Genomic DNA, 72,089 nt, shown 5'->3' with positions numbered 1-72,089 from the left:
CCACTCAAGCCAGCTGTCTCATCCTACTCACCTGCGTGCATACTAAAAGTCAGCTACGCTGAGTGAGTTCTAGTTAATCATACATTATACAATACACAATAACTTATATTCTTTCGTTCATACTTTCATACTTTCTTACTTTCACATCTTACGTTATAAAGAGCATTACGCCCTACATTCCTCGAGTATTATTAGGGCTCGGTACCCTCCTTCCTCGAGTATTATTAGGGCTCGGTACCCTCCTTCCTCGAGTATTATTAGGGCTCGGTACCCTCTTTCCTCGAGTATTATTAGGGCTCGGTACCCTCTTTCCTCGAATATTAGTAGGGTTCGGTTCCCAAGTTCTCGAATATTAGTAGGGTTCGATTCCCTCTTCGTTACCATACAACCATACATCATACCTCGAGTATTATTAGGGCTCGGTACCCTTTTCGTAACCATACAACCATCATTTCCTTCTTTTATTAACTTTATCACGTTCATACATATAAGCATACATATCATACTTACCTTATACATAGCGTTACAACCTGACAGTACGTGCAATATCCGAAGATCGTTCACGTAGTAACAAGCAATCATTCATACAAGGCATACACTTATCACTTAGGATAAGTGTATTAACAAACATATAGAGTATGCACACAGCCCCGAAAACATAACACAGAAGTGGGGCTAGAAACTCACCTGAACACGGTTACGTTCACCGTTAATCGTAATCCCTTTCTTCAGTTGTGCACGGCTGACTGTATAATAAGTATACGTATCAATTAACTATCACTACTCATATCATCTTTCTAGTCTTAACTACTACCCACAACGAACGGGGGTCCGGGGGCAGCGCCCCTGGCAGCGGGGTCTAGGGGCGGCAGCCCCTAGCAGGGTCCAAGAGGCAGAGCCCCTGGCTGGGGTCGAGCTGCCAGGTCAGCTTGGAAAATTTTTATTTACATTAACTGTCTTAACACATTTTCCATTAGGTTTTTAATTTATTTTCTAAGCGAACTTAACTTTAGGCGAAGTTAAACCTTAAGCGAACTTAGCTTTAGGCGAAGTTATCAGTTAGGCGAACTTGGCCTTAGGCGAAGTTATCAGTTAGGCGAACTTGGCCGTAGGCGAAGTTACCAGTTAGGCGAACTTGGCCTTAGGCGAAGTTATCAATTAGGCGAACTTGGGCTTAGGCGAAGTTACCAGTTAGGCGAACTTGGCCGTAGGCGAAGGTAAGCTTTGAAGGCGAAGTTATGCTTTGAAGGCGAAGTTAAGCTTTTGTAGGCGAAGTTGTTCAGGCCAGCTACGGGTTTGGTTTTTATCAAGCATTTTGGCGATTTTAATACCCTTGTTATGGTTCGACATCACCCCCTACGTTCCCTAACCGTTTTCGTTCGTATATATATCCCGTATATACTATAAAGCTTGGACCTTTAAGGTAAAAACGTTCAATACTACGTAAACTTTAAAGGTCAAGAACATACATTTTATACGTTCGGTGTGGTCGCGGTTTGCTTGGTTATCTCGTATATTGAAGATCTAATAATGGTCGGCTTGATTCTTGGTCTCGGATGTCTCTCTCTCCCTCGGCCGAATATGGTGTAGTGTATGTGTGTGTTTTTGAGTGTGTAGAGATTATGATGGAAATGAAATGAGGGTTTAGGGTTTTAGGTTGGTTTAGGGGATATTTATATCCCTTAAAGCCTATGGACCTAAGGCCCATTCTCATTTAACCCATCTTAATTAATCTAAGTCCATGATCCGTTCTTTACTCGACATTAATTAATTAATAACGCGAAATCACTAAACGTAACTTTCTTTATTTAACATTATAAATTTTAGGATGTTACAGTTGGTGATAATAAGTAATGTCAACAGTACCAAAAGTCCTAACATGTATCCACACATCACGTATAATATCCGAACATCAAGTATAATATCCGTAGGAACTTGTCTTTTAATCAAAGATAGTAAATATTTTAAAACTTATTCATAATTCATTATCAATATTAGAAACTTGCACTTTGATGTGTTTTGGTGTCCAAATACGAGCACTTGATCTTCGGCTTTTCGCTTCTATTTGTGGGCTTCGCCTAAAACAATCCAATACCAAATATTAGTTATTGCCAATATTTAAATATTATATATAAATAAGATATTAAACCCGGAGGAACATTAGTCAAAATATTAAGCCAAACCAGGTTCAACGTAGTCTATGCCGGCTACCGTTATGCAACTCCAAAGATCCAATTTATTATGTATCTTAACTCGCCCGATTGATCATAAGCTTCGCGTACCTGTTTCTAATCAGCATGATTAGAACCCATCAACATAATTACAACCCATTTAAATTAATCTTAATGCTGTTTCACGTCTCAACTAAAATTTAACTTTAGAAACGGTTACAACTTTTCAACATATTATTTACAACCCGTCTAAACAACTTAACGAATCATTTCTCTAATTAAATCATGCTACTAATTTAATAACCAACGAGTCAAATCTTCATCTAGTTACTATATTATTATTATAATCGACAAGCTGGTCCGAAACCCAAATCAAACCGTACTACACAATGCTAGTACTATTTATATTCTAGACACGAGTAATTCCCACTTAGACATTTGGTAGGGTAACCTTCAAACTGTAACGATTTAAAACAACCAGTACGCACTAGGTATAGTCAAAAGAATCAACTTTCAATTAATGGGTCAAGGCGGCCCGTATCCATTTGATATTCATAATAAATCAAAACATACTAATAAGACTTGTAACTTCTTAAAATAGATGTAAGATAAACTTACCTTTGTTCGTAGGAGCTTGATTACACTTCGTCCATTTGACTCGTTGGCTTCCAAGCTTCAATATACCTAGCTTGTTAAAGTCAACTTTCAACAAGTTAGAATACATAATGTGGACACTCGACATTAGTATTCTTTATATTTTCATACAACTCTCATTCATACTGAATAATTAACAAGCCAAGAATCATCAATGTGTTCATCAAGTTATCAGCTAAACATTTTCAAGTCATTTATCCACTTCCCCCGTTTTAACGGTTAACTCAGTACATATACGACTAGGCTCTACTTAGCAACTTCATACATTATGGAATTAATTTACATTAAAGCAGTTATGTCATAATTTCTTCTAAACAAGTGCGCATACCAATTATTATTATGAAAAAAACTATTTTCAGTACTGCACCATTTGTGCAGCACCTATTCACCTCAACTTTTGACCAGTTAAAAGTCAGAACTAACTTAACATGCTCAAAAGTAAAATGTAGTAAACTCACAGAGGTTTCCAAGCATATAAATTTCACCTTTATCAGAGCTACGGTTTATTATATGTGATTTTTTGCAAAACAGGTCAGCAACCTATTTTCTGTCAAAACAGTATGCTGAATCTGCTGTATTGCTCTAGAAACTAACTGTTTGAACAATATTTCATCCGAAACAGCTTTTCATGTTCACATATAAAACGTAGTAGACTCAAGGAGCTTGTCAAGAATATAAAATACATCTTTCTCGGATTTTTATACTATTTTATATGATTATTCAAAGAACCAGACAGCAACATAATTTAACTTCAAACAGCATGCTGTCATCATTTTAATCTACTGTTTTGATCCGTTTTAAGTCTAAATTAGCTTATTGTGTTCAAAGATGAAACCTAGTACATCAAAGAGGTTTTCAAGCATGTATAATACACATTCACCCGATTTTTCTATGATTTTATACGAATTTTATTGACAGCAGTAATATGAATTTCACATCTTAACAACTCTTTTAATTCCTTGTTGGTTGAGACATTTTCACAAACACCTTGTGTGCATTCATTTGAAATCATTACTTTAAATCTCTACGCACGATCTGAAATGCCTATTTGCTCACACATTTTAACAATGACCTCTTATGTTTGATGCATTGCAACATCAACTTATGTGTACAGCTTATAATCATATAACCACATCCATAAAAGATCTCTAATTTATCAACTGTGTTCATCAAATATGGTATACTCCTGAACACAGTTTGACACTACTATGATAGAATCAACAATTATAACTAGTAATAGATCACATAATCAATATTATCACTATCAGTTCATCAATAATCACATAAAACACGTACTAGATCATCATGCATGAAGTGTAGATAACAAAGCCCCAATTTTAGGGTTAGAAACACTTACCCAATAATCGATATACAAGACGATGATTATGTATTTTCTAATGCTCGATTTGATAATCGATTTGAGAAGTGAAATCATCTGTTCTCCTTCTTGCTCATTCTCTTCTTCTTGCTTGTTTTCTTCTTCTGTCCACACACACATCCAGAACATCCAAAAATATACATCACCCACCCTTTTGTTTTATTTCCTCTTTGACCCCTCTTTGGTTTAAAATCCATATTTATAAATATCTTGAAATTTGGGATGTTACATAATTGTTGTTTAACATCGAGTTACATACCAATCAATAAACGAGAACGAATCTGTCAACCAACTGATCTCAACAAAACTCAAACCCTAACATTTTTTGACATCTCTAGGGTTCTAATTAATCATGTTGAAAACCCCCGTTAGATTTGATCGCAGGATGGTTGATGAAGTTTGGAGCAAGAATCAAAGTGATGAAGAAGAGTATGAGCTTCAATCGATGTTTATGGATTAGGTTTGTAATTGGGAGGAGGTGAAGGTGATGATACTTAGGAAAAATAAAGCGTTTTAGCCATATAAAACTAAACTACTCTTTGGTCACACAACCTCGTATAAGTGGCCATATATTTTAAGCGTTTTAGCCACATTACTAATAAATACAATGGTTGTTCGTCATATTTCGCCACATTATTAAAAATGTGGCTAACAAATGTGACATTAGGCTACACAACGTAATATAAGTGGCTATATCTTTTACCTTTTAGACACACCTCTTATCAATACAGTAGCCGTTCGTCACATTTGGCCACACTATTAAAACATGTGGCTAGTTAAATGTCACAGTTTGCGGCTAATGCATGTGTTTTTGGTCACATGTATCAAAGATCAAACAAACTATGACTGTAGGTCACATTTCGCCACACGTTTTTATAATGTGGCTAGATTTTGTCACAGTTTTTTTCAAAGTGTGGCGAAAAGTACCTGAGTAGGTATAGAATGTTCACATGAAGAATAAGATGTGTGGCCAAAACATTCTGGAAGGTTTTCAAACATGGTCAAAGACCTTTTAGCCACACATTTAAGCCGAAATGTGGCAAATCGTCCAGACCACATGTGTGGCTAAAAGTCAATATTCACGTAGTGTTATTCTAAGATAGTACTCGTGTTTATTTGCACATCAATTTATAAAACATTTATTACAAACCATGTTTGAATTAAATATTACCATCTTGAAAAATTTATAGTTATACCTACCATCTTGAAAAAAAATTAACAAACCATGTTTGAATTAAAAGGTCTAACTTTTAATTGTAAAATATCATATTTTGACTTCAAAATGTCAACTAATATATATGCATTTTTTTAAAAATTCAAAATGTGTCCACTGTCTTTTATTTTCCTTGAAGCAAAGTTAATACAAATTAATTATTTGATTTCGGTCAAAACATAATTAAATTTCAATTTATTATTATTGATAAATACACAATTATATGTATAAACATGCATAAGTTATGCTTCACTTAAAGACCATTAAAAATTTACGGTTACTATTTTCAACATTATTAGTAACTCTTAATAACATAATAATGGATTGTAAGAGAATATTAACTTGTACTATACAAGATAACTTATTTACTTGATGGTAAAAAATATTCAAATTAACTTTAATATTAACTTAAATATTTTCGAATACCAAATTAACTTATTCACTTTTACTATCAAGTAATTATTTTCAAATAATTCAACTTAATTTTAAAATCGGTTTGTTTATAATATAAATAGAAATGATTTGCAATTAATGTAAATTATAATATGGAAAATGGTTGAAGGTGTAAATTTATAATTATTACCTATTTATAAAATTTTATGGTTGTTTATAACGATTATCTATTTATGTAAATTATGAAAGTGTAGAAATAAGATGGATACTTATTAATAGAAATGATAAATAAATAGAAATGATAAATAAATTTGGAATTGCAAATCATGGTTATATGCAAAAAAAAATACATGGATACTTATTACAAATTTGTAATTTGTATAACGAATTATAGTTATATACAAAAAATATATGGATACTTATTTTTCCAATTAACTTTAATATTCAAACGAATTACCTAAATTCGTCTAATGATTTACATATTTCCTTATTTACTTATTTATTTTAATATTAGCGTTTAAACTTTAATATTTGAACTAACAATATAACATTTTAAACTTTGACAATTAATTTATTGTTAATATAAAAAAATAACTTATATAATTTAGTATTAACTTAATATTTTCGAAAATCAAATTAACTTATTAACTTTGACTATAAAGTAAATATTTTCAAATAATTTAAATTTGCTTTCAAATAGGTTTGTTTATAAATTAAGGAAAGTCTAAGTATATCAAATATGTTAGAACTATTAGTTAAGGAAAGTCAAAGTATATCAGATAATTCAAATTTATGTAGTATAAATTAATAACTTATTTATGTAAACTATATTATAAATAGAAATGATAAATAAATCTGTAAATTATAATATATTGTAAAATTGTAATATAAATACAAATCATATAGTTTCCTTTTATGTAAAATATGGATACTTATTTTCAAATTAACTTGTACCAAAAATATACAAAATTAACTTATTTAATTCATGGTCAAAAAACATTCAAATTAAGTTTAATTTGAAAATAGGAAAATTTTAAAATACCAAATTAACACTTATCAATCTCGTTTAATTTTAAATTTTCGAATACCAAATTAAGATATTCACGTTGACTATAAAGTAATTAATTTCAAATAATTCAAATTAACTTTAAAATCGGTTTGTTTATAAATTAAGGAAAATCAAAGTATATAAAATGTGTTAATGGGATAACTAAATTACAATATTTATGTTAATTCAGTTATTTAAAACAATAAGGAAAATCAAACTAAATAAATGGTATTAATGGGATAATTCATATCGAATAGATTAAAACACGCTGGAAAAAAAATATAGATCAAACTTATCTCGGATCTCCGATATACAATCATATTTTATTTTTTTATAAACACAAGAAGATGAATATACATGAATATTAACAAAATAAAATATACATCAACATTAAGATTAAAATAAATACATATTATAAACTCATAATCATTCCGTGAAATTAAATTAAATGAGTCGGCAATTACCTGAAATAATAAAAACGAATATTAATATTGATATTATGGATTATTTTAATTATAACTAATAACCGGAAAATTTTAAAGGTGTTAATGGAAAAACGAAATTTAAAGATGTTACTGGAAAAAAGATTGTATAAGCCGTGACACTCACCTGAAATTATAAACTAAAATATTAATGTTGATATTGTGCAACGATTTTTATCGGAAAAACACATATACAGAAAATGTTACCGAAAAAACTTGCCAGAAAAACGTAACAATGGAATATAAGATTTTTATTAACAAACTAAAATGAAATCTTCAGCAAGTTAATCGGGTAAATAACCTGAAATAATGTAAAGCAACCATTGTTATAGGTATAAAACATAGCCAGGAAAAACTTAACGGAAAATCTTACTGGAAATACTTACCGGAAAAACTTAAAACGTACACAAATCACCTTCATGCCCGTTTATGATTTACAACCTAAACTGATTTTAATAAAATCAGTTAACAGTGAGAATAAACATAAAAAGGTTAGAAGAAACAATAACCGGAAAAAATAATAAGGTTGCCGGAAATAAATAGATAAGCAATCAAAAGTTTATTATAAAATACAAACTTACCGGAAAATTGATACAAATCTTGAATGATATTTGCCGGAATATTTATTAATAGATGAAAAAGAGAAAAAGTTGAATAGGGTAAAAAATTAAGAAATGTTATGGTTTAAATATAGGTTAGTGGATGAGTTGGCATGATTAAAAAAGGTAATGGGTGACATGGCAATGAGGTGGCATTGATGTGGAGGCCCTAGAATGTTGACAAGTGGAAAATGCATTTTGCTTTAATAGTAAGTATAGATGTTTTTACATGTGCATGTAATGATGTAAACCATCTAAAGCTTCACGGCGAGTTTAATGAGAATTACAAAATATTTAATAAGCATTAATTAATTCTCGTTTAAGACATTTATTCATATTTAGTTAATACAGTTTTTTACATAAAAACTAGCTGTTATCGTATATATAATTATCGGTGAATACTTGTATATATATATATATATAGGGGAGGGTTATCCTAAAAATCAGTAATTTCCTAGGAAGACTAGGAATAAATCAAAGCCATTGGATCATGTTAATCAATGGTTGAGATTTAAAATTACCAATAGCCGACATAGTTTCCTAGAATTACTCTTTCATCATTATAACCGACATAATTTCCTAGAATTGTTCTTTCACCATCATTTGAAATACCAAATGTAAAAAATTTGTTGGTTCTTACCATTCTTAGGAAACTCTTTATTCTTATTTTAACCCTTTTTCTATATATATATATATATATATATATATAGGGTTTGGATCAAATACAAATGAAATTAACATGCTAAACGTGAGAATCAAGTAGAGTAATTATATATATAAGTAGAGTAATTATGTAATTACTCTATGATAATTACTCTGTGATATAATTACATAATTACTCTACTTTTATATATAATTACTCTACTTGATTCTCACGTTTAACACGTTAATTTCATTTGTACGTTAACCTTCCCCTATATATATATAAAACTTATATTATGGTTATTGTTTCACCATGCTTCTTCTCCATAACTGAGCGGGTCACGAAAATCACAATGAGCATTACTCCCATTACTCCAACCGAGATAAGGGCGAGTGCATCAGCCAATACTGCCACCACAACTGTTTATGGACGGAGTAGTGCTCCCAAATTTTGACAATACCGCCACTAATTAGTAAAACCATTGCAACTACAAAGATACATGTTTTTAAAACCCCGAACCCTCCTACAGCTCCCAACACCAACATAGGCATATACATTTTGGACACAATTGTCATAAACCAACGTTATTGTTCTTGGTGGTTATCTTTTTTTATAAAGGTGAGATGTTATTACCTTTAAAGTATTGGCTATGCTTTTAAGCGCAGGGTCCTCACGAACCAGAATTCTTACATCGAGGGGCACTGAGAAGGAGCGCTTAAATGTACGAGGTGGGCTAGTATCCATTGAGAAGTTTGATTTTGTAAATTGGGTAATTATTGACACATTGTCACAGATAATCTCATCCTTATATAAGCAATACTTCGTGAAATTACGTGTTGTCTCTTACAATGTTGAAAGATAAAGTTGTAAACGATACCTACTGGTAATATATATATATATATATATACATATATATATAGGATCAGGATCATGATAGAACCTTTTTTAAATTGAGAACTATGAGAACCATTTTGGACCACAAAAAACCCAAAAATAAAAAAAAATATAAAATAAAAAAACACAAAAATCAAAAAAGTAAAAAAACCAAAATTCTTATTTTATCATCCCGGTTTCATAAAAAAAACTCGGTTTAGCTAAATTATATACACATATTTATAATATATACATATATGTACATTTACATGTTTTTTTATACACATGTGTATAATTTAAGATAAATGATGTTGTACATATGTGTGTATTACGTAAGAAAATATTTTATAAAATTATACATATGTGTATAATACGACTTTTTTTATTTTATTTATTTATTTTTTATTTTTTTTAATGACACCGGAATGAAATATAAGAATTTTGGTTTTTTTACTTTTTAAAATTTTTATTATTTTTTGTTTTATGATTTTTTTTAAATATTTTTTAAAGGTGTTTTTAGTGGTCCAAAATGGTTCTCAAAGTTCTCAATTTGCAAAGGGTTCTCTTAGAATCCTTACCATATATATATATATATATATATATATATATATAATAAACAAAGCTTTCTAAGTGCCACATGTCATCATTATGGTGACTCTTACAAAATTTTTCCTCCTCTCACACATATTAAATACAACTTTTCTTACTTATTAATAATTTTTTATTTTTTTTTCTTTTCAATCTTTCATTCTCCCTTTTTAATAATTCTTTCCAAACTTAAAATTTTAATAATTCTTTCCTAATTGGTTATTAATATTAGGTTTTTATAAATAACTAATTTTCATGTTAATTTTGAATAATGATTTCAAAAAGTAAGGTTTTAAATATATTATATTAGTTAATTAATATTGAGGTTTTATAAGAAATGGTATTATTGGATGAAGAGACCAAATTAATTTACCATTTAAATTTTAATAAACGTTAACTTATTAAATATATATAATATTTACTAAATTAAAAGTTTCTTATCTTTCAAACCCTTAAAAGATAAATTCATTGTTGATGTATTCTCAGTGTTGATGTTAATTTAAATGAGCCATTTTTATAACTGGTTAAAGTATCAAGTATGATTTAGGTTAAAACAATTTATATTTAGAATGAGTTTCGGCCCACGGGTTGGTTTAAAAAAAAGTCACTTGCAACTTCTTTTTTGAATTTACTTTTTAATCAACCCATCGTTTATGTTAAGTTTATCATCTTAAAATCCACAAAGATATATAAACACTAGACTACATGTTTTTTTGTTTTTTTAGATGGATAAATCAACTTCTTACCTTAGAAATACAAATGTTAGACATTAACACATTGTTAATCAGATGATAAATTGACTTTGTTTATCCTTCTATTATTAAACATTTCAATATATAGATTTCTTTAGTAAACGAGTTATACTTGCACCAAAAAATGAGGTCATTTAAGAAATTAGCAAATGTTTGTTATCCATGTTTCCGGGATATGAAAAATATTACCATTACTCAGATGGTATCTATCATACATATAATGATATATTACACGAAACTATTTATTTTCTGATGTTTTAAATGACCTCAAAATCTAAGGTTGTCAAGTTATAAATTAGTCTTGAAAGATGATGTTGAAGTAATGATGGTTAAATGGTCTATGCAATGAAACTAAAATAACTGTGAAAATACAATATGATAATCGTGTTATAGAAGCGAAAATCATATCCAGAAGTAATACTGGAACTCACACTTTTATTCTTAAAAAGAAAATTTCTACACCTTTAAATGAAATGCTTAATTTCAAACAACGAAATTTTCACTTTACTTTGTGTTTTGCAATTAAAATTAATAAAAACCAAGGTCATCACTATAGATGGTTCGTTTATTTTTTAAAGAAATTATTTCAACTCGTGCCCAGTTATGAGTTGCATTATATAGAGTTAAAATCACAACAATGTGAAACTACTAAGTCTTGGTTTCACACTAAGATGTCTTGGTTTCACACTAAAATGTTGTTTGAAGGTATTTTTATAATGACTAAAAATTGGGCTAAGAGTTTTAAGTTGAATAATGATACATTTTATTATTTTGAAAGTCAATTTTTGAGTGATTTGCAAAATATGCAGTAATTTTTGTGTGTGTGTTTTAGTTTAGTTTTGGTAGCGTAACGAACATGACAAATATAGACTGAATTCGTGTAGACTCATCACGGTTTATATTAGGTCCAGATTCATAACAAGCATAACGAAAACCGACCGAATGCCAGTTTTTTTTGTTTTAGTTCATGTACCATAAAAACCTGATGGAAACCGATCGAATTTGAGTACAAAACAATAAATAAAAGCAACAACTTGGATAAATTGACAATCGCTAATAGAATTACGTTAGCGTCACCTAGCTATAAGGTGATGCCAAATAGTCTAGGATTTTATAGTTTATCGTTAATTGCATTACGTTAACGACACCTTGCCATTACCAAATGGTCTAGGATTTATAGATTTCCCCATGACTGAAAGCGATAAACACATAGGCACATAGCATGTAAGCATAGAACACCAAATCAAGCAATTATTCAAGTAAAGTATACAATCATGTTTGTGGGTTTAAAGATTCAAGTAATTAAAGCATGTAGTTTGATAAGTATGAAATGTCACCCCAAAACGAAAGATGGAAAAAGGGGTATGAAAGTACTCACCTCGATTGATGAATTGAGAAACTAATAAGTGATTGACATAAAAGGAAGCTTGTAAACGAAACGAACGAATCCGACTTGAAAGCTAATTGAAAACGGATAAATAAAACATATTAATGAACTTGAACTTTAGTTGAAACTACATTTGAAACATTGGACGAGACGGTTCGGTTGTTAATCGGGTTACCGGTTAGTTTGTTAATGATTAGGGACTCGTACATAATTAATAATAAAATATTATTTTATTGGGCTTTTAAATAGCTAAACCAATATTAAAAGAAACAAGACGGGTTTAAATCAAGAGTTCGGTTTTATGGAAATGAATTTATAATGAAGCTTATAATAATATTATTTATGATGATGATAATAATGATAATGATAATTTTAAAAAGAAATGTTTCATATATATATATAGATATGTAAGATAATGACGGTAAAAATAATAACCGTAATTATTATTAATAATCCTACTAATAATAGTTAAAGAATAAAGATCTTAGTATTAATTAAAATGTTGTTGACAAAAATAATAATAAAAATAAATATTATTGATAGTAACTAATGATACTATACTCGATGTTGGTTTGATTTCAAAACGAGTTCACAAATAAATATAATTATATCATTGTAAATAAATAAATGATAGAAACATGATCTTTAATAAAAATACTAACAACTTTAATATTTATAATAATAATGATAATAACAATAACATTAACCATAATACTAATACTAGTAATAGTAATAATAATATAGTATTAATAACTTTAAAAATAAGTCTTTTATATTATATATATATATATATATATATATATATATATATATATATATATATATATATATATATATCTAATGATAATAATAATAATAGTAGTGATAGTAATATATAATAGTATTAATATGAATTAAATCTAAAATAATAATATAACATTTATATATATTTATTTTTATGTATAAATACAAGACCGATTTTAAGTGGTTAGTAACCTAGGTGTATTCCGTCTAAATAACCAAACCCCAAATCAAAACAACACCATAACCCTTACCCGATCAAAGTATATAACCAAATATGTAAAACCGATTAATAACCATTTGAATCCGATAATCGATATACGAAAAACTAATAACACCAAAACCCCAAATTAATTTACCTATTAACCGTCCCCGAGTCGTGGCTCTACACCGAGAAGGAACCGAGCCGAACCCGTTGGAGACGAAGAAACAACAGGTCACCGGAGTCGTTTCCGGCCGAAGAAAACAGAAATAGAGAAGAGATAGATGAGAGAGAGAGAGAGATGAGAGACGAGCAGGTGAGGCCACGGCAGGGAGAGTGAGGCGGAGCTGCGGTGCCGGGTAGGCGGCGACCGGTTTTCCGGTCGCCGGAAAACAAAATCGAAGGAGAATGGCGGAGCGAGTGGCCGCGGGGGAGGGTTTGTGGACCGGAGGGAAAGAAAGCTTGTGGTGGTGCGGTGGGAGGTGGTGGCCGAAGGTGGCTTTTCGCCGGAATGGAGGTTTGCCGGAAAAACGCTCCGGCCGCCAGAAAATCAAGAGAGAAAGAGGGTGGCGGCTGGAGTTATTGTGTGTGTGATGTTATGTTAGGTTTAGGGTTTTATGTGTTTATATGTGTGTGCATATTTTAACAAAAGGCCCCTCAAGTTTATGTCATGGTTTAAAACGAGTTTAAAGATTTTCGAAGCTTATAATAACTTTACAAAACTCAGTTTGTACCCTCTAAGTTTTCTTAACCACACTATATTATAACAAACATCGATTTATTTAAGGTCGAGGTCCATCTTAATATTATAAAATAATACTTAAAAGAAGAAACAAAAGTGTCGAGTCGGTTTTACAAAATAAAAGTTTACAAAACTAATACAACTCGAGACTCAAATTTGACGAATGTCACAGTATCCCTAACTTTTTGAAAATTTCGTCCCGAAATTAAAATAAACTTAAAGAAAAGTAATTATTAACGAATATTGTCTTTAATAAGATAATTGCATGAATAAATTTTTAAGTAAAGAATAACATCAAATCTTAGCATGACTCAAAAAACGCTACAAATGAGAAACATGATAACAACACTTATATATAGGATGTACCAGCGGCGTATCCACCATGCCCTTATCATGATTTCGTATTTTTATCGTTTTTCTGCCATCATCCTTGGGTCTGAGTTATAGCACACAAGTGTACTTACTATGGCTTCCATACGGGGATCTCGATAATTAATTGTGCACCCATAATTATTTAGATCGTCGTATGGTCCAGATGGTTTGTTCCATTGTGTGGTTTAAGAGACATATTTATTTTGAAATTTTTAAATAATAGGTGTGTAAATAAATTTGTTGGATTTTACCAATATTGACAAAACTGTACTATCGGTTGAGAATTTCGGGATTTGACTTTTTAATAAGTAGGAAGACGGGATACATAAATGAAACAATTAAAATCTTAAAGTATAACCGAGGTGAAAATAACTATTTTTGTTTAGATAAGTAAAGACGATCGAATAAATACAAACCAATGTAGGTAATTACGAAACGAGAATTGAAGTTAAGTGTCATCAATGTGAAAAGAACAAACAAATCCTTAAGCGCCATGGTTGTACGTCGGGACACTAAAATTTAGCATAAAATTCGATGAGTGAAAAATGAGAAAAAATCCAATAAGTGAGTACATGAGGTCGGGATAAACAATGATACAATTAATAATAGCATACGATGAGTTTCATACGTGAACAAAACATGAGATTATAAGTATTTGGGGATATGATCACATGAAATGTGGTAACATGAGAATGAGGTGAGTTTCTTTGGGGTGACGCATACGCGCATCAATATAAGTAAAATAGCATTTAGTTAACAACCAAAACAATCGATGAAACGTGATAAAACGTGAATATGACCACTATTGTGAAACCATTTATATAATCGTCATTATAATAACGGTTTCTAATAGCGCCAAAACTTGTAGACAGCCACATATAGGCCGTTAATAGATTAGATGAAATAATATAGAGTAATGTATAGAATCGTGCTTACATAAATGCTCGAATATAAATAACATAGTTATGAAAATATCGTTTAAAAGATAAACAAGATTTTGGCGAAGTTAAGGTTTTGAAAGTATTACACAAATTGTTATTAACTAGTTTGCATTCGGTCACAAAAATCAAACACAACAATGAAATCTCATGTGCAAAACATTGTCATCGAAACATCTCATCAAATGAAAATAAAATCGCAAAATTGTGAGACTCGAATTTAATGACTAAATATGTAAATCGCCTAACGTATAATAGGCTAAAACTGAAAATGAGGTCTTAAGTAAGGTCGTTTTATTGTTTCTAAGAAATGTACATAATAACAAAGCATCGCGGTAACGCATTGCTAGGGAAAATATTGAAATCATTATTGAATGTAAATCTTGTAACCCAAATTGTTAAAGGAGTTTGTATATATAAAGTTATTGTGATGAAAATAAATTTTATAAGGTGATGATGCTTGCGATAATAAGAGGTAATAGTTGCGTAAATCGTTATTGAACAAAATTCAGGTCATAATATGCAGCATAAAGTATTTATAAATGCGTGTCAAAAGATTTGCAAAACAATGGTCATTAAGTATATGCAATATGGTGAAAGTTGAAATTTGTTACTAAATAAATCTCGCATTCAACATTCAAAATAAAACCTCGTAGTTATAAAGTTCTTAAGAGACTTATCACTTTAGGTGATAATATTTAAAACTTGAAAACACGCATATAATCGTTTAATAATCTCTTTGAAAAACAATTTCTTCATAATAGAATTTTGTTGTCATGACAGTGCCATATATATATATATATATATATATATATATATATATATATATATATATATATATATATATATATATATATATATATAGAGTTTATAATTAAAAAAATGATTATTTGAACACATGAGGTTGTTATAAGTACACTAGTTGTATATATATATATTTAAAAATTTTAGGGAAAAACGAAGCTTGCATGCGTAGGAAGGGGTCTTAGGCTTCGTACGGTGAATGGGTTGGAAATTTAGTTGTAAGTGAGAGCGTTTAGGTCGGCTTGGGTAGTTGAGTTTTCTTAAGTTAAATCGATGGGGTTTGTTGAGTTTAGGTCTTTTCAGTGGGTTAAGCTTGGATGATTTGTGTGAGTAGTGGTTGGGCTTATTTGAGCTCGGGTTAAGTTGATGGGCTGGATAATTTGATCTTGGTTAGTTTGAGTGGAGATTTGGTTTATACATATAATTTGTAAAGAGTGTTTGGGTTTCTATTTTGATATCAAATTTTATGTTGGATGGGAACGGTGTGGCTATATGATTTGTGACTCGACATAATATGGGTCGAAGGATTTTAAGTCATATTTGGGTAAGCTTTGGTTTGTATATGTTCAAGGCATTTGTGAGTGTGTTTGTCGGTGTCTTTGAAGTATTAGGATAGTGAGTTAGATAGGTTTTTATGGCGCAAAAAAGTATCGGTATTTATGGCTTTTTGTTGGGTTGATTTTGTACATCTTGGATTTACGTAGGGTTGGGGTTGGTGAAGGTATAACTTTTGAAGTGGAAGGGTGGTTCGATTTAAGGCGGTAGTTTGAGATGGGATATGGGTGTTTAGGAACTTGTGGTTGCGTTTAGGGAGATTTTGACTAATAGTAGCTATTAAATTGAAAATATCATAATTTATAAATAATGTTTGAAACATCCATGAAAATTTTGATAATAATAAAAATTACAAGTTAATATATATATATATACATATATATGAATATACATATTATATAAATAGAATTTTTGAGATCCGAGCGTGTGAATCACACAAAAAAAAATTTTATTAAGGTTAAAATAAATTTATTTATTTATTGCTTATGAGGAAATTTAAAATACGTAAATGGAATGTTAAAATTTGTTATGAGGTTTCAATATTAATGATGAATATCATCTTGGAAATATAAAGTTGCGAAATGAAATCTTTTTTTTAACAGGTTCGTTATTTAATATCGTGTAATGAAGAATATTATGGTAAGTTAAAATGACCGGCATTGTAAATCGAGAAATCACAAGTAAACGATTTTTTTTTGTCTTTAAAATAAAATTTCTATGATGTTTTGCGTGAAGATTTCAAGAAAGTTACAAACTATAAGTTTGTGAATTTTCTTGAAAAACCAAAACGAAACTACCATAAGAAATTTAAAACGAGTTGTATCATAAGATGCAAGTTTTATTGGTGAAAATTTATAATGAAGCAAAAATGCATAATGAAAGTTGTTGTAAAATAGATTTTAGGTAATGAGAATTCTACCATGGGTATTATGTAATATAACTAAAACGTCGTGAAAAGTTAAAAAAAATTAATATTGTGAAAGAATCGTTCAAAATAAACGGAATAGTTATAAAAATGAAATATTTATACAAATTTTTTTGTGCAAGGACTTTAAATAAATTTAAAGTTTATATAATAGAAGATTTACTTGAAAAGTTGAGGTGAAATTTATCATAAAACTTTCTTAATATAATGAAATTTATACAACAATATTTTTTTGTTTGTAAATCGTTTTAATGAAAATATATGACATATTAAAAATCATTATGAATAGATCAAACTATATATATATACATATATTTATTTATTTATTTCTTTTTTACTTATATCGAAGAGGTTTTATTTTAATGAACGAAATTCGCAATAAAAATTCTTGTGAAATCAAAATGAGAAAATTGTGTAAAACTTTACCATATAAAATTGGGATATAAAATAATTATTAACACTAAGAAAAAAATAACATTTATAAATGAAGACTTGTGATAGGAATTTATAACAAAATAAAGGAAAAAAGGTATAAATTCTTGAAATTTGTAAACAATGTCTTAAGAATTTAAAGATGGAAAAATCGTGCATGAACCACCATGACTTGATATTCCACTCTAAAGAAAATACATTTACAAAACACCACGTTGGAGTCCAAACATGTGCACGAACCACCGCGACTTTTCATGTTTTTTACTCAAATAACAATAATAACACAATAAATCGAGATACAACGTCATGTCAAAACACTAGTCCACGAACCACCGCGGTTCTATTGTTTCAACACCAAAAATTAGGATGGCGAGCGGAACGCTCGCATTCGACTACTTAAAGTGGTCATCTCATATGTGACAATCTTTAAGGAGATTTGAAACAACGGGATTCAAGTTAAGCTCGTGATCCATAATACACAATAAAAATCTAATGTTTTTGCGTTTTAAGGTAAGGATGCCTTAGAGTACTATGAAAGTGTGTGTATGTGTATATTTATGATTTGATAAAATAAATAAGTATATAATAATAAACAAGTGCATTGAACAATCAAGTAGGGTAAACACGTATAGGCAACACATATAAGGATCCTAAAGTAAAGGATATACTAGGTCGTTACGTCTAACCACCTATCTTATAGTCTTGTGGCTCTGATACCAATCTGTCACACCCCGACCAAAGGCGGCGGAACATGCCGGGGTGCAACGTGATTGGACAAATACACAAGATACTATTTAAAGTGACGATATTTATTCAACTCATTTTATTTTAACAAATCAATAACAACACATCTCGTTCATATAAACAAATAGCATTCATATTGTTCGTTTTACTAATACCCTAATAGTCTTGGTAACGTTTTCCGTCAAGCACTCGAGTCAACAAAAGTCAAACCTGTAACATTTCATAAAATAAAGTTTGTCAACACAAAGGTTGGTGAGCAATTCATAACTTTGAGCATATAAGTATATAGTAATAAAAGCCACAAAACTTGTATACAAAAAAATAAATAAAAGCAACAACTTGGATACATTGACAATCGCTAATAGAATTACGTTAGCGCCACCTAGCTATAAGGGAATGCCAAATAGTCTAGGATTTTATAGTTTATCGATAATTGCATTACGTTAACGACACCTTGCCATTACCAAATGGTCTAGGATTTATAGATTTCCCCATGACTGAAAGCGATAAACACATAGGCACATAGCATGTAAGCATAGAACACCAAATCAAGCAATTATTCAAGTAAAGTATACAATCACGTTTGTGGGTTTATAGATTCAAGTAATTAAAGCATGTAGTTTGATAAGTATGAAATGTCACCCCAAAACGAAAGATGGAAAAAGGGGTATGAAAGTACTCACCTCGATTGATGAATTGAGAAACTAATAAGTGATTGACATAAAAGGAAGCTTGTAAACGAAACGAACGAATCCGACTTGAAAGCTAATTGAAAACGGATAAATAAAACATATTAATGAACTTGAACTTTAGTTGAAACTACATTTGAAACATTGGACGAGACTGTTCGGTTGTTAATCAGGTTACCGGTTAGTTTGTTAATGATTAGGGACTCGTACATAATTAATAATAAAATATTATTTTATTGGGCTTTTAAATAGCTAAACCAATATTAAAAGAAACAAGACGGGTTTAAATCAAGAGTTCGGTTTTATGGAAATGAATTTATAAAATGATATTATTTTATAATAATAATATTATTTATGATGATGATAATAATGATAATGATAATTTTAAAAAGAGAGAGATGAGAGAGCCGAGAGAGATGAGAGAGAGAGATGAGATGAGAGACGAGAAAGTGAGGCCACGGTAGGGAGAGTGAGGCGGAGCTGCGGTGTCGGGTAGGCGGCGGCCGGTTTTCCGGTCTCCGGAAAACGAAATCGAAGGAGAATGGGGGAGCGGGTGGCTGCGGGGGAGGGTTTTTGCGGACCGGAGGGAAAGAAAGCTTGTGGTGGTGCGGTGGGAGGTGGTGGCCTAAGGTGGCTTTTCGCCGGAATGGAGGTTCGCCGGAAAAACGCTCCGGCCGCCGGAAAATCAAGAGAGAAAGAGGGTGGCGGCTGGAGTTATTGTGTGTGTGATGTTATGTTAGGTTTAGGGTTTTATGTGTTTATATGTGTGTGCATATTTTAACAAAAGGCCCCTCAAGTTTCTGTCATGGTTTAAAACGAGTTTAAAGATTTCCGTAGCTTATAATAACTTTACAAAACTCAGTTTGAACCCTCTAAGTTTTCTTAACCACACTATATTATGACAAACATCGATTTATTTAAGGTCGAGGTCCATCTTAATATTATAAAATAATACTTAAAGGAAGAAACAAAAGTGTCGAGTCGGTTTTACAAAATAAAAGTTTACAAAACTAATACAACTCGAGACTCAAATTTGACGAATGTCACAATAATTTTGTGACAAGTGGCATAATTATTGTTCTACATTGAAGTCAAAACTTTCTAATTAAAACAATTAATAAATATTTTAAACATTTCATATTAATGATTTATCTATGATTTAATAGTAGTAAACAAAGTAAAAAACAAATAAACAAAAAGAATATATGTAGAACTTTTGAAACTCATTTTAGTGTGTGTAAATTCGTGTTGTATGTTTTTAGTTTATTAATGACCAATTCAGAAGGTGTCACTACTTGTTTTTACTCTGATCAATACGAGAAAATGGTTCATCTCATTTGATTGGTTTTTTACTTTTAATTCCGTATAATAAAATTTTTTTATATGTATTGATAACTTTTGCTATAGTGACATAATTCAACACTCAAGGAGAATAATTTATTGAATGGAACATATTAGTGCTCTGTAAGGCCCCGTCACCGGTGGCCCTACTTTAGCGTTGGATTTACTTATAAACGCAGTTCTAAATATCAGAGTTAATTAAAACATTCGCGGAATTTAAAAACTTTCATAACAAAACACGTCTTGTCTTAAAACATCATTTTGTCTTTCAAAATAAACGAAACATTAAACTTAAACGTCTTGAGTCTTTCGATGCCAGCCTCTTATTCAGTGCCACGTGTCTCCTCAAGCGAGCTGCCTCATCCTACTCACCTGCGTGCATACTAAAAGTCAGCTACGCTGAGTGAGTTCTAGTTAATCAAGCAACTTATCATACAACCACTTCATACAATATATATACGTATCCGAAGACACATAGTCCACTGTCTAACATGCCACTGTTTAACCACTTAATTACCCCTATATCTTAGCCTCTTAATTACCCCTACAGCTTAGCCACTTATGCCACTTTATGCCACTTGATGCCACCTTAATAACGAAGTCACGTATAGGCTTACCCTACCACGTACTATCGTCATGCCACTAACACTCTTACTAGACTCTGCCACTTCTATCACACTCTACCTCTACTTGTCTACAGCACTCTTTATACCAATACAATATTTACATAATAAGCAAGTCGCATCATAGAATACATACACACTAACAACCACTTGACAATCACTCTCCTTGACGATACGTGCAATATCCGAAGATCGTTCACGTACCGACAAGCATTACATAATAGCTACTTGTATAACATCTATACACTTAACACTTAAGGTAAGTGTATTCACACTTTTGCATCTAACCTGCTTAACTTACCACTTAGCCTCTTATTTACACCTACCACCTTGCCACTTTGCCACTTTAATAACGTATAACGTTATGCCACTTTGCCACTTAATAACGTAAAACGTTATGCCACTTTGCCACTTTAATAACGTAAAACGTTATGCCACTTTTCCACTTTAATAACGTATAACGTTATGCCACTTTGCCACTTTAATAACGTAAAACGTTATGCCACTTTGCCACTTTAATAACGTATAACGTTATGCCACTTTGCCACTTTAATAACGTAAAACGTTATGCCACTTAATAACGAAGGCACGTATAGGCTTACCCTACCACGTACTATCGTTATGCCACTAACACTCTTACTAGACTCTTGCCACTTCTAACACGTTCTACCTCTACTTCTCTACAACACGCTTCATATCATTTATATAATAAGCATGTCACATCCACAATCATACACACATAATAACGATGGCACGTACAGGCTTTCCCTATCACGCGCTCACGTTATGCCACTAACACCCTTGCTAGACTCTTGCCACTTTTAACACACTCTACCTCTACCTGCCTATATCACACTTCATATCAGTTCGGTATTTACGTAATAAACCAGTCACATCATAACATTCGTACACACTATCAACCACTTGGAATTTACTATCCTTGGCGATACGTGCAATATCCGAAGATCGTTCACGTACCGACAAGCATTATAAAATATATACCTCGCATAACATCTATAGCATACACTAACCACTAAAGGTAAGTGTATTCACACTTCACATCGAGTATGCACACAGCCCCGAAAACATAACAAAGAATGGGGCTAGAAACTCACCTGAACTCTGCTTCTTCCTCTGATAGTTGTAAATCCTTTCTTTAACTGAGCTCGGCTGACTGTATAAGTTACACGTATCAATACTCGCCTGATCTAATCTGGTGGCCTAGTATTAGCTTACTTTTACTTATCGTTTTAATCTATTCTCTAATCGAACTTGACTTTAGGCGAACTTAGCTTGCAGGCGAAGTTGTCATCAGGCGAACTTGGCTTTAGGCGAAGTTGTCATCAGGCGAACTTGGCTTTAGGCGAAGTTGTCATCAGGCGAACTTGGCTTTAGGCGAAGTTGTCATCAGGCGAACTTAGCTTGCGGGCGAAGTTGTCATCAGGCGAACTTAGCTTGCAGGCGAAGTTCATCAGGCGAACTTAGCTTGCACGCGAAGTTGTCGTCTGCAGCTACTGTTCGTTCTTAAATCCCTTAATCACCTTCGTTTCTTAACCAAATAACTCGATTTAGGTACCCACGGGATCGTCTGACCAGCGCCTACAAACCCCAACCATCAAATCGACCTAACATCGACGTTTAAAGGGTGTGATTTAGGCATATAGGTTACGGGTTCTTTTTATCAATCGATTAACCCATCAAATCATAACCATTTTCAGTAAGATTAGCTTTGTTGGATTCGTTTTTACCATACAAACTCAGATCTATCATTTCTCAAATCAAACCTAACCTATACGAACGATTTCTAACTATAAACGTACCTTGAACGAGTCGAACTACGAACACGGTTAAGCCTTGATGTTGTTTTGGTCCGTCACGACGTTCCAGCACCAACAAGCTCGGGTTTTCGCCTTCGGATCTTGGTTCGGGTCGTGTGTGTTTTGGGTGTGTGTGAATGAGGATTAAATGGTGGTTAATGGTATTTATATTTAGGGATCATGGGCTTAAGCCCATGGCCTCTCCTTCCTTCTTTCATAACCCAAGTCCATAACCCATATCCATTACCCAACACTAGCCAGACCCATACTAACTCCTACTCTATTATTTATTTCCCGATAACCCGAGTAAACTTTCCCTCTATTATTAAGTAATATAATTAATATCATTTTGGAAATTTCGGGATGTTACATGCTCTTTCTTTTATATCTAATTATTATGTGAATTTTTTATGTCACATGTTAACTGATAGATAAATTCATTGTGCTTATTATACTTCATTTGCAGGTAAGGTATTATACAAACTTGCATCAACTAGAGTTTTGGGCCAAACTGATATAAAAATAGAGTTGTTTTGATCCCCGTAATACAGTGGTACCATAGTGAGTTTTTGTTTATATTCCTGAAGCAAAATTCATATCTTCTTGTATGACTATCATTGTGTTGTCTATTACCGGAACAACACTCTTTTTTTTTGTTTTTATTTTAATTTCAAATCTTGCAAGTTGAGACCATAAAGTAAAATTGACTACTATAAATGATAAGGAAATTGTTGTAATTATTGGTGTCGCATACTGATTCTATACAAAATCATTGTAATATCATGAGTAGGGCGTTTGAAATAATAATTTGTTTCTTTTAAGTTGGTTGTTTAATATTATGATTTATTTGTGTTGTATTTTTTATACAAGAATCTCGAAATTGTTTGATATAAGGGATGAATAATGGTTTGGATTTTAGTGAAATACTTATTTGTTGTGAATAAAACATTTGCAACAATTTCTTTACTCTAATTTACGTATCGGGTTACAACAAGTTCCACTTGAAACAGACCCACTATTAGTATGACTTGGAACATGTTGGGCAAGTTCAACTTGTATTTGACCATTTAAGTAAACGAGTCAAATTTGCTACTTGTGTTCTGTTATAGCTGGCAAATGGACGGGTCGTGTCAGTCGGCGCAACGCATAAGAACCGATTTGTTTAGTACGCAATTATTTTTTTTACTTTTACACACAAATATAAAACTCAATATAACCGTTAAGTTTCTTGTATATTGTTGGAGTTGAGTAAAATGTGTTAGGATAATTTGAAGTTATAAATTTAGTAAAACGACATGTTTGAAATTGAAAAAAAATGTTATAAAATGCCTATCACTTTATTGGTATTACACTTTCTTTGTCGATATTACCAAATATGTAGTTGCCATACTTATAAGTTTATAACATAAGGCATGAGTTATAAAAAAAGACATGAAGTAAGCTGCACAAGTTTATTTTTTATTAGTTATGGATGGTTAATAGTTAATATCATTAAACCCCAAATTTGAATATTTTGGAAAAAATTTTTACCAATAGAAACAATTGTAGTTGTTATATGAGCGTGAAGAGGGTTCAAGAATTGATTTTCTTTTTATATAGAAATAAAACAATTATAGAAAAAACGTATTTTTAAATAATAAAAATTGTTTATTATAAATAAGAAAAAGTGATATTTTGTTATTTAAAATATCATTTTAAAAATTAAAAAAATGATAATAAAAAATAACAAAATGACAAAAAAAAAAAAGTTTGAATTGTATTAATGAAATAATTGAGAGTTATATTTAGTACAAATGAGGGGGGTATGATACGTTTAGTAGCATCATTTGCAATATAAAGAACATAAAATATATAATAAGATAATGAATGAGATTTATTTTTTCAAACCCGTGTAATACACGAGTTCCTAACTTAGTATTATAATAAAACAAACTTTCTCTTACACGTGTCATCCACACAACCGTATTTTCACTGCATATTCATCAGAATGCATGATTAGGATTTCTTACCCTGTACTGAATGAGATTAGAAGCTAGGGTTAGTGTTTCCTTCGAATCACGCACAAGATTAGAGATTTGGGAAGAAATCTTCAATCGAATCACACCTTCTCTTCTCAACAATTTGATATATATAATTAATCGTTACTTTGTTTGATTAATGTTGGTTTTTTCTTTATTTTACAGTGGTTGCCTAGGGTTTTGTTCTTGATTCGGGTGGTCAAATGGTCAGTTCAATTTTGTGCATTTGATCTCAAATGGAAGCTTAAATATAAAGTCTATTGAACATGTACATAAAAAAAATGGCCAGTTTATTCATTGAATCTATGATAGATACATGAAGTACATGTTGTAACATATATCACGTATGAATTTACAATTGAATACTGGAGGAGTGAATAATGATAATATACATTAAGGGCGCATAATCAAATATAGTTAATGGCTCATATCTGTAAATGATACAAATTATGCTTGTAAAATGATTTTAGGTTTTGGGTATATATCAACTTGAAAAACTGAATTCTTTTCTATCTGCAGCTACTTGATTTGGCATGCGTGTATTAATTTATTCGTCAGGTTTATCATCCATCATCTTCGTTAATGTCTATTGGTTTCATGTGATATTAATGTCATTTTTTAAATAACTAGGTTATTAACCGGTGTATGACACGGGTGGAAATATTAAAATTTTTGAACAAACACATGTCATTTGAAAAGACAACATAAGTTGTTATATGTTACTCGAGACGACAACATACTTTAAGCTGTAAATAATATTGGTACGAAAACCCATGATTGTGAAATATAAAGATAAACCCAAACAACATTCAAATTACAATATTTGAAAACATAATCAAAAGTTAAAAATGTAAAATTCATAAGCTACTATAGCTCAATGGAACCAAGGTGTTAATTATAAAGGTGGCTCTCCCCTAGAGGTTGAGGGTTCAAGTCCCATTATGGACAAAAGGTGGAAAAATATTAGTTGTTCAAAAAAAAAAGAATTTTTTATAAACCAGATTTATTCTTTATTTGTAACTTTGTCTTCATTGTTTAATATAAGAATTTTAACACCACTCATCACTCTTGATAAAGCTACATAGAGTTGTCTATGTATAAACACTGGGTCTTTGAGATATATGTCAACTCTTGCTAGAGATTGACCTTAACTTTTGTTAATGGTCATTGCAAAACAGACTACAACTGGAAAAAACTATCTTATTTTCAATTTAAACGAAAGTTTCTTATCTGAAGGTGTTATACCACAACAAATTATATATGTGCAACAATTAGTATTAATACCTGAAATAACTTTTACTACAACAAAACGTCTACCCAAATTAATTACTTGCAATCTAGTTCCATCTCACAAACCGTTCTTCTAATCCATATTCCTTAATAACATTATTGGCACATCGACTTTTATAACCAATCTACGAGTCAAAATAATTTTGGTCTTTTTGATTTTATTTGGCATAATGTGTTTATGAAAATTTTAGTTCAAATTAAAATATAAAAAAAAATTGTATGATCTTACTTAAAAACCAAAAAACTGATTTTATATGGACCACAACTAAATTTGTGAATTTTGTTGCAAAGTATAAAAACAATATAAATTGAGTTAACCAAATATAAGATAAAAAAATAATGGAGAATATCTTTGCGCCTCTAATTAACATAAATTGATTCGTATACACATCTTAATTAGAACATATATTTTAATTGGTTTTAAGAAAATAAAATAAGATTGGATAACTGAAAATTATGTTTCGTATCATTTCTAAAAAAGAAAATAAAAAAAGAAATGTTTGAACATACATTCAATGTTATTAAAAATTTGTTTATCAAAAATGTATAATGTAGTTAATAATAAATATAATAAAAATCGTTTATAATTTTCTGTTACAAGTGTCTAATTTTTAGTTAATAAAATATTAATTTTTATTTACTATATTTTAGTTAATAAAAATTATATTTTAATACAATATATTGTATTAACGCGTTTAAAATGAAATGTTACCGTTCAAAATGCTAGTAAGTATTTCTCTTAGCGTTGAAGCTGCACGTTTACAAAAAAATGCATTCTTAAAAAACATTTATAGGGTAACTAAAAAAATATTAAAATGACTAATCGTTTGAATTACACCTCTTGTTGAAATACGTTGATTGACCAAAAATTACGTTTTCTTTAATTTGAAGACATTTATAATAGAATATAATATGGTTAGTATATGAAAAGATGAACAACATAAATATAAAAACAGAATTTTATATAGCATTATGTTTCAATTTTGCTGACTTAATGAATGATTTTAATACACAAAACAGAAAAATTAGAAAACTAGGAAACCAAGTACTATTAACTTTAGTGACAATTGTAGGTTATTTATATTTGGTGGTCATATAGATATTAAAGACATGAAAATTAAAAAGATTACAAAGGAAACAACAACAACACAACTTACTCAACTGGATATGAAGACTATCGGCTAACTTGAATCGACATAGATGATTAGAACTTCATTTAGGTAAAATTATAAACCCACCAATATATTTATATAATAGTAGCTCATATTACACATGGGTTAAAACATATAAACAACCATATACATATAGACAACCATAAAATTTCATACCTAACATATTAAACCAACACAAATATTTTAGCATAACTTTGTAACCAAAATATTAAACATTTAGATTGTATACATAAAAAGTTAATACTTACACAAACTTACTATACACCTAAATTAAAAAACCAAACGAAGACATGAACATATTATCATCATATTAGCCCACCATCAACTTCTTCGACATTTTATTAAAAAAAGTCATTTTGTTTCACAATATAAAAAACAAAATAAATCATAGCCACCTGAGTAAATATATAACTAAAGTCTTAAGGTATTATGAGTTTCATTTCAACATTAATAAATAAATAAAGGTATATTTTATTATAAATTATTTTGTAATTAAACTTTTGTTTTATTTCGATTCAAAGACATTTTAGTTAGATATATTAAGTTAAATCGAACCAATAAATTTTTATTCTACTAATTTCACTAATTAAGTATAACTAAAATAATATAGAGATAATTAAAATTAAACCAGTTAATTTTAATTTTATTACATAGAAGTCATTCCCAAATTAAAATTTTATAAAAGTGATTGCAATCTGCAGTAAATTATGTTTCAAACTATTTAACATCATTACTTTATTTAAAATTAATTTTATTATATAATTCTTTTTTCAATTGTATACAATAATCTTGACATTTATGCATAGTTAAAATTGTTCAAATATAAAAGATGAAAACTTTGTTGAGATTGAAGACTATTAAAAAATACAAAAGAGTTGTCAAATTCGATTCTTAAAAACATAAATAAATAAATGTATAAATGATTGGAATGTATAATTAAAATTAAAGATGATGATTAGCACAAATAATCAATTATAGTGAATATCTAAGATTATATGTGTGAATACCAAGACGATTACAAGTAAACTAATAACCCACAACATTCGTCTCATTTATCCAAACAGTATAAACTTTGAAATGAATGTAAATTTTGTATTGCGAATTTCTTGGACTTGGCTGCTACAAATTCGAATTATTTTTAACAAATGTCAAACTGGAAAAAAATACATAGTTAGTAAATTATCATCAAGAAAAAAAGAAATTTTTTAATTAAAATGTCTAACTATTAACTTTAAAAGGTCATATTTGTTTCGGTAAATTATATCAATTTCATACACTTTCTTTTGAGTTAGTTTTTCGTTAAATATTGTTCATGACTGGCTTGTATTTGAATTTTGTTAGTTTCAAGAGACAATGAGCTATGATTATAAAATGGTTATCAAAAATACGTATGGTTTATTTTAAGCATGCATCTTGACATTTAAACATAATTATAAATTGGTCAAATTAAAAAAATGAACCCCTAGCTAACTAAAACACGTAAAATTCATTAATAATAATAGTAATGAATCTTTAGAATAATAAAATAATTCTAAAATAAATTAAAATACTATACAATCAATTCTATTAAATGATTAATAATTTCTATTAATTAATTTATATTATTCTGCATTTATTATTACGTAAGTATTTTAGTTTAATTGACATTAAACATTATTTTAATACATAGGCTTAATTATCAGAATTGTCTATTAAATCAAATATTCGGAGATTCAAAATATCGTACAACATAATAAAATATATTGTATATCTTAAACTAAAAATCTTATATTTCTGTTTGTCTATTATTATCTTATATTATACAGGAATATTATATTATCCCTTCTTTAGTAAACATCATTTTAATAAAGAAATATAGTATATACATAGGCTTAATTAATTGTACCATATCCCGTATAATAAACATCCTTTGAAGTTAGTTTATACATTTATTTTTAATTAGTTGACTCAATTAAAATTTTCAATTTCATATCTCGTCTCTAGTAAAAATTATTTTAAAATGTAGATTTAATTAGTATACATTATTTTTTAATAAAGCTAAACAAAGTTATATTCTAGACTTAATTATTTATATTATTGTTAATTGGGTCTAATTTTAGATGTATGGGAATTGACAATTCATACCAGTTACCAAAATTCATTTAATTGATATGATTAATTATATTAATGGTAATAAATATCAATTACTAACTTATTCTTGTACATTACTAATTTTATGCTCCAGCTTGAAATATGGTGTAGATTTAAACATATCAATTTTAATTATATTGTAATTAATCGTGTTTAAAACATTATATCACCTAGCCTAACTAAACACGTATTATAAGAATCTTTATAAAAACGTAAATACATTAATTAATTAACAATAATAATTTATTAGTTACCTTAATTAAAACACGGTAATTAAAAAATTATAATAAAGACATATTAAATTGGTCAAATATATTAAAGATTCTATAATGTACGTGAGCACCGGATTATTAACTATATAACCTATTTTTGTAAACTTCATATAAGAGGTCAAGAATTCGAATTTCAAAATGGTTCAAATAAAGTCCCTTTTTTCTGTACCTGGCTATCTCTTACATCCATTCATATCATACATACATATCATTCATACATTATACATAGCATTATAACTTGACAGTACGTGCAATATCCGAAGATCGTTCACGTACTGACAAGCAATCATTCATACCTTTTCACATAATCACATAAGGCATACACTTATCACTTAGGATAAGTGTATTAACAAGTCACATCGAGTATGCACACAACCCCGAAAACATAACAAGGAATGAGGCTAGAAACTCACCTAGATCTTGTTTCTTTCTCCGTTAATAGTTAATCCTTTCTTGAGTTGAGCTCTGCTTACTGTATATAAATTACACGTATTAATACTCGTCCTATTCGTATTTCAGCCAAAACTGGCTAAGTCCGGTCTAATCTGTTGGCCTTGTTTAGATTACAACTACTTAACATATTTTATTCCAAACCCTAATGTATAAGGTTTTTAATAATTTTATTATTATTTTCTCCTTCTTAGAATATTTTATTACCAATCCTAGTGTATTAAGACTTTTGAATATTTTAATATTCTTTCCATTTTAAAACCCTAGCCGTGATTAACCTTTCTATCTTTCCTTGCAATCGGGTCTCATTGTAAACGAACTAGGATCGTATCCGGATGTAATCAAGGGGGTTTGATCTAGACTTAAGTGATTGAGTTACACCTAAGTGTACAAGTAATCGAATTATAAGTTGTATTCGAGTCTTATAGTGTATGTGAACGTAATCATTGTATTTGGGTTCTTTATATGTGTAAGTGAGTACAATCACTTGTGATCGGGTTTGAGGATAAGCGAATGTTGATGTAACTGACATCCCATGTAATCGATCTTAGTGTAATTTGCTAAGTGTTGTATGCGATCATAAGCTCTTGTAAGCGAGTTCACTTTGTATGCGAGTTCTAAAGTAATCGAGTATAATGACGTGACCGAGTTTCAGGTGTAAACGAGTCTTTGTAAGCGGATACACAATGTAATCGAGTCTGGTGTGATCGAATTCATTGTAAGCGATTTGGGAAATATTTGTAAGCGGGTCCTTAAAGTATTCGATCACCATGATGTATTCAAATCTCATTTTGTAATCGACTATCAATGTAATCCGAATCATTGTATGTGAGTCTTATTTGTGACCGAGTAGCCTTTATGTAAGCCATTTCTACATGTAATCGGCTGTAACATGTGATCAGCCATAAGTACATTGCAATCGAACTCAACAATTGTAATCGAGTGCCTCTAGAAATCGATTACATAATGTAATAAAATAATATTGTATTCGACCATCAATGTAAGCGATTAGAAGTTATTGTATGCGAGTCTTCGTGTGCGACTAGGTATTGTAATTGACTACCTATTGTAAGCGAATCCCACATGTAAGCAATTCACTAGTGTAAGCGACCCCAATTGTATTCGAATCCAATTTGCATGTGGGTACCATGTATGCGTTATAGGAAAGCATTGTAATCGAGTTTGATTGGGATCGGCTACAAGGTAAATGAGTTCCTATGTATGCGAGCCTAATGTGATCGACCATAGAAGTGAGCTGAGCGCTGGTCTGCACAAAATGGGTCATGAGTTCATCCGTTTACATCGCTATTTTACTCGTTTTTTGACCTTTACACCTTATTACGGTTCGGTGACAACTCGTATCCATTTCTTAACCATTCTCGGCTTAAAGCTTGGCCCGGTTACCCTTAAAGTTTGAATCTTTATGGTTAGAAATGTTAAAACTAGATCTAGGGTTTCTTAAACGAGCCGTTCGTGTGTATAAGTTCGTTAAGCCCATTTTGACATCAAGTTTACAACTTTATGTTTCGTTTAGACCCGATCTACTATAGTTTTAAGTTTCAAGGCCAACCGTTAAATAAAACGTAGGCTTTAAGATCAAGAACGTACCTTTACGTGTTCGTTTGGTCTCGGTTAGCTTGGTTATGAACCTTAAACCTTGTATTTATCTTGTATATTGAAGATCTAATAATATTCAATGCTCGTTTGGCCTCGAATCTCCTTCCTCATCTCGGCCGTTTATATATAGTAAGGAAGGTGTGTGTTTTGAGTGTGTGTAGAGATTAAGATGGAAAGAATGAGGATTTGGGGTTTTAGGGTGGCTTAAAGGGGTATTTATACTCCTTAAAGCCCATGGACCTAAGGCTCATCCCACCCTTTAGTCCATCTTTATTTATCCACATCTATCATTCTTTTCTATATTTAATATTAATTAAATATTAACACACGACTCGCATCATAGATTTTCTTTTATTTATTATTATAATTTAGGATGTTACAGGTATGGTCTCTGTTGAATACCGATGTTATCGCTGGAAATGGATCCTCCGGATATGTTTCTGAATACTTTGTTTCCGGCAGCTCCAGACGCCAAGGGAAAGTTGTTCCCATGAATTAAGCTTCCAACGGTTTATATGAGCTGTAGACTAGGTTGTCAAGAAGGCAAAATGGAAAATAGTGTAAAGCATATATCCTCTTGATATCTTTTATTTTTATTATGATTTTTAACAAATTTAACTTTTAAGCAATTGATTTTCTATTCTTCTTCTCACCCTAGTACTGTTCTAGACTCCATACACTCGGTCTCTTGTCTTATTAGTTTATTTGTTCTCGTCTCGTCTCATCTCATTGAAGACAAGTCTTAGAATCTCAAATCCCTCTCGATTCGTTTTTCAGTTTGCGAAGTGGTTCTAGAGCGTAAAAATCTTAAATTCATGGGAGTGGTGGCAGAAAATGGGAATTCAAAGATTATTTTTTTATTTCATGTTGAAAATTATGAAGATGTAACTTTTGGATTTGAATTTTACTTTTCAAGTCAAATAGGTGTTTTTATTGCGATCTTTTTATGAATTAATAGTCAAAGAGATGTGAGTCTAATTTATATTTCTTTTGTTATGACAATTCTATGTGTTTAATTATGAACATGTGTTTTCGGAGTTGATTACGTACAACATTTTTCTAAGAACTTGAATAGGTTACATCTAGGAACCTTAATGGAGCGGTCTTTGTCGCTTGCATGAAGATGAATTTCTCATTTTCAATAAGATTTCGGAGGTCTTTAAAATTCGTTGATAGAATTATATGAAGAAAATAACTTTAGAAAAACACCAAAATTGGGCATTTGGTCTAGTGGTATGATTCTCGTTTAGGGTGCGAGAGGTCCCGGGTTCAATTCTCGGAATGCCCCTAAATAATTTTATTGATATATTAACTTTTTGCTAAATTTGCTAAACACAATCCATACAATTAAGTTCCATCATCAGGTTTTTTACGGACCTTCAAACAACGGGTTTAAATGTTTCATATCAAACCGAACTATTTGCAGTACGGTTTAACTATTAATTGTCTCTTTTGCATGCATGTTTTCCATCCATCCTTCCATGCGTGTATGCACACATATGCAAACACAATCAGAGTTTAAGTTCCTTCTCTTAATTGGTTTGTTGAGGTACACAGGTTCCACCGTAGTACATGCGAATTGATCAGCCTCTTAAAATTTTCTTTTTTGGGTTAATGGCCAAAGGGGACGACTGGCGGCTTTATTATCGATACACCTTACACTAATCAACCCACAAAGAAATCTGTGGCCTAACAAATGGACATCAAAAAAGTGACCCATAGAATCATAGTTGGTCCTAAAACATGATGAACGAAGCTCCGACCCAATATTTCCAATAGAGCAATTAAGAAACAAACTATCAATTGGCAAGCCGAACAATACAACCTCTAAAATGACCCCACAATTAGCCCAAGTGAGACCTAAGTGCAATACATTCACATCTATACATTTACTTCATCTTGGTATTTAGTCCATACATGATTATATTTTGGTTGTTGTTTACTTAACGAGGGCACATATGGCCAATTAATATGCTTTAGGGTTTATTTGTGGGTTTTAAAAGGACTAAATGGTCCTCGTTTTATTTTCATTTTTTGAGATATATTAAAAGTTTTTAATCCGCGCGATAAAATTTGTTTGAGTTCTACCCAACTTTAATCGAAAAATTTGTAAATCTAGTTGATAGGCATTCCAACACCTTAACATATTACAAATTGACCCTGTAAAATGTGATCAAATCTTTTGTGGGAACCATTGATAGAATCATTTGATGGTAAAAGATATTGATAGAACCTAAAAAGGTTTATTGAAAACCTTGTAATCAGGCTCATCACAACGTCCTCGGAGGCCTAAAACTAACTAAAATGTTGAGGTCTTTTTATTTTCTTTTCTTTATGCGTATATCGCTAGAGAGTATGCAATAATTACAGAATATGGATTATATGCCGTGATAATGGATATGAAGGAATAATCCTTAGCTTGTGGCTCATCATTGAGTTACTAATTCTAAAAGAATTCTACTTTCAAAATTTCATAATACGTAACTCTTATCTAAGATGGAGACCCTATAAATCTGGAGCCTAAAGACATTGCCTCATTTAGCTTACCCACGATACGGCCCTGCTTGTAATAGTTATTAATGCCAAAATAGTGTAAACACATTTCTAGTTATAAACATTCTAATATTTGGAGAGTTAAGGGTGCTATTTTGAGAAAAAAAAAAAGGTTTTCTTGGAGGACTCAAGCTGGATTGTTGGTTGTATAAAAGCAATAAGAGCTCCTGAGAAAAAATCATTATGAATCTCCTCTCAGTTTGTTATTCTCATAGTGCTTTGAGTGAGATTGATATAATCCTCACCCATTGTGAAAATTGCTTGTATTTTATTCATTTGTTTGAGAGATTATTTTAATCTTTGTCTTGTTAATGAAAATTTAGGACTTTGGTTGTAAGTTCTTTTAATCTTTTTGAGTCTTGATTTTGTATCTTGATTTAGCATTTGTTTTTACATTTTCAGTTCTTTTTTTACGCCTTGTAATTACTATTCTGTTAATTAAGGCATAACTTGTCGGCTATTAATACTAATAATTAGTAATATATTTATAACAAGACAAAATGGCAAAAGACGTCTTTTACGTTTGCACGGTTTTCCAATACACGTCCTTTAGCAAACTTAATGACAGATTACATCCTTTATGTTCAAAAAGCGTTGCACGGTTCGTCCTTTTCACTAACAAGGGTTAGTTTTTCTCGTTAAATCCAGTCATGTGCACCTCATATGAGGGCAATTTAGTCTTTTTACCCCCCTCAGGGATTATTTGTGTAATTGACTTGAAATTTTGAGCCTTGAAATAAATAAAAAAAATTTCTTATCCATCTCTCTCAATGGCTTACTCCCATCATATCCCCAATGTTAACCATCTCCCCAAACACCACTTCACCACCATAACGATCATCAATTCCGGCCAACATCTCGGAACCAACGACCACCACACACCACCCAAAACTATATATGACAAAGCAACCACAACTTGAAAACCTAAAACCACATACATCAGCAACTACACCAACGACTTCCTGTGTGTCGTTCGGGTTCTTTCGGAAAAAAACGGAAACTAACAAAAGCATAGGGCTTTTTCAATAGTCAGTCGTTTTGATTCTGATTTATACAGCCAATATGCTAGCATCTCCGATTTGTTTCGATTTTGCTTCAGGAACTATTAAGAAAACAAACCCTAATTTTAATTGGGTTTTCTACCAAGACAGAGGCTGGTTAGGATTTGACTATTTTTAAGTAGATGACGGAAAATATGGCGATGGTGCGGCACTGATGGTGCGGTCGCCGGAGTTCTTGAAGAATTACAAATGGCGCCGGAGCAAACGGCGGAAAATATGGCGGCGGCAGTTGATGGTGCGGTCGCCGGAGTTCTTCAAATTCCGATTTGGTGATGGCGATGGTTGTTTGGTTGGTGCTGGTGGTGGTTGTTTGGTTGGTGCTGGTGGTGGTAGGTGAGAGGAGATGATTGAGATTGAAGAAGGAAGAAAGAGAGAGGGTGGGTTATAATGTTATATAAATATTTTGTTTCTTTTAGTTTTAATTAATAAACAAACATGTGAATTTACAACACTACCTTCATGTGCATTGATCATGACCAAATTTAACGAAAATACTTAACTGGGTTAGGGTCAAAGGACAAAACGTGATAGAGTTTTCAAATATAAAGGATGTAATCTGTCATTAAGTTTGCTAAATGACGTCTATTGAAAAACCGTGCAAACGTAAATGACGTCTTTTGCCATTTTGTCTTATAACAATTAGTTATTTTGATTTTTGAGTTGCAAACCCTATAATTTGGAATGATATAGCAGGCAAAGAATATTTTGAGAAAATTATTTTCGTTAACAACCAACCAAACTAATTCGGGTGTGACTTATAATTAGATTTTCATGATTTACCAAGAAACATTAGCTTTTCATTTAAGTCCTACTATATAAGATACAAATTCTGATCTCTCTACTTGTGTAGAACGGATTTAGAATTCCAATAAATTATTCATTAGGAGTAGTTAAAATTATTTATATGAGGTTACTAAACTGTATAAATTTAGAAACACAATTTGAAAATCTTTTCGTCTTTGTACATTTGTTATTAAAATATTTGACTTCATATCTTATATTTGTTGATGGAGTTTATGCTCATATACCGTTTGAAATGATGTGAACTTGGTACCTTAGTTCACACGGATAGCTTATGTGGTAGGTTCATATTTCAGTTTTGTTTATTAAATTTAAGAAATTACAAATTTGGTGTTTAGTGTTCACTCAAACGCACTAGAGACGAATGCCTATTAGATTTTTTATTTTACCTTTTAGGTTGCATATTAAAAAAATAACCTAGATACACTCTAAGAACCAATTTTAAGCCACTCTAAGAATTATCGTTCTCAAGTTCAACCATGTTTTTTGGATATAATTATGGGAAAATTCCCAAAATAAGATAAAAAACGTATCTAGGTTAAAATAATTGTAACTACTCATCGTGACTAGTTTATTTGGACATAATTATGAAAAACGTATCAATACGAGTAGTTTATTTGTAGTTAATTCGTCGTGACTAGTTTACCTTGTTTACATTTCCTATACGAGTAGTTAATTAGTAACTAACTCGTCTTGGCTAGTTTAACGTAACAATCTACTCGTTGCGACTCTTTTTGCCGGTATTCCGATTTATTTTAAAATTTTCTAAAAATTAGTTAAAACTAATTAAAACGAACGAAAAAAAACTGTCACACATGCGATTTTGCAAAATATTAGAAAATCGTAACCAAGCCCGCAGCAAACAAACTACTAATTAATGTTACAAATATTATTCTCTTCTTATTATAACACACATAACATCAACAAAAATTGCAAACATAGTTCATGTAACAACCAAAGTTCATTTTCATAGCTCTTAGTAGAACATAAACACAATAGACTTTTATAACTTAGGTTATTTTGAAATTAAATACGACACAAAAAAACATCCAACTCAAAACAAAACACATCTTCAATCTTTTGTTTTGAATTTCGTTTGCTCTGGTCATGGCTTCATGTTTGTTGATGGAACTCAAAAGACCTGGAATGATATCTTAAGCTCTTTGGCACAATGGGGTATCAAACCAACATACGAAACCACATCTAGATGCCTACAAACAATGTATTGTGACATCAAAATTAATAAAAATGAATAACCCAAAAAAAAACTCACACTCGTGTAGCAGTAAAATCTTCTGCCAGGATTTGCTTCGGTCCTAGAAGTGCGAATCGTTGTAATAGAACCACAAAAACAAATAACCCTTCCAATCTTGCGTCGATGGCGAAGTGATTCCGGCAATTCATTTGACAACGTAGACATTTTCTATTTTTGTTTTTTTTCAACGGTAATGGTTTGGTTGAAAAGTTAACTGGTAAGGGATGATAGTAAAGTAAACGAGTAATATACAAATTAATATATAGCCTTGACTAGTTTATAGCATGATATTAGTTACGACGAGTTAACTACATATAAACTATACGTTGTTTACATTTCCTATACGAGTTAATTCGTCGTGCCTAGTTTACCTTGTTTACATTTCCTATACGAGTAGTTAATTAGTAACTAACTCGTCTTGGCTAGTTTAACGTAACAATCTACTCGTTGCGACTCGTTTTACCGGTATTCCGATTTATTTTAAAATTTTCTAAAAATTAGTTAAAACTAATTAAAACGAACGAAAAAAAACTGTCACACATGCGATTTTGCAAAATATTAGAAAATCGTAACCAAGCCCACAGCAAACAAACTACTAATTAATGTTACAAATATTATTCTCTTCTTATTATAACACACATAACATCAACAAAAATTGCAAGCATAGTTCATGTAACAACCAAAGTTCATTTTCATAGCTCTTAGTAGAACATAAACACAATAGACTTTTATAACTTAGGTTATTTTGAAATTAAATACGACACAAAAAAAATCCAACTCAAAACAAAACACATCTTCAATCTTTTGTTTTGAATTTCGTTTGCTCTGGTCATGGCTTCATGTTTGTTGATGGAACTCAAAAGACCTGGAATGATATCTTAAGCTCTTTGGCACAATGGGGTATCAAACCAACATACGAAACCACATCTAGATGCCTACAAACAATGTATTGTGACATCAAAATTAATAAAAATGAATAACCCAAAAAAAAACTCACACTCGTGTAGCAGTAAAATCTTCTGCCAGGATTTGCTTCGGTCCTAGAAGTGCGAATCGTTGTAATAGAACCACAAAAACAAATAACCCTTCCAATCTTGCGTCGATGGCGAAGTGATTCCGGCAATTCATTTGACAACGTAGACATTTTCTATTTTTGTTTTTTTTCAACGGTAATGGTTTGGTTGAAAAGTTAACTGGTAAGGGATGATAGTAAAGTAAACGAGTAATATACAAATTAATATATAGCCTTGACTAGTTTATAGCATGATATTAGTTACGACGAGTTAACTACATATAAACTATACGTTGTTTACATTTCCTATACGAGTTAATTCGTCGTGCCTAGTTTACCTTGTTTACATTTCCTATACGAGTAGTTAATTAGTAACTAACTCGTCTTGGCTAGTTTAACGTAACAATCTACTCGTTGCGACTCGTTTTACCGGTATTCCGATTTATTTTAAAATTTTCTAAAAATTAGTTAAAACTAATTAAAACGAACGAAAAAAAACTGTCACACATGCGATTTTGCAAAATATTAGAAAATCGTAACCAAGCCCACAGCAAACAAACTACTAATTAATGTTACAAATATTATTCTCTTCTTATTATAACACACATAACATCAACAAAAATTGCAAGCATAGTTCATGTAACAACCAAAGTTCATTTTCATAGCTCTTAGTAGAACATAAACACAATAGACTTTTATAACTTAGGTTATTTTGAAATTAAATACGACACAAAAAAAATCCAACTCAAAACAAAACACATCTTCAATCTTTTGTTTTGAATTTCGTTTGCTCTGGTCATGGCTTCATGTTTGTTGATGGAACTCAAAAGACCTGGAATGATATCTTAAGCTCTTTGGCACAATGGGGTATCAAACCAACATACGAAACCACATCTAGATGCCTACAAACAATGTATTGTGACATCAAAATTAATAAAAATGAATAACCCAAAAAAAAACTCACACTCGTGTAGCAGTAAAATCTTCTGCCAGGATTTGCTTCGGTCCTAGAAGTGCGAATCGTTGTAATAGAACCACAAAAACAAATAACCCTTCCAATCTTGCGTCGATGGCGAAGTGATTCCGGCAATTCATTTGACAACGTAGACATTTTCTATTTTTGTTTTTTTTCAACGGTAATGGTTTGGTTGAAAAGTTAACTGGTAAGGGATGATAGTAAAGTAAACGAGTAATATACAAATTAATATATAGCCTTGACTAGTTTATAGCATGATATTAGTTACGACGAGTTAGCTACATATAAACTACACGTATGGGTAATGTATATCAGGTAAATTTATCTGGACGAGTTAATTACTAATAAAATGCTCGTATTGGGAATGTAAACAAGGTAAACTAGTCACGATGAGTTAATTACATATAAACTACTCGTATGCGTAATGTTTTCCAGGTAAACTTATTGGGATGAGTTAATTACTAATAAAATACTCGTATGGTGAATGTAAATTAGTCGTTGACAAAGATCGTTTATGAACACGTGACAAGTTTTAATTGGTATACAAACTACTCGTGCGTAATCATAAACTATTTGTCACGACTAGTTTATAATACATATTTTAGGAATTTGTTGAAAATAACACACAAAACCTGACAAACGTATTTATATATGCTTATTTTTTGAATAATCTACATAATCAAGCATAAGTCATAAGTGCATATTGCTGATTTGCCGGCAACCCATTAAATCATATTTTCATATCCCAAGTTACTAGCCCATAAATTTTTTAATCATTCAAACTTCAAAGAATCAAAGCCCACAAATTTCCACTTTTTTTTTTCCTGACTTTTTGGCAAAATTCACACAAAAAGTACTGACTATGATACTAGTGCCATTTATAATCCGACAGCCACTATTATAAAGATTTATTTCACTTTTCTTTATATGGTATTTAGTTCACAAAAGTGTTCAACCTTTTAAAACGTAGTATTCTTAAGTGGAATCTATATGAACTCCATACATAAAATATATAGTAAACATTTTGCATATAGGATTGTTTGCCTTTAAATACTCTAAAAAAGTGAATGATTTTTAGGAACTCTTAACGACTAACCATCTTTTTAATAACTTTTATATATTAACATTATTTAAGAGTTGTTTATCATATTTTGTATGTAAATTTTTTATTATATATAGAAATCATAAATTTACACATGTGTAAAGTTATATAATAACAAATTTACATATGCATAAATAAATTTGATATATGTGAAAACTAATTTGCATATATGTAATCGTATATATAAATATAAAATGTGTTAAAACTTCACTCAAATATTATTAATGTACAATTTTTTTAAAGCTGGTTATTAAGAGTTCTTAAAGTTCTTAAATAATTTAAAAGTTTTGTAATAAAACTCATCCTTTGCATATAAACTCTAACGTCCTGTTCTTGAGTTTTTTTAAAGGAGGGAAAGAAAAGGAAAATTAAGGATAGTTAAAAAATGAGTGTTTTTGAGTTTTTTTTTAAGATGAAAAGGAAAGGAGAATGAGGAGTTAGGAGGGATTAAATTAATGTATTTTCCCAATAAGTTATCCTCCCAAAAATGGGAGGATTACTAAGGATAACTATATTTTAACATAGTTATCATTTCATTTCCTCTAATTTCCTTATAACTCAGGAACACACCTAATTAAAAAAAAATTCCTTTCCTTCCCTTCTCTTTCTTATCCTTCCCTCTTCTTTCCTTTTCTTTCCTTGGTTAAAAAACTCAAGAATAAGGCGTAAATCTATAAATGATATTGGTTTATATTTGGAAAATTGGATTTTAATAATCCCAACTTAATGCAACTGGCCAATAATAATCCCAACTTTAAAAATAGCTGTCACTGGTCCCAACTTTCACACTATTTGTTTTCATTGAACCTTCGTTAAAAAAACCTAAACGACGTTAAGTTTTTTTCAAATTTCAAACTGATATTTTAGGGCTTTTGATCGGAATGAGGATACGAGTCGATTGATGTAAAACTTACCTCCAAACAGTGGTCCAAACAACTAAAGGATGCATCATTTCTGGTGTTTAAACTATTAATTAACAAAAATCAAGCTGTTTGAAGCGCCGTTTCAAGTTAACTTTTACATTAATCGACTCGTATCCTCATTCTGATCAAAAGCCCTAAAATATCAGTTTGAAATTTGAAAAAAACTTAACGCCGTTAAGCTTTTTTTAACGAAGGTTCAATGAAAACAAATAGTGTGAAAGTTGGGACTGGTGACAACAATTTTTAAAGTTGGGATTATTATTGGCCAACTGCATTAAGTTGAGATTATTAAAATCCAATTTTCCTTTATATTTTAAATATTGTTCGTTTGTTATTTAATGTGAAAAAGGTGATTATATTTGTCTACTATCATGAGTTCGTTGGGTGTTGTACTCGGGTAACATTTGCTACAAAAAATAGGGCTACCTTAACGCAGTGTTCCCGAGTTCATTAACCGAGACAAAGGAAATGAGAGGAAAGCATTTTCATTCCTTTCATTTCTATCATTTTCTTTTCCATTCATCCCATCTTTTTTATCCTTTCCTTTCCTATCAATTCCTTCCATTTTGGAAGGAAACAATCTCCTCTCATTTTACTCTATAGTCTACTAGGTTAGGTACCCGTGTGATACACGGGTTGGATAAATTATATTATAAAAAAGTCAATGAATTAAAAGATTCACTTAAAACATCTAATAATTACAATGAAGACAAATATAATTACATGACAAAGCTCTCTAAAAATCTCTTTATATACAACGTTCGTAATCTCTTTTTAAACTTGACCATCTTCATAAAAAATGAGTACTTTGAGTCCTCTTGTTTTAACTCTAGACAGCGCAACATATAACTGGTTGTCTAAGAAAAAACCAACCCTAGAAAGCGATTGACGAAAACTGGTTGTCTAAGAGAAAAATCAACCCTAGAAAGTGACTGGTTTTGGCTTTTTATTGATTGTCATTGCAAAACAAACAACAACGCGAAACTGCCTCCTTTGAAATCTGAACGGAATTTTTTTATCTGTTGGTATAATATTTGTTCTTGAAATGTAAGTGTGGTCGCCAATATTGGTTCTAGATATGACAACTTCAATAACACGATTATAAAGTCTCTTTACCTGTAGTCTTGTTCAAATACATAGACCATTTTTTTGGTAAACATTTCTAAGTAGCATGATTGGTACTCTAACTTTTAGTACTAACTTGTGATTTGACATTCCAGAAATTTTTAATCCATTTAAAACATCGGGTCTTGAAGCGTGTCACGAACATTTTCATCTAGACATATACTATCAGAGCTAAAGTATTCTTTCTCTTTTCCTATAAACATGGACAACAAACGATCGTTAACTTCCTCAACGACCTCATTTGTTGGTGAGTAAGGCTCTTTCACAAAAGAAATATGGATTTTCATAGTCTTTGAGGATACAAGGATATACAAAGTTAATTAATTGTGAAATAGCATCACTGGTATCCTTAATAAGAAGATCGTCATGAATATCAAAAGTCGTGTCACCATCATTTTGACCACCAAGTTTTCCCTCTCCTAGATCCAAAAGCCAATTAGCGAACTCTTTTGTTTCTTGTATTTTAGATTTGTCACTTCCAACGGTTAACCTCATGTTTTTTGTTAGTTTAAGTAGTTTGCAAATACCCCAAAGGTAGGATGAACACAGATATGCATTAACAATGTCTTGCCTCGTGCCGCCTTAAACAATAGGAAGAGTTTGTCTAAAATCACCACAAAAAACGACAACTTTTCCACCAAATGGCCTTTGACAATTCATGTTACCATTTTGACCCTAACATGTCTCTCAAGGTTCTGTTCAAAGCTTCAAACGTGTGTTTATGAGTCATTGGTGTCTCGTCCCATATAAATAACTTTGTTTTCTTTTATAAATGGGCAACATTAGTATTTTTTTTAATTCCACAAGATGAAACCTCAGTAAGATTTATAGAAATTCCAAACCTTGAATGTGTTATTCTTCCTCCCAACAATAATAAAGATGCAATGCCGCTTGAAGCAATATTCAAAACTATTTCTCCTTTAGATCTTATTGAAGCAGAAAGTGTCTTCCACAAAAAGGTTTTACCAGTTCCACCATAACTGTAAACAAAGAATACAACATTAGTTTTATACATATTGTAAACGGTTATATGGTTACTATACACTAAAATTAACAATATCTAAAATTGTAATATTTATTGTATAAATATTACATAATTAAATAAAATGAAACATACTTGCTGAAACTCTACTAAGTAGTTTTTTTTTCTTTTAGGTCCTTAATAATTGAATCAAGCTTCATTTTAAATATTCTAAATATTCTAGATAAGATACCAGGCCTGTCTTCGGGATCGATGTTGGTATCTTTAAGAAAACGTTTAATTTCTGGCCATTTTGGATTACATGTAATGGTTATGAAAAAGTCTGGATACCCAAACCACTTACATAGTGTCATTGCATCTATATAATTGTGCATCATATATCTAGCACCACCGGTGAAAGATGAAGGTAATATTACACGGGTTCCGATGCTAGAAACATCAGCATTTCCTTGAATATGTAAATTGCGTAGGTTCTCATAAGTTTCACATCGAATATGTTTTTGTTGATGACACACCCAAAAAAGTCTTTCACTTTAAATCATTTTGAACCCATCAACTAAAAATTGTTTATACAACCTACGGGAAATAAGAATCAACGAAAATTCATTATCCCTATCTTGAAGACCAATGTACGAAGGATGCAGTTCACTAATATGTTTAAGCTCTCCGAACTGCATTTCTACAATAATATCTCGACTTTCATATGAATCACTAATGTCTCCAACAATAACAAGTTGCACCAACTTCAGATGTGGTTGGTAAGTTATATGTTTTTCCATCTTGTTGCCTTTTTCCAATAAAACGGAGTTTTAAGTTGCAATTTGGATTTCGTTTATAACAATCTCTAACCATTTTGTATGTTTTGGCCAAAACATTTGGAGAGTCTAACATACTCTTCAATTCTGTTATAATTTCCAGATCAATAAAGTTTGAAGTTGACGTAGATCCTCTGGTTGTGTCATTACAAAAAAATTATTATTATTAGACTAATGTATATATAAACAATGATAAAACCAAATAATAATAATAATAATCTACAATGTATATGAAAATTTAAAATACATACCCACATACTATCTTTCTATTTGATACTTCATTATCCGTGTCATATATGTATAGTTGGGAGAATTTAGGTTTCCACCTTGGAGAGGTAGAAAACTTCCAATACGATGACAATTTATCCACCAAGTCTAAAATGTACGGCGCTTTACCCTTATTAATGGAGTTATCAACTTTTTCACCCATTGAAGTAAAACTAAATATCGAATTGTAACGACGAATATTCTTTAAAAAGTATTTGCTTTTAGAGCCAACATCAGTAAACAAATTTTTATAGTTAATTTTAATCATGGAAGTTGAACCTTGTTGTAACCACAACGTAACAAATAATTCGTTATCCCATTATCTGTTCTACCATGTACTCCTTTATTTTTCCATAATTTTGTGTAACAACTTCCACACGTCAAACTTTGATCACCATGGTCCAAGTAATCTGTTACACGATTTGAAATAAATAATTATAACTTTGCTAAAAAAATGTACTAAATTTTTGTTATTCTCAAATATATTTACCTCTAGATATTCTTGCAAACGGGTCCCTAACAATATCTTCAACATGTATATGTTTGTTATGCATAATGTTACTCGTATTAGATGAACCTGTTAAAATTAAAAAGTTAAAATTATAATAACGAAAACTATTGCTAAAATTGGAATGTTGTATGTGGATGTGTTCTTCTATAACTTTCAATTTTGTATTCATAATAAAATGCAAAAAAAACATTTAATATCTAAATGCATACCAACATTTACATGGGATGAAGTTATACTTTTGTTGACGCTAGAGATGGATGTACGTTGATGTCTAACAGACGTATTTGAAGAGGAAGCTATTTTTTGCCATAGGATATGTGGTTATTGTTTGTATGCAAAAGTGTAGTATTTTGAAGCCTTAATGTAGACGTGTGCAGTTTAGATATTCTATTATCCAAAATTAGTTTCCGTGCTTTTCGTTTATCAGCAGCAATTTTATTTACAACTTTAAACAAATATGAAGCAAAGGGAAAAAATATGAATATTAATAGAATTATACTGAATTACAAAATAGAATGGTAAATGCGACATACCGTTCGATATATTCAATAAGGGAGTTCTTGATAATTCAATTACAATAACAAAAATCAAATCAAATAAATAGATAGTAATCAATGTATCTAATTTATGCAGGTAAGTATAATATGTAAATTTAATATTGATGTGATGATTGATAATGCTACTAAGGAATGTTTTAAATATTAATTAAAATTGTATTTTAAATAATAAATTTAATTAGAAATTACATTAGTGTGCCACTTGTCAAAATATTAGGCCAACTAAGAGGTTTGTGGTTCAACCAACATTTTTGTTTATTATAATAGTAGATTATCCTTCTATTTTTTCTTCCTTTCTTTTATTTTCTTTCCATGAAAGTAGGGAACACACTTTATATTAATTCCTTTTTTTCCTTCCAAAAAAAACTTAGGAATACATCATGTTTTCTTCACTTTCCTTTCTTCCCCTTTGATGAAATTAGGGAAAACAACGTAAATGACCGGCGCTGGAATAATCACTTTTGTTGACCTTTTTAAAACTTCCTGATTTTCAAACGTTCTTAACTTTTTCTAAACACCTATAATTTTTTTATACAACATTACATTTTAAAAAATCTGTATTATAAAATTGAGGATTTTTTTATCTTCAATTGGTTGTAGTATTCCTATATATGTAAAGTAAAATGTAAAATAAAAAAGAAAGCTTATTAAGTGTATTGAACTTGGTATTATTTTTTAAATTATATTTTAATTTTATACCCATTGTTTTAATTTTCAACATGTTGTTTTAATTGATTTCAACGTGTTTTATATTACCGAATGATATCCGATGGTGTAATATGTGATACATTCCTTTAGAGATGATGGTTGAAATCCCGCAGTAGACGGGTCGTGCGGATTTAGAGGTAGACTATTAACTGTGAGAAAAACGCGTTCTAATTAATATCAACTTGGTGTTATATTTATTATATGTTTTGTTTGTTTTGTTTTGGTCATATTTTTTATATTGATTTAGTTATTACGCCATAGTGTTATGTTTTTCTCAAAATTTTGGTTTTTTACCTTTACCCTTTAAGACATGCGGGTCTTCTTTTTTGCCTCCCATATATTTTAGACGCAATTGGCCTTTTCACATAACACCATACCACACACATATCTGTATATGATGGTGTGGGTGTATGCATATAAGAAAAACAAAGTGGAAATGTAAGTGGACACGGAAAACCAAACTCCATGTTCAATATATATCATAATTAACTTCTAGACACACTTAGACATTATTAATCAAAGATTTCTCAAGTTCTGTTAATTCAACAAAAGTAAAGAAATGACTACGCTTGATCATACAATATAATACTTTGATACATATAAACAAAAACGTTGCATACTTTATATCCTGTACTGTAATATGATATTTGTATGAAACACATCGTTACATCCACACACATGTTACACCTTTATATAGGGTGTAATTACTGTACGCTAATGCCTTAACATACGGTAGGTACACGAGACGCTCAAAGACAAAAAAAAGGCAAAAACCTAAAACGCTCAGAAAACGCTCACAAAACTTAAACACTCAACAAACGGTCTTCGCGAAAAAAGTGAAAAATTGGTCGATTAACCATCCAAAACTGTCTTTTTCGTTGAACAAATGATTGATTGGATATGTATTGACGATTCCGAGATGTTTGAATGTGATTTCAAGAATCGATTTATGAAAAAATGAATTCGCGTACGTAATATCATATCATAAAATGTATTATGATACGATACTATATTGAAAAGAAACAAACCATCCCATTCGCATAAACCGCATGCTTTAATATCTTACATACCATAACATGATACCATTCACATCTTAACCAACATTGTATAAGTTATTGTTATTATTATTATTATTATTATATTTAATTTAAAATATAACAAATTTTAATTAAGGAAAAAAAACACTCAAAACAAAAAGTAAACATGGTAAAAAAAACTTGATTTGCGAGTATAAAATCAAATGAGCGCAAAGCAAACTAATAATAATAATAATAATAATAATCTCTTTCCCGTAAAACCCTCTTTTGACTCCGGCCACCACCTGCTGCCGTAACGCCGCCACTAGCCACCACCAGTCGTTTTCTTCTTATACTACTCGTAAGCACTTATTATTACAACACATTATTATTATTAATTAATTACAATCACACATCTAACAACACACACTAAACCCTAACTAACACAACGCACACACAATTGACGATCCGTAATCCCTAATTACTCAATTGAAAGTAACTGTTCGTTTGATTATTCTGTGTAGCTACTTGCATTGCTGTTCGGACGGATAATTGGCTAGCTATGGACGATTTGGTGTCCGTATGCAAGGTAATTCGTCAGTTTTTGTTTATAATTTAATCGTCAGTTTGATTTAATTGTCAGGATATGAGTTTTACGTCGTTGAATTTGCTTTAATGATTAGGTTACAGTGTTAATTAGTTTTTTTTACTGATAATGTGTGAGATTACAGTTAAATAAGTTGCTGATTTGGAATTATACATGCGTAATTGCGTATATGTAATTCTGTATGCTATGAATGTATTGTGTAGGTATATCTGTATAGTTTTTGAAAATTTTGAAGGAAAACAACAGTTAGGGCACATTTTAGTTGCATTTGCTTTGCGGTAGTTCGTCAATTTGCTTAAAATTTTAAGATTATTATCGTAATTAATGTCGTTGGAGTTTTATTTTGGTTTACTTGTTAGGATATGAGGTTTACGTCGTTGAATCTGCTGTAGTGATTAGGTTACAGTGATTAGAGATGTTAATTAGGTTTTTTTTTGCTGATATTGTGTGAAATTGCAGTTAAATAAGTTGTTGATTTAGAATCACACATGCATAATTGCATATCTGTAATTCTGTATAGTGTATCTGTGTGAAATTTGCTTGAATATTACAGACAGCCAGGGCACATTTTAGTTGCATTTGCTTTGCTGTGTATGTTCTTCATTGTGATTGATTATTATGGATGTAATTAGTCGTCGGAGATTGAATTTGATTCAGTTGTTGGATGTGATTTTTAGCTTTTGGATTAGGTTATAGTGAACAGAGTCCAGAGATGTTAATTAGTTTTTTTTTGCTGCTGATAATGTCTGATTTGGAATCATACATGCGTAATTGCGTATCTGTAATTCTGTATGCTGTGAAATTATTCTGTAGGTGTATGAAGTTCGATTTGTGTGAAAAGTTTTTGAAAATTCAGACAGTTATTGCACATTTTAGTTGCATTTGCTTTGCTGTGTATGTTCTTCACTGTGATTGATAATTATCGTTGTAATTAATGTCATCGGTGATTGAATTTAATTCAGTTGTTGGATTTGAATTTTATGTATTGAATTTGCTCTGTTAATTAGGTTTTGAATTAGGTTACAGTGATCAGAGTCCAAAGATGTTAATTAGTTTTTACTAATTTTGTTTTACTTTTTTATTTGCTGATAATGTTTGATTTGGAATCATACATGCATAATTGCGTATATGTAATTCTGTATGCTGTGAATGTATTCTGTAGGTATATGTATTTTGATCTGTGTGAAAAGTTTTTTGAAAATTTTGAAGGAAAACAACAGGTAGGGCACGTTTTAGCTGCATTTGCTTTGCTGTGTATGCTCTTCATTGGAATTTCTGTATAAATCTAGCACAGTGGATTTGAATTATAGATTTGGCATGCGATGGAATGGTTACTGGGCTGTCATGTGTGTTTTTTGCTTAAATGGTTATCATTTATTGGATTGTTAATAGAATATTTGTACCGATTTTTATGATTATTATCGTTGTAATTAATGTCGTCGGAGCTTGATTGTGATTCAGTTGCCGTGTATGTATTTTACGTCATTGAATTTGCTCTGTTGATTGTTTTGGATTAGGTTACAGTGATTAGAGATGTTAATTAGGTTTTTTTTGCTGATAATGTTTGAAATCACAGTCATATTAGTTATTGATTTGGAATCATACATGCATAATTGCATATTTGTAATTTTGTATGCTATGAATGTATTGTGTAGGTATATCCGTATGTGAATTTCGATTTGTGTGAAAAGTTTTTGAAAGAAAATTTTAAGGAAAGCAACAGTTAGGGCACATTTTAGCTGCATTTGCTTTGCTGTGTATGTTCTACATTGAAATTTCTGTATAAATCTAGCACAGTGGATTTGCATTATAGATTTGGCATGCGGTGGAATGGTTACTGGACTGTCATGTGTGTGTTTTGCTTAAATGATTATTGTTTATCTGATTGTCAATCACATATTTATCATGAATAACTTCATTTTAGCTATCCATTTGTTTGTTAACGAGACAACTTTGTGGTGATTTCACACTATTACGCTCGTTAGAACCTCTATTTTAAGGTCAAATGTAGTTTACTATTTGAGGAAGAAACGGCTGGCCAAATGTAGTGGTGGCTTTGATCATAGGGATGAACGTCTCATGGTAGTCAATGCCAGGTTGTTGAGTAAAGCCTTTGGCAACGAGCCGTGCTTTATAACGGGTGACTTTGCCCTGTGAACTGTGAATTCTTCTTTAACTTGTAAACCCACTTACATTATATAATATTAGTATTTTGACATAAAGGACTAACGGCCCTGCTCCATTCTTATGAATCGCATCAAACTCTTCAGTCATGGCGTGACGCCACTTCGGTGACTTGTTGGCTACGGCAAAGGAAGTAGGTTCAATAGTTGGAGTAGGAGAATAACTAGTAGTGGAGAAAGCGGATGGATTATAGGGAATGGTATTTTTATGGTTTTGTCGAATGTGGGATGGCCGAGGGGGAGGAGGGGGCGGTGTAGAGTCAGAATGTTGTGAGTGAGAGGCATCTGTGTTTAGAGGAACGCAAGTATTTGATGGAGATGATGATGTTGATTGTGGTGGTGTAAGAGATGTGGAGGTAATAGGTCTTGGTGTGGAAGGAAGAGGACTAATAGGAGAGGTAGGACGAGGACTAATAGGAGAGGTAGGACTGGGTGGGTCGATTTGGGTAGGTTCATGACAAAGGGTTTGGAACTGGTGTGGGGTAAACAGAAATATACGGGGAAGTTTGGAGGAGGTTGCGTTTGTGTAATAGGGGTTTGACATGGGAATACATGTTCATTGAAACAGACATGTCTTACGATATGTATGTGTTCGGTAATTGGATCTAAGCATAGTTATTAAACGTGCTCTCGAGTCACATAGGCCTTGCCTGGGGCGTAGGCGCAATGCGAAAAAAAGTGAGGGCTTGAGAAAAAGAAAACACGCACTTAAAAAGAATAAAGTGCCAAAATCATCCCTAAGGTTTGGTTAAAAATGTGTGTTTCGTATATTTTTTTTTGCAAATGGACCATCGAGGTTTCCCGCTTCTTTCCATTTACGTCCAAGTGGTTAACTCCGTTAATTTTCTCTGTTAACTCATGTCTTTTTAGTTTATTTATATTCATTCTTCTTTAATTTCTTATAACCGGTTGGATCATTCTCAACATTGAGCAACTCATATATCAACCTCCGAACCTTGATTATTAAGAATAAACATGAACAAAATTTAGAGATATCTCTACAAAGCAAGTCAAACAAAATCCTAATTTGCTCCACAGTCCACACACATTTCATTTTGCTTCTTGACTACGAACAACAATTCCTCCGCCATTAGCAAACCATATCACCACAAAAATCAATTTGAATTCGAAATAACATTTTAGAACAAAATCGAAGCAAATTGGAAGGGGAAGTAAAAGCGGGTCAAAACGCACGATATGCAGACCATAAAAGACATTTAATGTTATCAATTTCGTTGCTGCCGCCATCTAATTTCCGACCACGCTCGCCGGCCATCGTTCGAAAACCATTCGAGATGAGTTTTATGTCAATCTACTTGTTTTGATCCATCAAATAAAGGCCTAAGGTTTCAAGTGTTAAAAGTGATGAACAAACCTGATTTTTTGTTAAATCCGTGGAAATTTGAGGCTTAATGGCAGAAGGTGATGATATGAACTTGGTAAATATAAATTTCAGGGGAAGCTCGTTTTGTTGGAATGGAAGGTGGTGGACGAGAAAGGGGTTTGAGATGAGCTAGTTTATGAAGATAGGTGTGTGGATTTTCGGGTTATAATAAAAAAAGAATCAGGCTATGTGTTGGTGATTTGGGATGGTGCAGGTTGTGGTGGGGTTGGTCTTTCACCAGTGAAAGGGGTGCCGACGGTGGAGACAACGGTTGTTCAGCGGTGGGGTTGGTCGGGGAAGGAGGAAAGAATTGTCATATATAAAGAATTTTTTAACATTAATTTATACTTTTAGATGAAAGACTAAAATACCCTTTCATACTTTAGTGAATAGTTAGTTACATCCTTGAGTTAACAATGAATATTAACGGAGTTAACGAATGGGACGTAATTGGCAAGTAATGGGAAACCTTGATGGTCTAGATGCACAAAAAAACTTTTTGGATGAAAATCGCATTATTAACCAAACCTCGGGGACGATTTTGGCACTTTACTCAATAAAAAATTAAAAATATATTATGTATATGAAAATTTATTCTATTCTTCAAACAAAATAAACAAAAGCTATTATATAGCATTAAATATCATCTAACTAGTACTAAAAGTTCTAAAATAGTCGAGATTTAAATGTAATTTTTAAACTTGAATAACAAAATGCTCAATGAATTCCTTTGACCTCTCTTAGATCTAAGTTTCAGTGGCACCTTTTGCGTTTCTTTTGCTCGGCTTTTATCTTCTCATGTTCCTGTCGTAGACAAAAGCGCTCACCTAGGTACTAGAAGCGCATTTATTGAGCCTCACCTGAAAAATGGCCTAGGCGCAAGAAGCGAGGGCTTTTAACAACTATGGATCTAAGCAAAGATAACCGTGATGAGTGAGACTATACCCAAAAAAACACATAGTGTAGTTCGAAAGTCCATTTTATGATGGTTGTACGGTCGACGGTAGGGAAAGCATTGGCACCCGAAGACATGAAGAAACGAGTAATCTGCGGTTGAAGAGATATTGAAGGGGGATTTGTTTTGAGGAAATTATGGATGGTAGATGATTAAAGAGATGAACAACGGTTTCAAAGGCAAAATGCTAGAATCGTTGTGGAAGATGAGAATGGGCAAGAAGGACAAGCCCGGTTTCCCCAACGTGACGATTACGACACTCGACAATTCTGTTTTGGACTTTTGGTCACTAGTATAGGGACATGATTGTCGATGAATAATTCCAAGTTTCGTGGAGAAGGAGAAATGTTACGAAATTCCCTTATCGGTTTGAGCACTTTTCAGTTTGGTGTTAATATGTCGTTCCACCATTGTTACCAAATGTGTAAATGTGGTGTATGCATCAGATTTTTGTACAAGGGGATAATACCGCATATAATGAGTGTGATGATCAACACATAACAAAAAAAACCGATGCCCATTTAAAGATACAGTAGGCGAGGACTCCCAAACATGACAGTATATTAAATCCAAAATATTATTACCTTGAAACTTTGAGTTATTCAAAAAAGTTTGGAAGATTTTCCCAACTGACACGGGATACATAAAAGTAGAACATAATTTTGTAGATCATGGTAAAGAACAATGTGAAATAGCATAATGAAAGACAAGTTCATGCGGATGTCCAAGATGCTGATGCTAGACAGCTGAGGAAGCTTTTGTAGTTGTGAAGACCTGCTTAGGAATTGTGATTATGTGAGGAAGTTGGATGGAGTATAGACCGTTTTCACTTGGACCTATAAGAAGGTTGTTGTGTGAATACTCGTCCTTCACAACAAAGAAGGAAACATGAAACTCAAAATAAACATTATTATCGACACAGTTTTTTTTACAGATAATAAGTTTTTTTGAATTGCAGGAACATGAAGAATATCACAAAGATTAAATGTTTTGTTGGGTGAAAAAGATTTAGATGAACCGATGTGAAGAACAGGTAAAGGCTTACCGTCACCAACGTGGAGTGAATCATTACCTTGGTAGACCTCAGAGTTGTCAAGGCTTGATAAGTTAGGAGTAGCATGGCTATTAGCACCCATGTCGGGCAACGAGGTGGCCCCTAATGTTGAGCTTGTCAGGGTTTGATAAGTTAGGTGTAGCATGGCTATTAGCACCCGTGTCGGGCAACCAGGTGGCCTATAATGTCGAGCCAGAATTTGAAAAACTTGTAAAATTGGCTTGAGGGCCGGACCGAGCAGTATATATTAGATGGGCGATACCACAACGGTTACAATGGCCATACACCAGATTCTGAGTTGATGCCCAAGCAAACTGCCTAGTAGATGGAGCTTGATTGTTGTCACGGTTCAGGTTATTGTAAATTTGTAATTACCACGGTTGCCTCGGGAATTACCCTGACGATCACCTCTGCTGTATGATGGATGAGTGGCATAAAACACCTTTGGGTTTTGATTGGGTGTAGTAGGGTATAACTGATAACTATGATGTCAACTGCGTCAAATTATTTAGTTGCGCATGAAACACCTTTGGGTTTTGATCGGGTGAAGTTAAACCCGAAGCAGTAGGGTTTATCTGATAACCCAACTATGATGCCAACTGCTGCAAATCCATTAGTTGCGGTTGGATGATATTAGGTTTACCAGGAGTGGCAACAAAGGCTTGTGGTGCTAGGACATAAAGATTAGGATTAGGTTTGTTAACCATGTAATCATGCTCAGACAAGAGACTATGCAACTCGTTGAAGGTTATTGGTGGGTAACGGGCCACAAGAGTGGACTTTAAACCGTTGTATTCATCTCGCAATTCAGAGATGGTGAGCAAAACAAGGTCTTGATCCCTCATGGGTTTGCCAATATTGGCTCAAGCAGAAGCATATTCCATTACACGGGTTAAATAAGTGACACAGGGTTTCATCACCCTTCATCATTATCCGGAGTAATTGTGTTTTCAACGCGTATTCATGAGAGGCTGTGTGTGGTGCATATGCATGTTCTAAAGAAAGCCAAAGATCTCTAGAAGTTGTACCTTGAACATGTTGAAAGGATGCTTTAGAGATGGTGGATGGGATGATCATCCGGACATGAGCATCATTGGCTATCCACCGAAAATAACTTGTTGCATTGAAATCTTTGCTTCAGGGCGGGGTATGATACCGTCAACATAATCAAACAGATTATTAGTTATGAGTAAAGGCTTGATCATCGCCTTCTAATACCCATAGTTCATTGGGGAGAGGGTGAAGGCGAATCTGTGAGTGTTATGAGTAGTTTTCTCTGCTGTTGTAAATGCAGCAATTGCAGTTTCTTAATCAGAAAAAATAACCAGAGGTGAGGGAGGGTGGGGCTGCTGAGTTACCTTGGCTTTGATACCGTATTTGCCCAGTGAAAGGTTTAGTTTATTGAACGATTAGATAGGTTACAAGGCTCATTATATAGAGCAACATATTACACTTAGAACCATTTTACAACATAATAAATACAAAATACATGGTTTAACACTTGTTTATCATTCGAATGAGGACAACACATGTTACTCTATGGATCTATTTTTTTTATTTATATGTTTGTGTTAATATTACTTTATGGACTGTATGGGTTTTTTCCTTGTATAACATTATATCGTTTTTTGTATATGTTATTATTACCCCAGTAACTCATTTTCTTCTTTCAGAGAAAAATGGCAACTTTTAGGCTTTACGAGCTTAAAGATGTCCTCGGCCAACTTGGTCTTCCAAGAACAGGGAAAAAGCAGGTATTTTCTCTATTACATTAATATGCCCCTGTTGAGAATTTGAGATTTTAGTATTTCATATATATGCTATATATGTCTAGTTACCCTCTATTAGTTTGCATGTGCTTTAGGGAAGTGTATATATTTGATGTTTTTTTACGTTTATCCAATATGTGCTTGATATATTCCGTACGACTGTACATTACCATATTTGCTCAATTGTCAATAACATGTTGACTAAAATGGCACTATTGAGTGCTTCTGTTTGGCCTGAGCTTATTTAAATTGGGGAAGATCAGTCAGGAAATGCTATGTTTTTGTTTGACTATTAAGGATCATGGCTTCACTTGTTTGTTCGACTTTTAAGGATCGTGGGCTCACTAGTTTTTGTGTCATTTTCTGTACTTGTAAGAGCCCTGCTTGCGGTGCGCGCATATAATGTATATATGTGTGAACCCTCGGGTGGGCAAAAGTAAAATTGCACTAATTTTGACGTTATTTTACTAATCTCGTGAAAATAACGTTAAAAGTGGCGGAAGGTTAATCAGGCATCATGTGGTGGCGTTGATAGCCGAAAGACAAGGGCACATGCACCAATCAGCCGGTGTCCCGATGATTGAGTGCTATGTGCCTTATGTCCAAGGCTTGATGCAAAACTACTATCGAGCCGGGGGTCTCACCGGAAGCAGCCTCTCTATCCCTATGGGATAGAGGTAAGGCTGTCTACATCTTACCCTCCTCAGACCCTACCATAGCATTGCTATTGGTGGGATATACTGAGTACGATGATGATGATGATGATTTCTGTACTTGTAAAGGGTATGCAAATTTATTTCACCTTTGTAGGGTTTTCATATTTCACACGACAGACACAAAAGATGGTCTCATGTTTACATTTTTGTTATGTGTTTGTTATTGAAAGGTCTAGATATGAGCATGTTTAATAATCTTAATGGTCCCCGAACAAATTGCATATTGAAAATAAAAGAAACACTTCATGAAGAACAAAACCGGCCTGCAAATGATGCTTCATAAAGTTTTTCATAAATCAAGTATACTTATGTAAACTATTTCAGTCAAGGAAATTACATAATATTTTGTGAAATTACCGGAAACAATATGAATACATTATTTGAGGCCTAAGTTATTTTTCAAAATGATTTATGTCAAGTGTGGGATCCAAATAAAAGATGTATGTACAAGTATCTATTGATGTGCGTATGGTTATTCACAATCTCTTGAAACCATTGATATGTATTAGGTTTTCATGCATGTGTTATATCGTTTACAGTTTACTCTTCATGCTGCAAAGTCTGAATTTAATTTGTTTATGCTTTCTCTATTAATTTAATTATCTCACTTGTTCTTTAAGTATATAATAAGTTTAATTTCATGATATTGTTGTCTTTATAGGATCTCATGGATAGGATTCTGGCTTTGTTATCTGACGCGGAAGGTAAGACCTAATTCTTGATACTTACCGTCATTTAAAAAAAATTCATTTAGGCATCTTTTTTACTTTTATATTTGTAACTCTTTTGGTTTCTTATTTTAGTTTCCTCATGTTTTTCTAGCATCAAGTACACATCCTAATGGTGCTCCGTGAGCTAAGAATCATATTCCAAAGGAGGACGTGGGGAAGATAATTGAAGATATTCACAGGCAAGTGTTTATTATTTCTGTAATATGTAATGATTTTGTTGAGTTCAATCTAATATTTGCTGTAGCTTCAGTAATATGCAGCCTACAGGGGCAACAGCTACAGTAACTAGTGGACAAACGGTGCCCAACAGTAACGTGTCACTAAAAGAAAAAACTGTGGATCAAAAAATTCGATGTCCATGTGGCAGTACGGTGAAAACTGAGTTCATGATTCAGGTTTTTTTTATACTATTTAGAAAGTCTTATGCATTTAGTGGTGCTTATAACTTATATGTTATCATGACTTCTTTTTAAATTGCTTTTGTTCAGTGCGTGGATTCACAGTGTAACGTTTGGCAACATATTGCGTGTGTTATTATCCCGTTTGAGTCACCTGAGGAAGCTACTCCTGCTCCTCAGCATTATTGTGAAATTTGTAGACTCAATCGATGTGACCCGTGAGTATTATAGTACAGTATTCTCATCCGCCCCTCTTATTTATCTGAACAAATATATATTAGTGAATAAACAGTGGAGTGTTACTATATTACTAGGCTTGTAAGCGTCCCAAACTAACGCACACGGGGCATGCTTGTGTTTGTTCCTTCAACTTTACCCGAATAAGTGATCGAACGCGGGAAATTAAACGAACGAGGTTTTCTTGTCCGTGTTCATGTTCATGTTCATAAAGAAGATGATTGTGTTCGTGTAGGTTTATGTTCGTTTATTAATAGTATAAACGTTCATTAATAGCATAAACGAACGGTTCACGAACGTAAACGAACGAACATAGTTTAACATAGATGAAGGACATAAAAGAACGAAAACCAATTAAGAGTAAAAAACTGGCCTAAAAATTTAATAAACCTAGACTAATTGTAAGAGGTCATAATTTAATTTCTTAAAACCATACTAAATTGTAACGCTTCTGATTTGTTTAAACGGATATATAAACGAGCATACTTGAAAGAACTTAAACTAACGAACATAAACGAGCATAGATGAACAAACATAAGTGACAGTTCATGGAGCATAAATGAACGAACGAGACATGTGAACATGTTTGTTTAACTAAATGAACAAATATAATTGTTCATGTTCGCTCGTTTATTAAATAAACGGACTTAAATGAACTTCCCGTTGGTCGGTTCATTGAAAGTTCAGTTTGTTTACAAAGCCTACGCATTACAGTTGAAGTCTTGATATGTTTATCAAACAATCTCAATTTTTGATTTGGTATTTTGGTATAACATTTTTCTGTACTTGGTAATTTTGCAATTATTTCAGTATTTTTTTTTATTTTACAAATTTATTTGGTCAGGTTTTGGACAACTTTGGCACATCCTCTATATCCTGTAAAGCTTCTTAGCTCAGATATACCAGATGGCGAGTAAGTTAACTGTTAACTATCGCCTATTTACTTAAATCCTGAACTTTTTAACTGTTATGTTTTTAATTCCATATTTGCCCTGTTTAGATCACATCCAGGACAAAGTGTGGAAACAAGCTTCCAGATTACTAGAGCAAATGTTCATTTGCTGGAGAAAGCAGGATATGATGTACAGGTGGAATTCCTATAATTAAAATTTCAAGTTTTTTTTAAACTGAAAAGTTAGTTATTTAACAGGTTTTTCTTTTTTCTTTTTAGCAGGCATGGTGCATTCTTCTGAATGACAGTGTTCAATTCAGGATGCAGTGGCCTCTATTTTCTGATCTAAAAGTCAATGGTATGTTGACTTTTTTTATTATCTATGGACCATTTAATTTTTATGTTGTGCACGTATTTAGCCAGCAAAGAAGCAGACTCATTCCTTTTTCACTGGCTAGCATCATAGGGGTATTCAACGTTTAATGAGATAGTATAGTTCTAGACTAAAGCTAGCAAAAACAAGACTGAGGTCGATAGGGGCATTATTAGTAATTGCGAAGGTGCTTTATGATGTATTAACCATGCTCATCTCCAGCCGCCTTTGTAAGGGGCTGTTGTTGATACTTGTTTGATTCGGAACTAGAAAGAGGCAGGCTAGAAAGCATACGATTTGAGACCCTTACCTAAAGCCAGTAGGGTGGAAAGAGGGTTTTAGTGTGCTGGCTAGATGAGATAAAGCATATCAATAAGCGATTGAGGGACGACATCCTCAGAATCGTCTAGTGATTCGACCTGAAGTTACAGACTTATCTTATCTATAGAAAGGGGTTGGCTTCCTTGTCCGACCATCCTATCCTAAAAGACAGCCTTCTAGCTCTTATAATTGTAAATTCCAACTGTTTTGAGTTGGAGCGGGACATATGATCAGTGACTGAGAAATACCATGATGGGAATTTTGGAATCATGATAATAAATTTTAATTATTATAATATTATTTATCGATTTAAGAAAAGATATCTACTTTTCAGGAATCCCTGTTAAGACAATCAATCGACCTGGATCAAAGTTGCTTGGAGCCAATGGTCGTGACGATGGTCCATCAGTAAGCAATTTTATTTTTACACCTCACAAACCGGACGGACACGGACGGAGCATGCATGTGTTCGTTTAACTGTAACCACACAAACGATCGAGCACGGACAAGGTCTTTATGTTCGTGTTGGTTCGTTAAGAAAATGGTTGTGTTTGTTTAATGCTCATTCGTGAACAGTATAAACGAACGGGTCGGTTCACGAACGTAAATGAAAGAATATAACTGAAGACGAATAATTAGAAGTAAATGTGAACAACATGTTCAACCTAAAATGTTATTAAAACTAGATTGAATTGTAATGGGCTTAAAAAGTTTAAATGAATTATTAATGACCGAACTTAAACAAATGTAAACTAACGAACATAAACAAATTTAAATGAACGTTCACGAACATAAATGAACAAACAAGACATGTTCAAGTTCGTTCATGCATTACATAAATGAACATAAACAAACTTCCTGTCGAATGATTCACTGAACGTTTGGTTTGTTTACAGGCCTAAGTGTTTACCTTAACTGCATTTTTCTAATGACTTCTGTCTTGTGTGTGTGTGTGTGTGTGTTTTCAGATTTCAGTGTTTCTAGTGGAGGGCTTGAACAAGATCTCGTTATTTGGTTCTGATTCTCGAAGTTTTTGCTTAGGTGTCAGATTAGTTAAACATAGATCGGTCCAACAGGTACCTTAACTTATTTTTTATTATAAAAAACCATATATATAATTATTCACACATTTATATTTTTGGTAGGTTATTAGCATGATTCCTAGAGAAGAAGGTGAATCTTTCACTGAAGCAGTTGCCCGTGTTTGTCGGTGCATTGGTGGCGGAATGAGTGCAGCTAATGATGATAGTGATAGTGATTTAGAAGTCATTGCAGATAATATCACAATTAATCTCCGTTGCCCTGTAAGTCTTCTTAACTCGTGGGCCCCTCTAATACCCTACAAAGGCAGGTGTTTTATAAATTTTTCTTTTATGTCAATGACAGATGAGTGGATGCAGAATGAAAACCGCTGCTAGATTTAAAGGATGTATTCACCTGGGGTGTTTTGATCTTCATACTCTTGTTCAAATTAACCAACGGTCTAGAAAGGCAAGTTCCACCATATTTAACTGTTAAGTTACTAGTCTAGTTAGGTGTTTAAACGAGACGAGCTGAGCCCGTCTTGATTAGGCTCGAGATTGGCTCGTTTATTATATATTAATTAGTATATATAAGTTTTGTTTTTATATATATTTTAATTATTATTTTTATATATAAGATAATATATTTACTGGTTGCTTTTATCAAAATCTTATATATAACCAGGAGTTTCCCCTGCACATTGTAGTGGGATTTTTTTAATGTCATTTTTTTCCTATTCAGTCAGATCCGAATGGAACATAATTTGAATCTTTGAACTCGGTCAATTTATAATTTTACAATTCAGAAAAACGAATTCGAATAATCCAAATAACCAAGAAATTAAGTGAATGGATAAGCAGTTCTACTAATTCAGGTTATACTAATTTTAATTAATAATTGTGAGCTAATAGTATTAATTAGTACTATTAATTATGATATATAATAGTATTATAAAATGTAAATACTTATGAAATCATAATATTAATTATTATGCTGGAAAAGGTAGGAGGAGGTGTCAAATATATTTTAATATATTACTTTATATAATAGTGACTCTTATATAAATGTATATTAATATAGTAAATATATAATATAGTAAATAAAAATTATATAAATAACAGTCTTGTTTAGGCTCATGAGCCACTTGTTTATTAAACAATGTTTTTTAGGCTCTAGCATGTTTAAGCTTGGCTCAAATTTAGCTTATAGCTCACGAGCAGCATGACACGTTTACACTCCTACTTTTCCTTTAGTAGTTTGCATTAAGCAAAATTTTTATTTATCTATTTTATTTGCAGTGGCAATGCCCCATTTGTCTGAAGAACCATTCATTGGAGGACATTATCATTGATCCGTATTTAAACCGTGTTGTCAAGATGGTATGTTATTAATTATTCCCAAATTTCTTGACTTAAATTTAAACGCATCTGGTTTCACTTTTCAAAATTGTCACCCATGTGAACAGATGCAACCTTGTGATGAAGACGTAACCGATATCGAAGTCAAATCAGACGGGTCATGGCGCGTTAAAATCGCACGCCCGTTTATGGATCTTGAAAAATGGCACATTCCAGACGGATCTTTATCTGTTTCTGATTGTAAACCCGGTTCTAGTATTGCGGGCGTGTCCAGTGAAAAAAGTCAGCCCCAGTCAACAAATGAGAACGGGGGTTCAGAACACATGACAGATGGTGGGCAAGAGATAATCTCAATGAGCAGCGGTTCGTCTGATGATATGGAAGAAGGTGAGATCCAAAGTACGACCCGTGATGTTACGGTGGACTCTGCACCTTACAATCGTAACACTTGTTCATCATCATTAGGAGATTTAGATGTTATTGTTCTCAGTGATTCTGAAGAAGAAAACTATGATACGGTTTCTGCAACACCGGGCCCACCTACTGCTAGTTTCAATTCACCCCATTGCTGATCCTGAACCACCTGATGATATGCATATTGATGATGCTGTATTTCCAGCTGGTATTTCCTTTTTTAATTGTAAATTATTGTTATTAATTGTTTAGTTTTGACTAGTTTTGTGCTGCAGCTTCAACTGGTCCTAATGGTGAAGCTGAATCTACTCGTACGGGTATCAATAAACGTCCAGGTGGGCCCGGTGGCCCGTTTACATTTCCCCGCCAGCCCAGGACTGTAAGAAAGCAGAATGCAACAAAAGATTTACCAAGAGACTAAAAGGTAATATTTTTAACCACAATACAATACATATATATTATATGAGTTATATCAGTAAATCAAATCTAAAAACGGACAACATACATTTGGCATAATGTGATTTCATGGCGTTTTTTTTAATGGTTATATCTAAACTTTTTTAAGGTTGTTATTCCTTATAAATATGGATTTGAATTTGATGGTAGGGGTGTTTATGAACTGTTGAAACCGACCGAACCGCCCACTGTTCGTTTTTGGCGGTTTAATGGTTTGGTCGACTATATGGAGCTTGGAACCATTATGTATAAGGTCTGTAAACAAACCTAAAGTTTAGTGAATAGTACAAGAATCGTTCGTCGCGAAGTTCGTTTATGTTTTTTTTATTTATAAATGAATGAAACAATTTTTTGTTTATTTGATTAAATGGATGGACTTGAACGCATGTCTCGTTCATTCATTTATGTTTGTGAATGTTCCCTTACGTTTGTTTATATTCATTTGTTTACGTTCTTATAAGTTTTTTAGTTTTCGTTTGTTTAAGTCGTTATTTTACGTTCATTAATATATTGATTAAATTTTTTTGGCCCATTACTACCTAGTCTAATTTCAACACATTGTTTTCACATTACTTTTAACTTGTTTTAGCTTAGTTGTGTTCGTTCACATATGTTCAGTTATGCTTGTTCTTTTACGTTCGTAAACTGTTCGTTTATATTGTTAACGGGCAAACATAAATGAACACAAACATGCTCATTTTAATTTTTTGTGTTGGATTGTTTGTTCGGTTAAAATTAAACAAACGGACACGAACACGTTCCCTTCGGTTTGATTTTGTCGTTTTCAAAACCGTCAAAATTGAACCATAAAAAAATTAGTTCAACACGTCAAAACCGAACCACCTAACCACTAAAACCGTTCGGTTTGGTTTGTCGTTTTCTGAAACCGTGAAAACTTGGGATCTTATTTTATTTAGGTTATTGTTTGTGTTTACTGGCAGGTGATTGATGTAACATAACTTAAGTGAAGCTGCGGTTTGAAGAGGGTAGTTGTGGTATTTTACAAATGGATTACAATTAGTATAGATTCATCTTTTTTGATAAGTTAGTGAAATGAATCTATGAATTTTGTTGCGTCGACAGTTGTGTAAATCCTAGTAGCATCTTGTACAGATAGTGTAGACCTCTTATCTTTGTGTTCTTTTTCCCGGATTTGCATTCATGTGTTGCTCTATGTACTATGTAGTCAAAGGCTCAAAAGCCAAGTTTAATAATTTTTCTCGAGTTGACTACTATTTTCGTTTATGTAGTTTGGTCATAGTTTCTATTTTGTGTCACTTTGATCTTTTGTGGTTTTAATTTCTTGCCATTCCAGTCTCTGACACTAACACTGTTATTATACGTTGCTACGTTCTATAAATAGAATGTTATTTCAGTATTTTTATCATATGTGCAAACTCTTTGGAAAATGTGATGGTGTTGGGATTGCAATGGAAAGAGACAGAAACCTAACGGTCATAGGTAAACTAAGAAGTGTGGGGCATTGAAACTGGGATTTTGACCAAATGACAAGGACAAAAACAATAAGCAACTCGTTATGCTACTAGAATAATTTTTTTTAACAATTTGTAAAAAAAGCTGACATGGAACAATAGAGTGAATTGAATTGTGTTTTTCGTTATTTATGTTTCTTTATCAATTTTTTGATGATATACTTTAACTAAGTTATTTATAGTGATTGTTTTTTAACCCTGTTAACTTTTCTTTAAGTTGCTCTTTTTACTTTATTTTCTTAAAAAAATCTCTTAGTTACAAATTAAATAAATCTAAATCGTTATGGACCCACCCGTTCATTTTGAATAAAAATAAAATATTTTTTCTCTCTCAAGATTTCCATTCCCGTTTCAACAAGTAGTTATAATGTTTTTCTAAACCTATAGATAATGCTAACAAGAATAAAAGATAAACACCAACAAATAAAAGATAAATCAAATTAATAAAGAAGAATGAATTAGATATTCAAATTCAAATCTTCAGATAATCTTCAATCTGGAACCCATTAAATCCCATTCCAAAACGTAGGTTCAGTTATTGGATCGTCATCCGCATCATTTATGCATTCAAATATAAAGATACAAAAATGTTAAGTGTAAGGCCTAAGGAAATATATTTTTTGTTGTATGGACAAACACCATTTAACGATATTGTGAGACAGTGGGAGGGGTGAAAATGACGTCCAAGCACTGTGAGAGGGACAACCCACACAATAGATTATAGATAAAGCCCTCATTAAATTCTTATCATATAAAAATTACTCCCCTTCTAAATATATATATATATAAACGAACCTTTTAAAGATTGCTAGTAGCTCTCCACCTCATCTTAAGTTATCAGGTTGGTTTATTTGTATAAATGGAGACTTGTCATGCATTTGATCCGAATTCACGGGTATGAATCTCACCAAACACAGGCAGTTGGTTATAACATTTCGTTATATTAAAAGTAATCTCACCAAATATTTGATAATGAAAATTCTATATCCGATTGTTTTTTTAAATATTATTTATAATTAAGAAACATAGGGGAAGGTTAACGTACAAATGAAATTAACGTGATAATCAAGTAGAGTAATTATATATACAAGTATGATAATTACTCTATTATGTAATTACATAATTACTCTACTTGTATATATAATTACTCTACTTGATTCTCACGTTTAACACATTAATTTCATTTGTATTTGATCCAAAACCAAAAGTAACCGATTCATGTGTCTCATCAAACCTAGATATCTTTTAAACAGGTTATAACATCTCTTTTATCTGTGAATCACAACCCTAATTATATTACTGTATTAACTTTCTTACGTACAATAAATAAAATTAATATCCAAAATAATATACAGATATTAGAAACAAAAAATATAAAACAAACACGTAATACCGCGTAATTATACATATGACACATTTAAAGTTTGAAAGGTAGCCAGATTTTGTAATTTGGACGATCGATTATAAAAGATGACGATATATATATAATTTAGTTTCTAGTTTAGCATAACTAAAGGGACCATTAATTACGCAACTCATGTAACAGCTTCACCACTATAAATACAAATCACAGATCTCTAAATAATTCTAAATCTCAACCAAATACACAAATTAATAATATAAATGGACGACCAAATCACCACCACCACCACCACCACCAAACCCTCCGTCAAACCTAACGGTGGCGGTGGTGTACAACAACAACAGACGTCGTTGTTAGAGACCATCAAATCAGAGAGACACGTGTGGCTCATGAAATGTCCTCCCATTGTCTCTCGTTCACTCACACACAAACAACCTCAACCTCAACCTATCGAATCGCCTCCACCCGTTGGTGCGAAAGTGATCGTGACCGTTGATCCGCTCCTTCCGAATAACGATTTCTCATCTACTCAGGTGGTTTAGTTATATTGTAAATGTAATTAAACCCTAAATGCATATATATGATTTTAATGTATTTATGTATGCATGCATGCATTCTACGTGTAGTGGAACAATATTAATGGATAACCGAACAACGCATTGTTCATGTTAGTTTATTAAGCTTTTTATCATACAATTAATGAATGATTCGTGAACGCCTAACCGAACGAAATGCCTTGTTCGTGTTGGATAGTAAGGAATTATGGACTTGTTCATGAACGATTCACATAGACAAACGAACACAGATGAACACAAACACTGCTTAATTTGTTTTGGCTAACCGAGAATGTTAAACCTGTGTTGGTGTTTTTTTTTAATTTATATATAAATTAATTACATAATACTGATATATTTATTTCTTTTATAAGTAATAATTTTGCTTTAAATATATATGATAAGATTAGAAAAGTCATACAAAAATATAAAAACCTCCAATGAATAAAACATAAACAAACAAACATTAATGAACATAAACAGATGTAAACGAAAACCGTATCGAGCGTTCATGTGCACAATATTGAACGAACATGGCCTCTACAACGAAATTCCTTGTTCATGTTCATTCATTTGTTAAACTAACAAACTTCTTGCTGAACAATTTACGAACAGTTCGAGAATGCTAGGTTAGTTTACAGCCCTAGATATATAATTAAATAGTAGAATACACAGTGTCTCTCCTTTCTTCATGTTTATAAAATTTTCATGTTCATGTTCATATATCAGTGTTGTTGAATGGTTTAAGGCTTGTATAACTAGTTCTTTTATGTTGAGTTAATCTAGTTGTTTATCTGAAATCCACTATTCAATTTAGATGAGTTTTGTTGAAATGAAATAAACATCACCTTCATAATAATTTGTAGCAGTTTTGGGCTGATCAGTATAAGATTTGTGTGTTTGTTATGATTGGATTAAGATGGATACCTTATTTAGTTTTGGGAAAGGATTGGAAAGCCACTTGGCTACTAGGACACAAGTAATGTTAAATAACCAGTATACAATATAGTGATAAATACAGTATTGATCTGTGTATTGGTTGTTGATTAATCTTCGTTTGGCTATGATTGCTTGATGGTATTCACTAATTGAAAGAAAAGAACAATAGAAAGGAGTTCAGTTTGCTTGTATTGTAGAATGACTTCAAGATAGAAAGCAAAAAAAGAAAAGTGTTTTTTTTTTCACTTATCATCTTTTTATTTATTTTTTATTTCCTTTATTGTACTTTAGAACTTCTTAATCAAGGGAGTAAAAAGATATACTAGATGGAAAAAGAAGTGCACTAGTTTAAAGGAAGAGTATAAATGTCATAAATTTGAAAATGAGTATCTATCTATTCTAATAAAATACTATCTATTTTTGCCATTTGTCAAACTCATAGCCTTTCTCATCTTTTTTTCATTTATTTTAATATATGACCCTTATCTTTTAAGTCATTTCAATATATGAATTCAAGTTATTTTTTTATTATATGTAAATCCTAATCGATTCATTCATTAACATTAATGGTGAAATAAGAAAATATTAAAATTGACCTTGTAGGTTTGTTAGAATAAAATTTTAAAGTCACAAGTAATTGAAAATTAAATCAAATAAAAGGTGCATTATTATCGAAGAATTTAGATTTGTATGGTAAACTATAAATTGTTTTTTAACCCAAGATTTGAGCAAAAATGCATAATTTGAACTCAGAAAAATGTGTATTTTCTTAATTTTTTCAAACGTTTTGTATAAATATTGCAAACATGGAGAATACCTATCATATATATCTTGGTGTTTGACATTAAATTATTGAAATTGAATATTATTATTATAATTATAATCTATATATATACTGATTTACAACATGAAGTATATGTCATTTATTTATATGATTTTTTTGCTTAGTATAAAGGGTTTTAACAATAAAAAAAATCAATATTTAGTTTTCAATAACCAAAATGCTTAATAAACATATATTTTCACATTAATATAAAAAAAATAGTTAATCCGGTTAAAAGTCATTTACCATGCTTCCAACAAATCCGAAATCTTTATTTTTTTTTCTGCAAGTTGTTATATATATATATATATATATATATATATATATATATATATCAATTAATTAAATATTCTAACAACTCTCATAATGTTAAGTAATAACATGAGATTATTATTCAAAATTTAAGTATTCCTTATCCAATACTTTCAACTATTATGTATAAGAATTAATATATTCATTTTATGCAACTTTAAATCTTTTAATATTCTGATAACTCAGAATAATCACTTTTATCTGAACATAGTTTTAAGATTAGTATGTCTTTGTCATTTTCCATTAATATAAAATGAAAAAAATTCATTTTGTTATATTTAATTTTCGGTTTTATATGTTGCTTGATTATACAATTGTTATTTGTAAAATATAAATCAAGTTAAAATTTGTCATACACAAAATATTAATAACACCAAATTTATCATGATCAATTAGTTTCAAATTATAAAGATTGTAAGGATGACTATATCATCAAAGTTCAGGTTATTTGGATAATCATGTTTTTGGGATAAATATGAGCACAGATGATCTCAAATTACATTATATTAATTGATTAAAATGTATGATATTTTATGTGTATGAATATTTTTGTTGGTAGTTTAATGGATATATTATCATTTATCTAGGGTTGGTATATATACTTGAAGAATCTTATTTGTCACACTCACAATTATACGTGGCTATATCAAGAGTTATAAGCGTACATATATGTTACCTTATCAAGAGTTACAAGTAGGCATGAGCTAAAGATTTTGATTTGTGATAAACAATGTATACCAACCAATACAATCACAAATGCAGTGTACAAGGGAGGTTTTACTTATTTGTAATATATTTGTGTAATCTTAGTTATGTAATTTCTATAATTTTAATGTAAATTGTAACTGTTTAAAATATATGATCATTTTGTTAACTTTATCTCACTTAATGGTTAAAGTATAAAATATTTTTTTATCAAACTAGTATACTATATATATATTTGATGTTGCCTAAATTGATAATCTTTTGCACAATTGATTTGTACATACTTTCTTAATATCCTTCTGATTTATCTTATCCAATTGTTACATGATGTGATCAGTTTACTATGGAGTTGGTTGGCACTGAATCAGGGAGAATACCCAAATGTTACTCTATGGACATGTCCACAGATTTCATTCCCATGTCTGTATTTTCCGAGTCCAAACAAGGCGAGTAGTTTTTCTTTTTAATATATGTTTTATGTCATATAAAGTTGTATAAATATGTACTAATGACACACAAATGGTAATATATCATAATTTTGATATGAAGCCTCAGGAAAGGTTTCTGTTGAAGGGAAAATATATCATAAGTTTGATATGAAGCCTCATAACGACAACATGGAGGAATATGGGAAGTTATGTCGCGAAAGAACAAACAAATGCATGACTAAAACCCGACAAATACAGGTCTTTTTTCACTTTTCTTTTTTTTTGTTGTTATTGTCACTATTATTATTATTAACCAGTTGGAATTTCTTTAAAGGTTATTAACAACGATTGCGGAGCGCATATGAGGCCAATGCCAGGGTTGATTCCCTTAAAACCCCTTTCACAGAATGTAATTTCAGTTTCTTTTTCACTTTTTAATTTGACCCGTTTGAGATTTACTAAAAAAACAAAAGAACTCGTTTAAAATTTACAGGAAAAAAAGAAAGCTCCGGTAAAAGGATCAGACACAAAAAGAACAAGACGAGACCGTGGAGAAATGGAAGACATTATGTTTAAACTCTTCGAGCGACAACCATACTGGAGCTTAAGGAATCTTATTGCTGAGACAAATCAACCTGAAGTATGTTACTTTACGTCATTTGTTATTTAGATGTAACGGTAAAATGGTCATTTTAAAAACCTAATAGAAAAGAATGTTTTTTTGCTGGATTAGGTGGTTTATAAAAAAAATTGTTTAGATGACTGACTAAATTTTAAGTGCTTTTAGGTAATTTGCTATCTCAGATAACGGATAATGAGGTCACATCAGCTAAGTTTTCCAAGTGGCAGTCTAAGTCATCCAATTTTGACACGTGAAAGCCGTTATCTCAAATAGCAGATTACACAAACCACCATTTTTAGACGATGACTTGGACTTGGACATGGATTGACACTTGGAAAATTAGCTGATATGTCCTTATAATCCGCTATCTGAGATAACAAATTATTTAAAACGACCTAAAATTTAGTGAGCTACCTAAAACCACTTTAATTTTTGTAAAAGCACCTAATTCAACAAAAATGTCCTACAGTTTACCCGTATCTTTTCATTTGTTAAACAGTAAAATAGCCTATATGCAAGGCAACACAGATCAAGATGATTTTTTGTTGTTTTCCTAGTTTAAGGACTACAAGTGCGAATTTTCTATATATTTAGAGATCAAAAACTGAAGTTTAGTTTTTTTTTTAATATGTAGATGTGTGTGTTTTGGTTTCAGCAATTTCTGAAAGATTTGCTGAAAGATCTGTGCATCTACAACCACAGAGGATCAACCCAAGGGAGTTACGAGCTCAAACCGGAGTATAAGAGATCGACCGAAGTACAAGAACAAGGACCATCATCAAAATAATTAATTTGCATTTGTTCGTGTGTTGATCTTTATATGTTGACATGTTTTGTTGCTGACAAACCATTATTTTTGCTAACTATATAAGAAAAACCACCTGAAAGGAAAAAAAAAGAATGTATTAATTTTCATAACAAGACCATAAAAATTATGTCAAACACGGTCAGCTTAACCTAATTTTTTAATTTTCTATAATACTCTAAATTTACAAAATGAAAATAAAAATACAAATGTAAATATATTACGCGTCAAGTATACATACATCAGATTATTAATATTGTATAACAACCTATTAGTAACATTTTATATATGTGACAACAGAGTGAATGCGAAGATATGTGAATGGGAGAACAAGAGAAGTAGATAACTCTTTTTCATATCATTATAATTACGTCAAATATACATATGTCGAATTACAAATATTGCATAACAATACCCATTAACATTGTTTTACATGTGATTTGAGTGAATGAGAAGATGTGAGAATGGGGGAGCCAAATAATACTTTTCATAATAACATAGTGTATTTTATTCATACAAGACTAGCTGTTGGTGCATGATGCCAGTAGTTCATTTATCTCGTGTCTATTGTGTCTGTAATCGTTACATTGTTCTTATGTTTAGTTGAACGTGTTAGTATGGTTTATGGCTTTGGCGAACTTGTTAAGTGGCGAAGTTGTAGGGTGTTACGCGAAGTTGTCATGTTATATAAACCTAACTTCGGCCGTTCGCTACAGATACTTCTTGTAGTTTTTGGTTTGTAACTAGACGTGATACTTGTTTGGTGTGTTTGGTTCTCTACATCGTGATATATCAAGTAATCATTTGTGTTTACGTGTTTTGTGTCATTTACGTATTGCTCGTGTAAACACTCGTATCGTATACATAGGGGATTCCGCACCCTCGTGTTACGAGATACTCTTGTCTAGATCCGGCCGAGAACCTACAATTGGTATAAGAGCATTTGCTCGTGATTGTGTGGTTCGGGATTATCACACGAGTGTTAAGATTATTCCGTTAGACTTTTCGCGGAATCGTTTTACGTAAAAACACCGTACCCTTGTCCGTTTCTCAACTATAACTTCCTAATCGCTTACCCTATTACTATAACAACCGTCGAAATCAAAGATTCAGCCTAACACATCTTAGCAGATCCTACAACGAAGTTGCCGTCAAGTGAAACTAGGGTTTCAGCGAAGATATATAGATTGGCGAAGTTAAGAAACAAGCGAAGTTGTTTTAGCGAAGTTTGTTCTAGCGAAGTTGTTCTAGCAAAGTTGATCTAGCGAAGTTGTTCTCCAGAAGTTGATCTAGCAAAGTTGTTCTATAGCGGAGTTATCTTAACTTCGCTGTCCACTCTGTTCACAGAATACTTTGGTTTGGTTTTAGGTCTCGTTCTGGTTAAGTATGACATTGATAAACATCACTGAACTGGTA

General features: G+C 31.7%; 1 protein-coding gene, 1 non-coding gene and 1 pseudogene across 3 annotated transcripts; all 3 read left to right on the top strand.

Moving 5' to 3' along the window:
• Nucleotides 1-33,310: 33,310 nt before the first annotated feature.
• On the top strand, nt 33,311-33,382 carry TRNAP-AGG (transfer RNA proline (anticodon AGG)). The gene has a single exon. It is a non-coding gene; the product is annotated as a tRNA-Pro (tRNA).
• A 14,796-nt stretch (nt 33,383-48,178) lies between these two features.
• On the top strand, nt 48,179-62,595 carry LOC143636848 (E3 SUMO-protein ligase SIZ1-like; annotated as a pseudogene). Its single transcript, XR_013154323.1, has 16 exons — nt 48,179-48,347; nt 55,615-55,695; nt 57,088-57,130; nt 57,249-57,342; nt 57,402-57,552; nt 57,646-57,773; nt 58,637-58,705; nt 58,793-58,880; nt 58,967-59,042; nt 59,713-59,786; nt 60,347-60,454; nt 60,524-60,682; nt 60,765-60,869; nt 61,700-61,780; nt 61,867-62,381; nt 62,449-62,595. The product of XR_013154323.1 is annotated as an E3 SUMO-protein ligase SIZ1-like (transcript).
• A 3,150-nt stretch (nt 62,596-65,745) lies between these two features.
• Nucleotides 65,746-70,745, top strand: LOC143636827 (uncharacterized). Its single transcript, XM_077104318.1, has 6 exons — nt 65,746-66,018; nt 69,156-69,264; nt 69,368-69,504; nt 69,581-69,655; nt 69,740-69,886; nt 70,524-70,745. The coding sequence occupies exons 1-6, from the start codon at nt 65,746-65,748 to the stop codon at nt 70,653-70,655; spliced, it is 873 nt and encodes a 290-aa protein (XP_076960433.1). The 3' UTR covers nt 70,656-70,745.
• The last annotated feature ends 1,344 nt before the right edge of the window (nt 70,746-72,089 follow it).

Source organism: Bidens hawaiensis, unplaced genomic scaffold (genome assembly GCF_021521415.1).
Source record: "Bidens hawaiensis isolate Kalapana, Puna unplaced genomic scaffold, B.hawaiensis_p1.1 tig00008064_1, whole genome shotgun sequence".
In the NCBI taxonomy this organism is placed as follows: domain Eukaryota; kingdom Viridiplantae; phylum Streptophyta; class Magnoliopsida; order Asterales; family Asteraceae; genus Bidens; species Bidens hawaiensis.
This window is presented reverse-complemented; position numbering and strand designations above follow the sequence as displayed.

Bases quoted from the DNA above. Each gene is read 5' to 3' on its own strand.
- LOC143636827 (XM_077104318.1), top strand. From the start codon at position 65,746: ATGGACGACCAAATCACCACCACCACCACCACCACCAAACCCTCCGTC. The intron at 69,265-69,367 runs GCGAGTAGTTTT...TTTGATATGAAG, and splicing joins ATTTTCCGAGTCCAAACAAG to CCTCAGGAAAGGTTTCTGTT. The intron at 69,656-69,739 runs GTAATTTCAGTT...TAAAATTTACAG, and splicing joins TAAAACCCCTTTCACAGAAT to GAAAAAAAGAAAGCTCCGGT.